Source organism: Rhinopithecus roxellana, chromosome 15, assembly GCF_007565055.1.
Source record: "Rhinopithecus roxellana isolate Shanxi Qingling chromosome 15, ASM756505v1, whole genome shotgun sequence".
NCBI classification, from domain to species: domain Eukaryota; kingdom Metazoa; phylum Chordata; class Mammalia; order Primates; family Cercopithecidae; genus Rhinopithecus; species Rhinopithecus roxellana.
In genome coordinates this window covers 60,985,131-61,057,219 of record NC_044563.1, presented here as the reverse complement: position 1 = coordinate 61,057,219, position 72,089 = coordinate 60,985,131, and the positions used below count along the sequence as shown (strand labels likewise).

The window sequence follows — 72,089 nt, the reverse complement described above, 5'->3', positions numbered from 1 at the left end:
TATAGTAGAATGATTTATAATCCTTTGAGTATATACCCAGTAATGGCATTGCTGGGTCAAATGGTATTTCTGGTTCTAGATCCTTGAGTAGTCACCACACTGTCTTCCACAATGGTTGAACTAATTTACACTCCCACCAACAGTGTAAAAGCATTCCTATTTCTCCACATCCTCTCCAGCCTCTGTTGTTTCCTGACTTTTTAATGATCACCATTCTAACTGGCATGAGATGGTATCTCATTGTGGTTTTGATTTGCATTTCTCTAATGACCAGTGATGATGATCTTTTTTTCACGTTTGTTGGCCACATAAATGTCTTCTTTTGAGACATTTATATCCTTCTGTCTGTTCATATCCTTTGCCCACTTTTTAATGGGGTTATTTGTTTTTTTTTTTTTTCTTGCAAATTTAAGTTCCTTGCATATTCTGGATATTAGCCCTTTGTCAGATGGATAGATTACAAAAGTTTTCTCCCATTCTGTAGGTTGCTTGTTCACTCTGATGGTAGTTTCTTTTGCTGTGCAGAAGCTCTTTAGTTTAATTAGATCCCATTTGTCAATTTTGGCTTTTGTTGCAATTGATTTTGGTGTTTCAGTCATGAAGTCTTTGCTCAGATCTATGTCCTGAGTGGTATTGCCTAGGTTTTCTTTCAGGGTTTTTATGATTTTAGGTCTTACATTTAAGTCTTTACTTTATATTGAGTTAATTTTTATAAAAGGTATAAGGAAGGGATCTAGTTTCAGTTTTCTGCATATGGCTAGCCAGTTTTCCCAACACCATTTATTAAATAGGGAATCCTTTCCCCATTGCTTGTTTTTGCCAGGTTTGTCAAAGATCAGATGGTTGTAGATGTGTGGCATTGTTTCTGAGGCCTCTGTTCTGTTCCATTGGTTTATGTATCTGTTGTGGTACCAGTACCATGCTGTTTTGGTACCAGTACCATGCTGTTTGGGTTACTGTAGCCTTGTAGTATAGTTTGAAGTCAGGTAGCATGATGCCTCCAGCTTTTGCTCTTTTTGCTTAGGATTGTCTTGGTTATATGGGCTCATTTTGGTTCCATATGAACTTTAAAGTAGTTATTTCTAACTCTATGAAGAAAGTCAATGGTTGCTTGATGGGAATAGCATTGAATCTACAAATTGCTTCGGGCAGTAAGACCATTTTCACGATACTGATTCTTCCTATCCACAAGCATGGAATATTTTTCCATTTGTTTGTTTCCTCTCATATTTCCTCGAGCAGTGGTTTGTAGTTCTCCTTAAAGAGGTCCTTCACATCCCTTGTAAGTTGTATTTCTAGATATTTTATCCTCTTTGTAGCAATTGTAAATAGGAGTTTGCTCATGATTTGGCTCTCTTTTTGTCTATTTTGGTGTATAGGAATGCTTGTGATTTTTGCACATTGATTTTGTATCCTGAGACTTTGCTGAAGTTGCTGATCAGCTTAAGGAGATTTTAAGATTTGCTGAGACGATGGGGTTTTCTAAATATACAATCATGTCATCTGCAAACAGACAATTTGACTTCCTGTCTTCCTATTTGAATATCCTTTATTTCTTTCTCTTGCCTGATTGCCCTGGCCAGAACTTCCAATACTATGTTGAATAAGAGTGCTGAGAGAGGGCATCCTAGTCTTATACCGGTTTTCAAAGGGTATGTTTCCAGCTTTTGCCCATTCAGTATTATATTTGCTGTGGTTTTGTCATAAATAGCTCTTATTATTTTGAGATATGTTCCATCAATACCTAATTTATTAAAAGCTTTTAGCATAAAGGAGTGTTGACTTTTATCATAGGCCTTTTCTGCATCTATTGAGATAATCATGTGGTTTTGTGATTGGTTCTGAAAGAGATACAGACACAAAAAAAACCTTCAAAAAATCAATGAATCCAGGATCTGTTTTTTTAAAAAAGATTAACAAAATAGACTGCTAGCCCAACTAATAAAAAAATGAGAGAAGAATCAAATAGACACAATAAAAAATAATAAAGGAGATATCACAACTGATCCCACAGAAATACAAACTACCATCAGAGAATATTACTGTGTGATGGGTTATGTTTATTGATTTGTGTATGTTGAACCAACCTTGCATCCCGGGGATGAAGCCAACTTGATCATGGTGGATAAGCTTTTTGATGCACTGCTGGATTCGGTTTATGAGTATTTTACTGAGGATTTTCTCATTGATGTTCATCAGGAGTATTGGCCTGAAATTTTCTTTTTTTGTTGTTTCTCTGCCAGGTTTTGGTATCAGGATGATCCTGGCCTCATAAAATGAGTTAGGGAGGTGTTCCTCTTTTTGGAATAGTTTCAGAAGGAATGGTACCAGCTCCTCTTTGTACCTCTGGTATAATTCAGCTGTGACTCCATTTGGTCCTGGGCTTTTATTGGTTTACTAATTACTGCCTCAATTTCAGAGCTTTTTATTGGTCTATTCAGGGATTCGACTTCTTCCTGGTTTAGTCTTGGGATGGTGTATGTGTCCAGGAATTTATCCATTTCTTCTAGATTTTCTAGTTTATTTGCATAGAGGTGTTTATGACATTCTCTGATGGTAGTTTGTATTTCTGTGAGATCAGTGGTGATAGCCCCTTAATCATTTTTTATTGCATCTGTTTGATTCTTTTCTCTTTTCTTCATTAGTCTGGCTAGCAGTCTATCTATTTTGCTAATCTTTTCAAAAAACCAGCTGCTGGACTCATTGATTTTTTTAAGGGTTTTTCATGTCTCTGTCTCCTTCGGTTCTTCTCTGATCTTAGTTATTTCTTGTCTTCTGCTAGCTTTTGAATTTGTTTGTTCTTGCTTCTCTAGTTCTTTCATTGTGACGTTAAGGTGTCGATTTTAGATCTTTTCTGCTTTCTTCTGTGGGCATTTAGTGCTATAAAATTGCCTCGAACACTGCTTTAGCTGTGTCCCAGTAATTCTGGTACATTGTATCTTTGTTCACATTGGTTTCAAAGAACTTACTTATTTCTGACTTAATTTCATCATTTACCCAGTAGTCATTCAGGAGCAGTTTGTTCAGTGTCTATGTAGTTGGGTAATTTTGAGTGAGTTTCTTAATCCTGAGTACTAATTTCACTGCACTGTGGTCTGAGAGACTGTTATGATTTCCATTCTTTTGCATTTCCTGAGGAGTGTTTTACAAACAAGCATCTGGTAAATTTTAGAATAAGTGCAATCAATGTGGTGCTGGGAAGAATGTATAGTCTGTGATCTGAGGTGGAGAGTTCTGTAGATGTCTATTAGATCTGCTTGGTCCAGAGCTGAATTCAAGTCCTAAATATCCCGGTTGATTTCCTGTCTCCTTGATCTGTCTAATATTGACAGTGGGATGTTAAAGTCTCCCACTATTATTGTGTGGAAGTCTAAGTCTTTTCATAGGTCTCTAAGAACTTGCTTTACGAATCTGGGTGCCTCCCGTATTGGGTGCATATATATTTATGATAGCTCTTTTTGTTGCATTGATGCCTTTACCATTGTGTAATGCCTTTCTTTTTCTTTTTTGCTCTTTGTTGGTTTAAAGTCTGTTTTGTTAGAGACTAAGATTGAAACCTCTGCTTTTTTTTTTTTTTTTTTTTTTTTTTTTTTTTTTTTTGCTTTCCATTTGCTTGGTAAATATTCCTCCATCCCTTTATTTGGAGCCTATGTGTGTCTTTGCACATGAGATGGGTCTCCTGAATACAGCACACTGATGAGTCTTGACTCATTACAGAATTTGTCGGTGTCTTTTAATTGGGGCATTTAGCCTGTTTATACTTAAGGTTAATATTGATCTGTGTGAATTTGATCCCGTCATTATGATACTAGCTGGGTATTTTGCCTGTTAGTTGATGCAGTTTCTTCACAGTGTCAGTGGTCTTTACAATTTGGTATGTTTTTGCAGTGGCTGGTACCGGCTTTTCCTTTTCATATTTGGAGCTTCCTTCAGGAGCTCTTGTAAGGCAGGCCTGGTGGTGACAAAAATCTCTCAGCATTTGCTTGTCTGTAAAGCATTGTATTTCTTCTTCACTTCTGAAGCTTAGTTTGGCTGGATATGAAATTCTGGGTTGAAAAATCTTTTCTTTTCTTTTTTTTTTTTTTTTTTTTTTTTTTTTTTTTTTTTTTTTTTTTTTGAGACGGAGTCTTGCTCTGCCACCAAGGCTGGAGTGCAGTGGCCGGCTCTCAGCTCACTGCAAGCTCCGCCTCCCGGGTTCACGCCATTCTCCTGTCTCAGCCTCCCGAGTAGTTGGGACTACAGGCGCCCGCCTCGTCGCCCGGCTAGTTTTTTGTATTTTTTAGTAGAGACGGGGTTTCACCGTGTTAGCCAGGATGGTCTCGATCTCCTGACCTCGTGATCCGCCCGTCTCGGCCTCCCAAAGTGCTGGGATTACAGGCTTGAGCCACCGCGCCTGGCCGAAAAATCTTTTCTTTAAGAATGTTGATATTGGCCCCCACTCTCTTCTGGCTTGTAGGGTTTCTGCAGAGAGATGCACTGTTAGTCTGATGGGCTTCCCTTTGTGGGTAACCCGACCTTTCTCTCTGGCTGCCCTTAACATTTTCTCCTTCATTTCAACCTCAGTGAATCTGACGATTGTGTCTTAAGGTTGCTCTTTTTGAGGAGTATCTTTGTGGTGTTCTCTGTATTTCCCAAATTTGAATGTTGGCCTGTCTTGCTAGGTTGGGGAAGTTCTCCTGGATAGTACCATGAAGAGTGTTTTCCAACTTGGTTCCATTCTCCCCATCACTTTCAGGTACACCAATCAAATTTAGGTTTGGTCTTTTCACATAGTCCCATATTTCTTGAAGGCTTTGCTCGTTCCTTTACATTCTTTTTTCTCTAATCTTGTCTTGATACTTTATTTCATTAAGTTGATCTTCAATCTCTGATATCCTTTCTTCCTCTTGATCATTTCGGCTATTGATACTTGTGTATGCTTCATGAAGTTCTCACGCTGTGTTTTTCACCTCCATCAGGTCATTTATGTTTTTCTCTAAATTGGTTGTTCTAGTTAGCAATTCCTCTAGCCTTTTTTTCAAGTGTCTTAGCTTCCTTGCATTGGGTTACAACATGCTCCTTTAGCACAAACGAGTTTGTTATTACCCACCTTCTGAAACCTACTGCTGTCAATTCATCAAACTGATTCTCCATCCAGTTTGGTCCCTTGCTGGCGAGGAGTTGTGATTCTTTGCAGGGGAAGAGGTGTGCTGTTTTTTGGAAATGTCAGTCTTTTTGCACTGGTTTTTCCTCATCTTCATGGATTTATCTACCTTTGGTCTTTGATGTTGGTGACCTTTGGATGGGGTTTTTGTGTGGATGTCCTTTTTGTTGATGTTGATGCTATTACTTTCTGTTTGTTAGTCTTCCTTCTAACAGGCCCCTCTGTTGCAGGTCTGCTGGAGGTCCACTCCAGACCCTGTTTGCCTGGGTATCACCAGCAGAGGCTACAGAAGAGCAAAGACTGCTGCCTGTTCCTTCCTCTGGAAGCTTTGTCCCAGAAGGGCACCTGCCAGATGCCAACAAGAGCTCTCCTGTATGAGGTGTCTGTTGAACCCTGCTGGGAAGTGTCTCCCAGTCTGGAGGCACAGGGGTCAGGGATCCACTTGAGGAAGCAGTCTATGCCTTATCAGAGCTCAAGCACTGTCCTGGGAGATCCACTGCTCTCTTCAGAGCTGGCAGGCAAGAACGTTTAAGGCTGCTGAAGCTGTGCTCACAGCTGCCGCTTCCCCCAGTGCTCTGTCCCAGGGAGATGGGAGTTTCATCTATAAGCCCCTGACTGGGGCTGCTGCCTTTCTTTCAAGAGGCCATGCCCAGAGAGGAGGAATCTAGAGAGGCAGTCTGGCTACAGCGGGTTTGCTGAGCTGTGGTGGGCTCCTGGGCTCTGCCCAATTTGAACTTCCCAGCAGCTTTGTTTACACTGTGAGAGGAAAACCACCTACTCAAGCCTCAGTAATGGTGGACGCCCTTCCCCCGACGAAGCTCAAGCATCCCAGGTCAATTTCAGATTGCTGTGCTGGCAGCAAGAATTTCAAGCCAGTGGCTCTTAGCTTGCTGGGCTCCATGGGGGTGGGATCCACTGAGCTACACCACTTGGCTCCCTGGCTTCAGCCCCCTTTCCAGGGAAGTGAACGGTTCTGTCTTGCTAGGGTTCCAGACGCCACTGGGGCATTAAAAATCCTGCAGCTAGCTCAGTGTCTGCCCAAGCAGCCACCAGTTTTATGCTTGAAACCCAAGGTCCTGGTGGTGTAGGCAACTGAGGGAATCGCCTGGTCTGCGGGTTGCATAGACCGTAGGAAAAGAATAGTATCTGGGCTGGATAGCACCATTTCTCATGGCACAGTCCCTCACAGCTTTCCTTGGCTAGGGGAGGGAGTTCCCCAATCCCTTGGGCTTCCAGGGTGAGGCAACACCCCACCATGCTTCTGCTTACTCTCCATGGGCTGCATCCACTGTCTAACCAGGTACCTCAGTTGGAAATGCATAAATTACCCACCTTCTGCATTGATCTCACTGGGAGCTGCAGACAGGAGCTGTTCTTATTCAGCCATCTTGCCAGCCATCTGTTTTTCACTGCTTTTAAGAGGGTCTAGACAGTCTCCTAGTGGCATGTTTGTTACATTAAAACAGCAATTTATCCTCAGAAAATAGGCAATATTCCAGAGACAGATTCGTTTTCCCTCCTAAATTGCTTCAGCCAGCACCATCATTTGTAGACTTATATCCTCAGGACATCCCAACAACATGACTTACAGCTAATGAACTGATAGTATGATCAGATTTTGTTTGTTTGTTTTGTTGTTGTTTTATTTTTGCGGTAGGGTCTCACTCTGTCTGTCACCCAGGCTGGAGTGCAGTGGCACCATCTTGACTCACTACAACCTCTGCCTCCCAGGATCAAGCAATTCTCCTGCCTCAGACTCACTAGTAGCTGGGATTACAAGCATGCACCACCACCCCTGGCTAATTTTTGTAGTTTTGGTAGAGACGGGGTTTCACCATGTTGGCCAGACTGGTCTTGAGCTCCTAACCTCAAGTGATCCTCCTGCCTCGGCCTCCCAAAGTGTTGAGATTACAGGCGTAAGCCACCACACCCAGCCTATAATCAGATAATTTGATAATAAGATGGCCCTGTGAAATTCATTGCCCTTATATATGCCCCATCAGCCAGAAGCAGCTGGCCAGAAGAATTCTGGGATGGCACAAGTATGCAAGCTCTACCTGCTATGGTCTGAACGTGGTATTTCCCCCCAAAATTCATCTGTAGAAACCTAAACCACACAGTGATTGTATTGAGTTGGGTTTGGGAAGTGGTTAGATCATGAGGGCTCTTACAAAAGAGGCTTGAGGCAGCACTTTGTCCTTCTGCCATGTGAGGACACGGTGAGAAGACACCATCTTGAAAAAGAAGGCAGACACCAAATCTGCTGGAACCTCAATGCTGGACTTCAAGGCCCCAAGACCCGTGAGCAATAAATGTCTGTTGTTTATAAGTTACTAGGTCTAAGGTATTTTTTTATAGCAACAGGAATGAACTAAGACACCACCCTATGAGACTGGAGGTGCGGAAGTGGTTGTTCCATAAATTTTGGTACATGCTTAGAATCAGCAACCAATATATCATAGCTTTTTTTTCAAATCCAGTACAAACACACTCTTTAGAGAATCAAGATGGGAAGTGATGTGGCCCTGTTGCTGTCAAACTAAGAACTTATTTACAGAACATTTTCTTTCTATTGCTCAACATAGGTCTCAACCAGTTTGAATTCCTAGCAAAGAAGGGAGAAGCCCATCCACCAGGGAAAGTAATCCTGGTTCTAATAAGCTGAGATCTGTAAACATCACTTGGCTATTTGGGGCTTCTTTCTTTTTTTTTTTTTTTTTTAACTTTTATTTTAAGTTCAAGGGTACATGTGCAGTATGTGCAGGTTTGTTACATAGCTAAATGTGTGCTGTGGTGGTTTGCTGCACAGATCACTCTATCACCTAAGTATTAAGCCCAGCATCCATTAGCTATTCTTCCTGATGTTCTCCCTCCCCTTTAACCCCACCCCCACAGGCTCCAGTGTGTGTTGTTCCCCACCATGTGTCCATGTATTCTCATCATTCAGTTCCTACATATAAGTGAGAACATGCAGTGTTTGATTTTATTTGGGGCTTCTTAAGCCACTAAAGAAATAGGCAGAGGACAGTGTTCCTATATTGGCTGAAGTGATATATTCCTATTATCAAGGAGACTTTGATTGCTGGTACATAATGGGGAGCACAAGGACTGTGCCTAAAACCCAAGGAATATACTGGACAGATTCCTCATTCTCACTGCCCGGTAACAATGGTCAATGTATTAGGAACATTAAGAACACTGATCCTTCAGAAATAAAGGGTCATCTCACCAGGAAAAACTAAGGTACCATCAGTGAGTGAAGGGAATCTGCAATGAGTAGCAGCTTTTGTCATAAAGTCAATCACCAAGGTGGCAACTGTAGCAGCTATGAATATGTTATGTTAATCTCTATATTATTGGACATTATCAAAACAACTCTGTGGTATATGTGTTTATACCTCTATTTAATATATAAGTACACTGAAGCTTAGAAAGATGGGCACCTAGTAACTAGCAGAATCATCACTGAATCCATGTCTGCCTTATTATGAGACCCTTGTTCTTCTCTACCCCTCCCAACAATGGCTTACTCAGTGCCTGCAAGAAACACAAAGGGTCTGCAGGGACGTGAAGCAGTCATTTTCTGAGTGTCGGCAAATTCAGATACAGGTCTCTTTCATTTGTTGTGGTTGTTGTAGTTGTTGTTTTATTCTGTTTCCATTCTGCTTTCTGGGATTCTTCATGTTCCTGGAATCAAATCTGAGTACAGCAGTACAATATGAACCTCAGATGTCACCTGATACCCTTTCAATGAGCAAAAATTCTCTTATGAGAACTGGAAATATCAAAGCATGAAGTGTTTTTCAGTCTTCTAAATCCATAATCAATATCAAGGAAAGTTCAACTGATGTTTTTACCTTATATTATAAGAGATAAAAATAAATAAAAAGACAGGATATCTGAGTTGGAATGAGTTGAGAATTCTAGCCTCTCCAAACTTCCTCCTCTTCTCTGAAGTTCACGGCTACATCCCTACCAGCTGCCCTACAGCATCTGCTTAAACTGACAGGGCAGTCTGTTTTCTCTAGGATGTCATTAAAATGAGGGTCTTCCCTGGACCTTTAACTCTCATGCACCTATGTCTATCTGTCACCACAAGCCAGTCACTTCACTCCATTTAGCTTCAGTGTCCTCCCCTGTAATACAAGTATAATAACTTCAAAGTCACCCAATGGTTGTGTGGCTTAAACAAAATACAACCTGACATAGCAGCATTATTGACAATAACCAAAAGGTAGAAGCAACCTAAGTGTCCACAGATAAATACGTAAACAAAATGTGGTATACGTTTCCCCTCCTTTTTAAAAAGGTAGGAAATTCTAACACATGCTATAACATGGATGGACTTTGAGAACTTTATGTAACTGTAATAAGTCAGTCGTAAATGAACAAATACATTATAATTCCACTTATGAGGCACCTAGAATAGTCAAATTAATAAAGAAAATAGAATAGTGGGTGCCAGGGGCTGGGGAGGAGGACAAAATGAGGAGTTGTTGTTTAGGATGATAAAGTTCTGAAGGGCTGGGCACTGTGACTCATGCCTGTAATCCCAGCACTTTGGGAGGCCCAGGCAGGCGGATCACGATGTCAGGAGTTTGAGACCAGCCTGGCTAACATGGTGAAACCCCATCTATACTAAAAATACAAAAATTAGCCACACATGGTGGTGGGCATCTGTAATCCCAGCTACTCAGGAGGCTGAGGCAGAATTGCTTACACCCGGGAGGCAGAGGTTTCAGTGAGCCGAGATCACGCCACTGCACTCCAGCCTGGATGACAGAGCACGACTCCATCTTGGGAGGAGAAAAAAAAAAGTTCTGAAGATAAAGATGCACGGTGGTGGTAGCAACACAATAATATGGGTATACCTAAAGCTGTTGAACTGTACACCTTAAAAATGGTTGAGGTGGCCCAGAGATAAAAGGATGGTTCAGCATACACATCAAACAAGGTGATACAGCATATCAACAGAATGAAGGACAAAAACCATATGTTCATTTTAACTGATGCTGAAAAAGCACTTGGTAAAATTCAACATCACGATTAAAAAAAAAAAAAAAACTTGAAAAACCGAGTGTAGAAGAAATATACCTAAACATAATAAAAGCCATATATGACAGACCCACAGCGAATATCATACTGAATGGGGAAAATCTGAAAGCCTTTCCTCTAAGATCTGGAACAAGACAAGGATGCCCACTTTCACCACTGTTATTCAACATAATACTGGAAGTCCTAGCTACAGCCATCAAACAAGAGAAGGAAATTAAGGGCTTCCACAATGGGAAGGAAGAAGTCAAATTATCCTTGATTTCAGATAATATGATCTCATATTTGGGAAAGCCTAAAGATTGTCATTTCTAGAAGTTTTTTGAGGAAACAAATTCAGAAAAGTTGTAGAATACAAAACCAACGTACAAAAATCAGTAACATTTCTACATGCCAGGAGCAAACAATCTGAAAAGGAAATAAAAGTAATCTCATTTACAATAGCTACAAGTACAATTAAATACCTAGGAATAAACTTAACCAAAAAAGTGAAACATCTCTATAATGAAAGCTAGAAAAACATTAATGCAAGATGTTGAAGAGGACTCAAAGAGTTAAAAAAAAAAAAAAATTCCACGTTCATGGATTGGAAGAACCACTATTGTTAAACTGTCCATAATACCGAAAGTAATCTACAGATTCAGTGCAATCCCTATCAAAATATCAATGACATTCCTCAGAGAAATAGAAAAAAAATTCTAAAACTTATATGGAATCACAAAAGACCCAGAATAGTAAAAGCTATCCTGAGCAAAAAGAACAAAACTGGAGGAATCACATTATCTGACTTCAAATTATACTATAGAGCTATAGTAAACAAAACGTCACCATAATACCATTAAAAAAGACACATAGACCAATAGAAAAGAATAGAGAACCCAGAAACGAATCCACACATCTACAGTGAACTCACTTTCAACAAAGCTGCCAAGAACATACAATGAGGAAAGGACAGTCTCTTCAATAAATGCTGCTGGGAAAACTAGATAGCCACATGCAGAAGAATGAAACTACAACCCTGTCTCTTACCATATACAAAACTCAAATCAAAATGGATTAAAGATTTAAATCTAAGGCCTCAAACTATGAAACTACTACAAGAAAACACTGGGGAAACTCTCCAGGACATTGGACTGGGCAAAGATTTCTTTCAAATATCCCATAAGCACAGGCAACCAAAGCAAAACTGGACAAATGAGATCACATCAAGTTAAAAAGCTTCTGCACAGCAAAGGAAACAATGAAGTGGAGAGACAACCCACAGAATTGGAGTAAATATTTGCAAACTATCCATCTGACAAGAGATTAATAATCATAATATATAACGAACTCAACTCTATAGGAAAAAAATACAATAATCTGATTCAAAAATGGACGAAAGATCTGAAAAGACATTTCTTAGAAGAAGACATACAAGTGGCAAATGGATATATGAAAATGTGCTCAACACCACTGATCATCAGAGAAACGCAAATCAAAACTACAATGAGATATTATCTTACCTCAGTTAAAATGACTTTTATCCAAAAGAAAGGTAATAACAAATGCTGGCAAGGATATGTAGAAAAGGGAACCCTCATACACTGTAAATGGGAATGGAAATTAGTACAATCACTAAGGCAAACAGTTTGAAGGTTCCTCAAAAAACAATTAAAAATAGAGCTACCATATGATCTAGCAATGCTACTGGATACTGCTAGATATATACCCAGAAGAAATACTGTTAGATATATACCCAAGAGAAAGGAAATCAGTATATCAAAGAGATATCTGCACTCCCATGTTTACTGCAGCACTATTCACAGTAGCCAAGATTTGGAAGCAATGTAAGTGTCCATCAACAGATAAATGGATAAGGAAAGTGTGGTACACATACACAATGGAGTACTATTCAGCCATAAAAAGAAGGAGAAATTTTCATTTGCTACAAGATGGATGGAATTGGGGATTATTATGTTAGGTAAAATAGACCAAGCACAGGCAAACAAACAAACTGTTATGTTCTCACTTATTTGTGGAAGCTAAAAATTAAAACAATTGAACTCATTAAGATAGAGAGGATGATGGTTACCAAAGGCTGGGAAGGGTAGTGGGGCAAGGGTGCAGGGGATGATTAATGGGTTCAAAAATACATGACATAGAATGAATAAGATCTAGTGTTTTATAGCATAACAAGGTGAATACAGTCAATAATTTATCATTTTAAAATAACTAAAAGCATGTAATTGGATTGTATATAACACAAATGATAAATGTTTGAGGTGATGGACAGATACCCCACTTACCCTGATGTGATTATTACGGATTGTATGCTCTACCTGCATCAAAATATGTCATGTACCCCATAAATATATACACCTACTATAGACACACAAAATTGAAAATTAAAAAATTACTTTGTTAAATTTTATATTCTGTATGTTTTACGATTAAAAATAAAAATAATATAACCTGAGAATGTCCCTAGCTCCGTGACGAGAACACTGTTGGTTGTCAGATGTCAATTCCCTTCTCACCACTCACTGGTGGGACACTTACCTTGGGGTCATGCGAAATAAATCACTCACCTGCAAGTGTTAAAAAATTAGTCACATCAGTCACATGAAAATAATTAGCTTCTGGAAGTAAGCAGATGGTGGCACGCGAGGAAGAGGACCAGCCACTCCTCTGCATCAAAAACTTCCTTAAAAGCAGCTTCCAGACATAGACATATAGCATCTAGGTGTGGGATGATGACCAGTGTCAAAGAAAGTAGCCCGGACTCCCCCGTCGTGTAGATATTTTACCAAATCGGATAATGAAGACATGGGAGGGAGTGCGCACCCAGAGCCACGGGCTACTGAGTTTCCACTCCTTACCAGTCTCAGAGAAGCCCCCTGGGCGTCCAGAGCCTCTGAAGCCTCCCCGAGCCCAACTCTGACTTCTCTCCTCCCACCTCTCTACCTTCTCTCCTCCCACCTCTCTACCTTCTCTCCTCCCACCTCTCTTGCTTCTCAGCCGCATTTCTCCACACAACGCTTTCAAGGCTCTGCTCCTCCCACTGCTCCTCCCTCATTCCTCCCACGGCTCCTCCTCCTCCCTCCCCTTTCCTCTCAGACTTGACTCTGAGCGGAAACTGAAAGTGAAATAGGGAGCTGGCTACCCGCGTTGAGTCCCCTGTAAAGGTGAGTGAACCCCACTAGATCAAGGAACCCCTGCCCTCCTAGGGGACCTCTCTCCCCTGCCCCAGGGTTGCCCAGCCCCTTCAACCAGTCTCCATCCTTGAGCCGGTCCCATTTGCCCCTTCTCCCACCAGGGATCCCTCAACCCAAGACCAGCTGTGCTTCCGGTGCTGGCCCCCTACCTGGGAGGAGGCTGGGGTGTGGACGTGACTGCCGAATTACCCAGAAGGGAAGGGACCCGGCTGCCCCCTACCTGGGAGGAGGCTGGGTTGTGGACGTGACTGCCGAGTTACCCAGAAGGGGAAGGGGCCCGGCTGCCCGGATGCTGGCACGTGACCTGGGATGAAGGCTAGGTGCGGCTGGGAGAGCCAGGACTACAGCCTAGCCAGGACGGTAGGGAGCTCAGGTCAAGGAGGTCTGCAATTCTGGAGATTCCCAGGTCCAAAAGTCCTCCAGAGGTGAGAGGGGCAGGCTGTTTAGGATGTTCAACCAGAAATGTATAGGCCTTCAAAATTATTCTTTCGAGACCATCCTGGCTAACACGGTGAAACCCCGTCTCTACTAAAAAAAAAAAAAAAAAAAAAAAAATACAAAATTATTCTTTGCCCTAGAATAAGTGTTGTCAGGAACTAAACTAAGTTTGGAGCAGCTGAGAAAAGAGCCCAGGGAGTGCTGGCCACAGTTGCTGTTGCTCTGTGTGTATACATACATATACACATGCTTGTGTATATACGTATACACCTACATACCTATATACACCTGACTTCTGCCGTTATAGGAAGGATTAATGAAGATATATTCAAAGCATGAAGTATGTCTGGCACATGGAAGGTACATGGTAAAAAGTAGCTATAATTTCTCAGCAGCATGGAGGCCTGTTGGTACCAGACAGGAGATGAATGAGCACTGAGGGTTTAAGCAGGAATGGACATGATGAGAGTAGAACTCTCAACAGCTTTATGAGGTTCTTGTCAATTTTCACTCCCTCTTTTAGGGACTCAGTGTCTCCGTCTGTCTCACTGGATCAATGGACCAAACAATGGAGGAGTTCTTGTTATTCAGAACAAGAATAAACTTACTCAACAAACTATTTGATTGGTGTAAAAGTTTTTGACATTAATTGTTTTGCCATTAATTTTATGCCTTTTATTCATTTATTCATTTATTTATTTATTTATTTAGAGGGAGTCTCACTCTGTTGCCCAGGCTGGAGTGCAATGGCACAATCTCGGCTCACTGTAACCTCTGCCTCCCAGGTTCAAGCAATTCTCCTGCCTCAGCCTCCTGAGTAGCTGGGATTACAAGCACCCACCACCACTCCCAGCTAATTTTTGTATTTTTAGTAGAGACGGAGTTTTACCATATTGGTCAGGCTGGTCTTGAACTGAACTCCTAACCTAAGGTGATCCACCCACCTCAGCTTCCCAAAGTGCTGGGGTTACAGGTGTGAGCCGCCATGCCTGACCCATTATTTTTATTTTTATTTTTTATTTTCCTTTGTGTCATTTTGTTTTTCTTCTGTTTTTAGTTTATTTTTAACTTTTGTGGGCACATAGTAGGTATATTTATGGGGTATATGGAATATTTTGATACAGGTATACAATGTGTTATAATCACATCTGGGTAAATGGGGCATCCATCACCTCAAGCATTGATCATCTGTGATACAAACTATGCAATTATACTCTTATTTTTCAGTGTACAATTATTGACTATAGTCACTCTATCATGCTATCAAATACTAGATCTAATTCACTCCACTTTTGTACTCATTAACCATCCCACCTTCCCCAACACACACACACCCTCCCTACTACTCTTCCCAGCCTCTGGTAACCATCTTTCTATTATCTAACTCCATGAGTTCAATTGTTTTAATTTTTAGCTTCTACAAATGAGTGAGAACATACAATGTTTGTCTTTTGGTGCCTAGCTTATTTCACTTAACATGATGACCTCCAGTTCCATTCATGTTGTTGTGAATGACAGGATCTCATTATATTTTATGACTGAATAGTACTCCATTGTGTATATGTACCACATTTTCTTTATCCATTATCTGTTGATGGACAGTTAGATTGCTTCCAAATCTTGGCTATTGTGAAACATGCTGCAGTAAACATGGGAATGTAGATATCTCTTTGATATACTGATTTCCTTTCTTTGGGGTATATACTAGTAGTGGGATTGCTGGATCATATGGTAGCCTTATTTTCAGTTTTTTGAAGAACCTCCAAACTGTTCTCTATAGTGATTGTACTAATATACCTTCCCACCAACAACATATGAGTGTACCCTTTTCTCCACACCCTCCTCAGCATTTGTTATAGCCTGTCTTTTGGATAAAAGACATTTTAACTGAGATGAGATTATATCTCATTGTAGTTTTGATTTGCATTTTTCCGATAATGATGTTGAACAACTGTTCATATGCCTGTTTGTCATTTGTGTGTCTTCTTTTGAGAAATGTCTATTCAGATATTTTGTCCATTTTTGAATCAGATTATTATTTTTTTTCCTATAGAGTGGTTTGAGTTCCTTATATATTCTGGTTATTCACCTCTTGTCAGATGGATAGTTTGCAAATATTTACTCCAATTCTGTGGGTTGTCTCTTCACTTTGTGGATTGTTTCCTTTGCTGTGCAGCACCTTTTCAACATGATGTGATCCCATTTGTCCAAGTTTGCTTTGGCTGCCTGTGCTTGCGGGGTATTTGAAAGAAATCTTTGCCCAGTCCAATGTCCTGGAGAGTTTTCCCAATGTTTTCTTATAATAGTTTCATAGTTTGAGCCCTTAGATGTAAGTCTTTAATCCATTTTGATTTGATTTCTGTATATGGTGAGATATAGGGGTGTAGTTTCATTCTTTCGCACGTGGATATCCAGTTTTCCCAGCAGCATTTTTTGAAGAGACTGTCCTTTCCTCATTGTATGTTCTTGGTACCTTTGTTGAAAATGAACTCACTGTGGATGTACGGATTTGTTCTGGGTTCTTTATTCTACTGGTCTATGTGTCTGTTTTTATGCCAGTACCATGCTGTTTGGGTTACTTTAGCTCTATAGTATAATTTGACATCAGATGATGCGATTCCTCCAGTTTTGTTCTTTTTGCTCAGGATAGCTTTGGCTATTCTGAGTCTTTTGTAATTCCATATAAATTTTAGGATTGTTTTTTCCTATTTTTGTGAAGAATGTCATTGGTATTTTGATAGGGATTATGTTGACTTTTTGTTTTTCTTACACAGACTTTCTCATATTTTCTTTTCCCTTCCTTCTTCCTCCCAACCAGCCCCACTAAAGGGCTTAACAGCACGCTTGACAATGGCTTCAGCAGCACGCTTGACAATGATGTGGGAGGAGGTCACATGCCCTATCTGCCTGGACCCCTTCGTGGAGCCTGTGAGCATCGAGTGTGGCCACAGCTTCTGCCAGGAATGCATCTCTCAGGTTGGGAAAGATGGGGGCAGCGTCTGTCCTGTGTGCCGGCAGCACTTTCTGCTCAGGAATCTCCGCCCCAATCGACAACTAGCCAACATGGTGGACAACCTTAGAGAAATCAGCAGGGAAGCCAGAGAGGGTGCACAGGAGGAACAGTGTGCAGTGCATGGAGAGAGACTTCACTTGTTCTGTGAGAAAGATGGGAAGGCCCTTTGCTGGGTGTGTGCCCAATCTCGGAAACACCGTCACCACGCCATGGTCCCTCTTGAGGAGGCTGCACAGGAGTACCAGGTGAGGTCTTAGAGACACAAACAGGAGGAAAGAAGATGGGCCCTGGTGAGTGCTTTGGTTTCAGAGCAGGGAATGGGAGAAGACCACCTCTGGATTGGAGGGGTTAGAGAAAGGAGGGGTTTACCTCTCTCCATGTCTACTGTAGAAGGAGAATTATAAGCTAAACCCAACCTCATTCCCCAGGCGTAGGAGATATGCATGAGAAAATGCTGCAAGGATTACCCCACCCTATTACTTGGTTTGCATGGGGACTAATTATGCTGTCTTTCTCCGCAGGAGAAGCTCCAGGTGGCATTAGGGGAACTGAGAAGAAAGCAGGAGTTGGCTGAGAAGTTGGAAGTGGAAATTGCAATGAAGAGAGCAGACTGGAAGGCAAGAATGACATCCTGAAGGGGATCTTAGGCTAGAAGGTTGGGCAGGGTCCAGGGTCCTCAACTCACAGCCTTAACTGTAGCTGTGCCTGTCTGAGCTGTGATAGAGTTGGTCCGTCTCACTCTCCAGAAACCAGCTGCTCTCTAGGTTTACAGATAGACAGGGATAAAAATGATGCAGGTTCAAAGGGGAGCTCCCCATCAGGCCTGAAGATCAAGAATCCTGGAAGAAGGTGCTGAGAGGATCTAGCTATACCCTAAAGTTTTGAGCTCCTCTGAGTGTAGTCTCAGAGGTGTGATGGCATCAGCACCTGGATGTCTGAGACAAATATCCTAGGAGAAACCCAACTGCTAGCTAAGCCTTTCAGGAAATGACAAGGGCTGTGAGGAATAGACTTAAGGAAACCATCTGACCAGGTGGTTACTTGACCATGACCAGATCTCTGGTCTAAAATATAATGAAGAATCAATGTTTGTTCTGCACTGATGATTTCCAAGGAGACGTGGAGCATGTTGGGGATGAGAGGGCAGGGGAAGGAGCCCATCTCCAGTAGATCCCAGAAGAGAAACATTTGGGATTGAGGTAGGGTGTGAGTTGGGTTGTGGTGACAAAACAGACCCTCATGTCATCGAGTGACCTTCCAGTTACTAACAGGAGAGGAAAAGCAAAGAATGTCCCCAAGCCCCCTTTCCCAGGACTTGGAGGTGGTGGTATAAGCCTGGCTTTGTGAGGTTGTTGGAGGTGGAAACAGGTGTTTTTTTCTCGGTAACTCACTGAAACAGGAAGACACAGGGGCACATTTGAGTGGTGACTGGGTTTGGAAGAGAGGTTGGCAAAAGTCCCCAATGCCGTATATTCGTGTAGCTGTGGTTGTAGGCCAGCTACAATGTGCCCTAACCAAGTCCATTCCCCTCACTGTCCCAGAAACTTCACCTACCGCCCAAGCAAAATTGTGTGTGTGTGTGCACATGCTTGTGTGTGTGTGTATGTGTGTTTTCCCAGACAACACCAGAGTGGAGTCTTTGGGGGATAGGAATAGGTACCAATACCTCCATTCCCAAAGTTTGGGAGCTTTTCATAAAAACCACCTCTCTCTTTCCCTTGACACTAAAGAAAACGGTGGAGACACAGAAATCTAGGATTCACGCAGAGTTTGTGCAGCAAAAAAACTTCCTGGTTGAAGAAGAACAGAGGCAGCTGCAGGAGCTGGAGAAGGATGAGAGGGAGCAGCTGAGAATCCTAGGGGAGAAAGAGGCCGAACTGGCCCAGCAGAGCCAGGCCCTGCAGGAGCTCATCTCAGAGCTAGAGAGAAGGCGCCATGGCTCAGCACTGGAACTGCTGCAGGTGAGACAGGGAGGGGTTCCCTTCTACTATTCGGGGAATAACTGAAAAAGACCAGAGCTATCTGGAACTGCCATTCGAATAAATGGACACCTGGTCCCTGGAATGTTCTTAAATAAAGTAGAATTTAAACCCATGAATGGTTTGCATTCAAGGCACAAAGTACAGGACCTTTTTAAATGAATGAAAATTCATTTTTAAATGATGAAAATAAGTACAGGACATTTTTAAAAGTCAATGTATGTTGCACTTAGAATCATCTTGCATCCACCAATGATATGTTTGCCTCACTATAGGAAATGATGAACTAAATCGTCTCACAAGTCCCTTCTGTTCTAACATTCTACAGTTCTTTCCTCACCGCTGTTCACTGTGACTCAGCATGGTCATGAGCCATTGCTCTCTGGTGTGTGCAGAAAACCTAATTGTGTTGGATTGACTTGACAGGCTGTCTTCTGCCCAAACCAGGCTTTCTTATTTATTTATTTATTTATTTATTTATTTATTTATTTATTTATTTATTTTGAGACGGAGTTTCACTCTTGTTGCCCGGGCTGGAGTGCAATGACGCGATCTTGCCTCACTGCAACCTCCGCCTCCCAGGTTCAAGCAATTCTACTGCCTCAGCCTTGCATCACCACACCTGGCTAATTTTGCACCCCTAGTAGAGATGGGGTTTCTCCATGTTGGTCAGGCTGGTCTTGAACTCCCAACCTCAGGTAATCTGCCCACCTCAGCCTCCCAAAGTGCTGGGATTACAGGTGTGAGCCACCATGCCTGGCCATGAACCAGGCTTTCTAACATACTTTTAACTGAGTCTAGGAGCCTGCTAGCTCCCATGTAATGGCTCCCAATCCCTACAACAAAAATATTTTCAGTGATTTGGTTTCACATACAGGAAGGGGCAACATTAAGTACTCAAGGGAACTTTAACTAACCAACCTTTCCTTCCCAAGCAATGCTAGTCCACAAATGGAATAGAGCAGTTTCTAGACACCTGAACTTGGCCATTCTCTGCCTGTGATTGGGCTTAAGCCAAGCTGGGCTATGTGCCCTCTCTGCCCTCCTTTCTTTCTCCCCTGGGGAAAAAAAATCTGGTCTTTGAGTCAGAGTCTTCAAACTGATAATCCTTCCCTAGCTGTAGGTCACATCCATGCTGGGCTTCTGGTTACCTCACAAGCATCCACACATCCTTTCTGCTTCAAGCTGGTCAGAATCATCTTTGGGGCTTTGGACCAGAGGAAGGAGAGGAACAGTTCCCCAGGGACCACGATGGATCACATCACCCACAGGGCTAATGTCTCAGTGGCAATCCAGCAATCCAGAACTTACTCTCTGTCTCTTTTCTCCTCAGGAGGTGATAATTGTCCTGGAAAGGTAAGGAGGAGTTTTCTTTTTTAGAAGAGGGGCCAGCAGAAAGCATATATGCCTATGACAAAGGTTATTGAATTGGAAATACATGCACTGAAGTTTTCCCCATCTGGCTTCCTATTCTCAAAGACTTCATTCTCTATAAAATATTTTCTGGTCTCAGAAAGCTAATAAGTGGACATCTTAGTTGGTGATTGCCCACAGTAGTTGGATCATAACATCTTCACACAGTAAAGCCCTGCCAAACAGGGAAATCCTGGAAAGTTCTGGGTCTTTCCAGAATTCAGACTACTCGAGCACGGCCGGCTGGGACTCCTATTCTAAGTGGAATCTAACAAGTTACCTCCCAGAAAGAGCCATGAGTCAGACCCACAGTGTGGGCAAGACTCCTTGAGGTTCCTTGCAGAAGTGATTCAGCCTGTCTCAGATGGATTGCCTATATAATGAAATTGAATGCATTTGCCAGGTGACCTCAGGCTTAGAGAGGAGAGACAGACTGTCCACTTGCTGCAGAGCCCTATAACCAGGAACTCCTGGGTAGAAACTAAATCCTGCATTGTTTGCCTCTCACACCCATCCCTGAAGACTTGAACACCAGAAGTGTTTATAAATTTGAGTTGAATTAAATTATCAGAGTCCTCCACAATGGAGGTTATAGTGCTAGGGTTTGGGATAGGAGTAAGAGACAGGAGTCTCAAACTCTCTTTCCCCCAGGAGTGAGTCCTGGAACCTGAAGGACCTGGATATTGCCTCTCCAAAACTCAGGAGTGTATGCCATGTGCCAGGGCTGAAGAAGATGCTGAGGACATGTGCAGGTGAGGCAAGCTCTAGGAGTTTTGCGGGGGATAATGGGGGTGCAGTGTAGATCCCAGGGTCAGGGAGCCTGGATGGCAACTTGGAGGAGAGATGGAAGGTCAGAGCAGGGGGAGCAGAGATGGAGGTAAGGAAGATGGTTTCTTCAAAGGTCAGGACCAAGGCAAGAACTGGCTGATGGTCGTTTCCTCACACAGGGAGGTTGACCCCTCATGCTCGCCCTGGAGTTTACACAAAATCCCCCCGCCACAGACACAGAGTTAGTGACTCCCCCCATGCAAGACCTGACTATGGTCCTCTCTCTGCAGTCCACATCACTCTGGATCCAGACACAGCCAATCCATGGCTCATACTTTCAGAAGATCGGAGACAAGTGAGGCTTGGAGACACCCAGCAGAGCATACCTGGAAATGAAGAGAGATTTGATAGTTATCCTATGGTCCTGGGTGCCCAGCACTTCCACTCTGGAAAACATTACTGGGAGGTAGATGTGACAGGAAAGGAGGCCTGGGACCTGGGTGTCTGCAGAGACTCTGTGCGCAGGAAGGGGCACTTTTTGCTTAGTTCCAAGAGTGGCTTCTGGACAATTTGGTTGTGGAACAAACAAAAATATGAGGCTGGCACCTACCCCCAGACTCCCCTCCACCTTCAGGTGCCTCCATGCCAAATTGGGATTTTCCTGGACTATGAGGCCGGCATGGTCTCCTTCTACAACATCACTGACCATGGCTCCCTCATCTACTCCTTCTCTGAATGTGCCTTTACAGGACCTCTGCGGCCCTTCTTCAGTCCTGGTTTCAATGACGGAGGAAGAAACACAGCCCCTCTAACCCTCTGTCCACTGAATATTGGATCACAAGGATCCACTGACTATTGATGGCTTTCTCTGGGCACTGCCATTCTCCCCATTGGCACCACTTCTCAGCCACAAACCCTGCCTGTTTTCCCCATGAACTCTGAACCACCTTTATCTCTGCAGAGGCATCTGGATCCCAGCAAGCAAGTTTAGCAGGGAAGTCACTTCATCATCAACATTCCTGCCCCAGATGGCTTTGTGATTCCCTCCTTATATTTGGCCCAAACTCATCTTGATCAACCAAAAACATGTTTCTGCCTTCTTTATGGGACTTAAGTTTTGTTTTCTCCTCTCCATCTCTAGGGTGTCATCTTTGATGAGATCTCTATTATATCTTGTATGGTTTGCAAAAAGACTTCCTAAAAATAAAAAATAAAATTTAAAAACCCGTGCCTCAGTCTATCTCATTCAGTCCTCGTTCCTTAATCCTGAAATACTTGAGAACTCTGAATATGATTAATAGTGACGTGTCTTTAACATTGCATGTTTTTTTCCTGCCTGGGCTGTCCCCTCTTCTCCATTTGAAATATTTGATCTTGGACTGAAGACCCAGGTCAAGAATCTTCTGTACTTCCCCATTATACCCTTCCCCATCATAGCCGCTGTGGTGATAGAAGGCCATCTGGGCTCTGATCGCTGCCCGAGGGGATATTACCTCCTTACCATGATGGAACACCTGCTTTTGAAATACAAAGTTCTCCTGGGGCTGGGGTAGCTCTGTGGACCTCTGCATCTCTGACCCTCACGGACCTGAAGCACCTTCTGTCCATGTTCTCAGTAAGTGACGATGACAACATCAAAGTTCCTGGAGCTCTTTGTCCCTGCAGGGTCAAGGCTGGGCTGCCCTATGCTTTCAGTATTCTTCTAGAAAACTGGCCAACTCCTGTGCCCCTTGGAATATCAAATTTTAATGTTATTTCTCTCTGGAATGTGCCTTTCTTGGGCAAAGTTTTCTGACTAATGCTCACCTGCTACTCACCTGTTGTGTGGCCCGGTTCCTAACAGGCCATGGACCTGTACCAGTCCACGGCCAGGGGGTTGGGGGTCCTGTTCTTAATGATCAGGAATGTGTAGTTTTTTACATTTTTTATTGACATATATGTGCATTCAGAAAAGTGCACATAGCATTCACATCAATGATTCTTTTTGTAAAAAGTTGAATGGAATCCTGTAATAGAACCCATACAGAACCAGAACATTCCCAGCACCCCAGCAGATCCAGATGAGTTCCCTTCAAGTCACAGCCCACGAAGGTAATCATTATCCTCACATATACAACTCAATTTGTTTTGATATTTTGAATCCTATGTAACTACAGTACCCATTATTTTATGCCTAACTTCATTTTTTTTTTTTTCTATTATACTTTAAGTTCTAGGGTACATGTGCAGAACGTGCAGGTTTGTTACACAGGTATACACGTGCCATGGTAGTTTGCTGCAACCATCAACCTGTCATCCACATTATGTATGTCTCCTAATGCTATCCCTCCCCCAGCCCCCACACCCTAAAAGGCCCTGGTGTGTGATGTTCCCTGCCCTGTGTCCAAGTGTTTTCATTGTTCAATTCCCACCTGTGAGTGAGAACATGCAGGTGTTTGATTTTCTGTCCTTGTGATAGTCTGCTGAGAATGATGGTTTCCAGCTTCATCCATGTCCCTGCAAAGGACATGAACACATCCTTTTTTATGGCTGCATAGTATTCCATGGTGTATATGTGCCACATTTTCTTTATCCAGTCTATCATTGATGGACATTTGGGTTGGTTCCAAGTCTTTGCTATTGTGAATAGTGCCACAATAAACGTACGTGTGCATGTGTCTTTATAGTAGGGTTCAATCAGTGGAACCCTCATTGATATGAAAGCCAGGACTGAGGTAACAGCATCACCTGGTGACAGCATACTTTAAGTTTTTACGGTTGGAACAATAAAGCTCTAAACTTGAATCACAGTATACTATGAGAGAGCCCTAGCATTCCAGGAACTCTGATTCCTTAGCTAAAATAGAGTCTCAGTTTGCCCTCAGCACCATATCTACTAAATATTTCATGAAAAATTCAGATACTGTACAAAGAAGTCAGTGACTTTGAAAAGACTTTATTGATCAAAGAGTTGCTTCTAAGGATGAGTCTGTCTTTTAACATAGGACAGAAAAGAATCCTATGAAGAAAAGATAAAAAGAACAGAAAAGACCCAGGTCCTAAATCCTCAGATGATGACATTACAGAGCTAAATCGAAATAAATGACAAAGTCGATCAGTTCCTTGGGTAATAAACTGGAGCAGGAATATGGAAGAGAATTAATGTGTATGCAAATGAGGATGTACTGGGGAATGGGGGCTTGTATTTGCTAGGTTCATGGAGAAATATGAAGAAAAAGAAGGGTAGATTATAAAATCAGCTTTTCTGCTTCTCTGTGTTTCTGCCTTAGAGCTAACCAGTTTAAATGGTGGTTTGCTTCCTTTCACTGATATACCAATGAGAGGAGACTGCCATAATGACATCAACCTAAATCTCAATTCTCAAAATCTGAATACCTTGGGATATCAGATTACCTTTGTACTTGGAGATATACATTATACAGATGATATACTTCCCTTGGTCTCCACCAAAATAAATCAAGTGGTAGAGGTTTCAAAGAATCTCAACTTTTACCCCCACCAATAGTCACTAACAAGTAATCCAGGTACACCCTTGCTTGCCACATAAAAGTTCTCCTGAGAAATGAGGAAAGGCTCTATCAGCACTAATTCTAATTCTCATTAATATTGTCCTTTAAAATTCAAACAAACTAGTTGAATTTTCTAATCTCTTTTGATTCTACAACTTCCTTTTGAATTAGGAAAAATAGATATTATACTGCAATTTTAAAGACAAAGTCAGTAAAGTGGAAAAGGAAGAAAATTTAAAATGTATCCACTGCTTATTTTGTCTCATGTATATTCAAGGTCCTGTTCATACTTTATTTTATTTATTTTTATCATAGGCCTATGATAAAGGTACAATCAAGACAATCAATAAATGCAATGATTATGACACCCTCCCATATCTAATTTAAAATAAAATATAGTTCAAATGATATCAAATATATGTATATGATTACATTAAGATAGAGTCTATCTAAGTGTTTTAACTGTAATGCCCTAGTAAGTAAAGTTTTCTTATGGTTTAATTTGGTTACTTCGGTTTTGATAGTCCTTTTTCTGGCACCCTAAGGATGTGCCAGGAAGAGACTCTGAGAGAATAAGTAACTTACCCAAGGTCAAACACACTGTTATCAAGGAAGCCAGGATTCAAACCTAATCCTGATCCAAAGCTCATGTTCTTCCCTAAACACTATACTTTTCTTTTTTTTTTTTTTTTTTTTTTTTTTGTTTTTTTTTTATTATACTTTAAGTTCTAGGGTACATGTGCATAACGTGCAGGTTTGTTACATATGTATACTTATGCCATGTTGGTGTGCTGCACCCATCAACTCGTCAGCACCCATCAATTCATCATTTATATCATGTATAACTCCCCAATGCAATCCCTCCCTCCTCCCCCCTCCCCCCTCCCCATGATAGGCCCCAGTGCGTGATGTTCCCCTTCCCGAGTCCAAGTGATCTCATTGTTCAGTTCCCACCTATGAGTGAGAACATGCGGTGTTTGGTTTTCTATTCTTGTGATAGTTTGCTAAGAATGATGGTTTCCAGCTGCATCCATGTCCCTACAAAGGACGCAAACTCATCCTTTTTTATGGCTGCATAGTATTCCATGGTGTATATGTGCCACATTTTCTTAATCCAGTCTGTCACAGATGGACATTTGGGTTGATTCCAAGTCTTTGCTATTGTGAATAGTGCCGCAATAAACATACGTGTGCATGTGTCTTTGTAGTAGAATAATTTATAATCCTTTGGGTATATACCCAGTAGTGGGATGGCTGGGTCATATGGTACATCTAGTTCTAGATCCTTGAGGAATTGCCATACTGTTTTCCATAATGGTTGAACTAGTTTACAATCCCACCAACAGTGTAAAAGTGTTCCTATTTCTCCACATCCTCTCCAACACCTGTTGTTTCCTGACTTCTTAATGATTGCCATTCTAACTGGTGTGAGATGGTATCTCATTGTGGTTTTGATTTGCATTTCTCTGATGGCGAGTGACGATGAGCATTTTTTCATGTGTCTGTTGGCTGTATGAATATCTTCTTTTGAGAAATGTCTGTTCATATCCTTTCCCCACTTTTTGATGGGGTTGTTTGTTTTTTTCTCGTATATTTGTTTGAGTTCTTTGTAGATTCTGGATATTAGCCCTTTGTCAGATGAGTAGGTTGCAAAAATTTTCTCCCATTCTGTAGGTTGCCTGTTCACTCTGATGGTAGTTTCTTTTGCTGTGCAAAAGCTCTTTAGTTTAATTAGATCCCATTTGTCAATTTTTGCTTTTGCTGCCGTTGCTTTTGGCGTTTTAGACATGAAGTCCTTGCCCATGCCTATGTCCTGAATGGTACTACCTAGATTTTCTTCTAGGGTTTTTATGGTATTAGGTCTAACATTTAAGTCTCTAATCCATCTTGAATTAATCTTCGTATAAGGGGTAAGGAAAGGATCCAGTTTCAGCTTTCTACTTATGGCTAGCCAATTTTTCCAGCACCATTTATTAAATAGGGAATCCTTTCCCCATTTCTTGTTTCTCTCAGGTTTGTCAAAGATCAGATGGCTGTAGATGTGCGGTATTATTTCTGAGGACTCTGTTCTGTTCCATTGGTCTATAGCTCTGTTTTGGTACCAGTACCATGCTGTTTGGGTTACTGTAGCCTTGTAGTATAGTTTGAAGTCAGGTAGCGTGACGCCTCCAGCTTTGTCCTTTTGACTTAGGATTGTCTTGGCAATGCGGGCTCTTTTTTGGTTCCATATGAACTTTAAAGCAGTTTTTTTCCAATTCTGTGAAGAAACTCATTGGTAGCTTGATGGGGATGGCATTGAATCTATAAATAACCTTGGGCAGTATGGCCATTTTCACGATATTGATTCTTCCTATCCATGAGCATGGTATGTTCTTCCATTTGTTTGTGTCCTCTTTTATTTCACTGAGCAGTGGTTTGTAGTTCTCCTTGAAGAGGTCCTTTACATCCCTTGTAAGCTGGATTCCTAGGTATTTGATTCTCTTTGAAGCAATTGTGAATGGAAGTTCATTCCTGATTTGGCTCTCTGCTTGTCTGTTACTGGTGTATAAGAATGCTTGTGATTTTTGCACATTAATTTTGTATCCTGAGACTTTGCTGAAGTTGCTTATCAGCTTAAGGAGATTTTGGGCTGAGACGATGGGGTTTTCTAAATATACAATCATGTCATCTGCAAACAGGGACAATTTGACTTCTTCTTTTCCTAACTGGATACCCTTGATTTCTTTCTCTTGCCTGATTGCCCTAGCCAGAACTTCCAACACTATGTTGAATAGGAGTGGTGAGAGAGGGCATCCCTGTCTTGTGCCAGTTTTCAAAGGGAATTTTTCCAGTTTTTGCCCATTCAGTATGATATTAGCTGTGGGTTTGTCATAAATGGCTCTTATTATTTTGAGATACGTTCCATCAATACCGAATTTATTGAGCGTTTTTAGCATGAAGGGCTGTTGAATTTTGTCAAAAGCCTTTTCTGCATCTATTGAGACAATCATGTGGTTCTTGTCTTTGGTTCTGTTTATATGCTGGATTACGTTTATTGATTTGCGAATGTTGAACCAGCCTTGCATCCCAGGGATGAAGCCCACTTGATCATGGTGGATAAGCTTTTTGATGTGCTGCTGAATCCGGTTTGCCAGTATTTTATTGAGAATTTTTGCATCAATGTTCATCAGGGATATTGGTCTAAAATTCTCTTTTTTTGTTGTGTCTCTGCCAGGCTTTGGTATCAGGATGATGTTGGCCTCATAAAATGAGTTAGGGAGGATTCCCTCTTTTTCTATTGATTGGAATAGTTTCAGAAGGAATGGTACCAGCTCCTCCTTGTACCTCTGGTAGAATTCAGCTGTGAATCCATCTGGTCCTGGACTTTTTTTGGTGGGTAGGCTATTAATTGTTGCCTCAATTTCAGAGCCTGCTATTGGTCTATTCAGGGATTCAACTTCTTCCTGGTTTAGCCTTGGGAGAGTGTAAGTGTCCAGGAAATTATCCATTTCTTCTAGATTTTCTAGTTGATTTGCGTAGAGGCGTTTATAGTATTCTCTGATGGTAGTTTGTATTTCTGTGGGGTCAGTGGTGATATCCCCTTTATCATTTTTTATTGCATCTATTTGATTCCTCTCTCTTTTCTTCTTTATTAGCCTTGCTAGCGGTCTGTCAATTTTGTTGATCTTTTCAAAAAACCAACTCCTGGATTCATTGATTTTTTGGAGGGTTTTTTGTGTCTCTATCTCCTTCAGTTCGGCTCTGATCTTAGTTATTTCTTGCCTCCTGCTAGCTTTTGAATGTGTTTGCTCTTGCCTCTCTAGTTCTTTTAATTGTGATGTTAGAGTGTCAATTTTAGATCTTTCCTGCTTTCTCTTGTGGGCATTTAGTGCTATAAATTTCCCTCTACACACTGCTTTAAATGTGTCCCAGAGATTCTGGTATGTTGTATCTTTGTTCTCATTGGTTTCAAAGAACATCTTTATTTCCGCTTTCATTTCGTTATGTACCCAGTAGTCATTCAGGAGCAGGTTGTTCAGTTTCCATGTAGTTGAGCGGTTTTGATTGAGTTTCTTAGTCCTGAGTTCTAGTTTGATTGCACTGTGGTCTGAGAGACAGTTTGTTATAATTTCTGTTCTTTTACATTTGCTGAGGAGTGCTTTACTTCCAATTATGTGGTCAATTTTGGAATAAGTGCGATGTGGTGCTGAGAAGAATGTATATTCTATTGATTTGGGGTGGAGAGTTCTATAGATGTCTATTAGATCTGCTTGGTGCAGAGATGAGTTCAATTCCTGGATATCCTTGTTAACTTTCTGTCTCGTTGATCTGTCTAATGTTGACAGCGGAGTGTTGAAGTCTCCCATTATTATTGTATGGGAGTCTAAGTCTCTTTGTAAGTCCCTAAGGACTTGCTTTATGAATCTGGGTGCTCCTGTATTGGGTGCATATATATTTAGGAGAGTTAGCTCTTCCTGTTGAATTGATCCCTTTACCATTATGTAATGGCCTTCTTTGTCTCTTTTGATCTTTGATGGTTTAAAGTCTGTTTTATCAGAGACAAGGATTGCAACCCCTGCTTTTTTTTGTTCTCCATTTGCTTGGTAGATCTTCCTCCATCCCTTTATTTTGAGCCTATGTATGTCTCTGCATGTGAGATGGGTCTCCTGAATACAGCAGACTGATGGGTCTTGACTCTTTATCCAGTTTGCCAGTCTGTGTCTTTTAATTGGAGCATTTAGTCCATTAACATTTAAGGTTAATATTGTTATGTGTGAACTTGATCCTGCCATTAGATATTAACTGGTTATTTTGCTCGTTAGTTGATGCAGTTTCTTCCTAGCCTCGATGGTCTTTACATTTTGGCATGTTTTTGCGATGGCTGGTACCGGTTGTTCCTTTCCATGTTTAGGGCTTCCTTCAGGGTCTCTTGTAAGGCAGGCCTGGTGGTGACAAAATCTCTAAGCATTTGCTTATCTGTAAAGGATTTTATTTCTCCTTCACTTATGAAACTTAGTTTGGCTGGATATGAAATTCTGGGTTTAAAATTCTTTTCTTTAAGAATGTTGAATATTGGCCCCCACTCTCTTCTGGCTTGTAGAGTTTCTGCCGAGAGATCTGCTGTTAGTCTGATGGGCTTCCCTTTGTGGGTAACCCGACCTTTCTCTCTGGCTGCCCTTAAGATTTTTTCCTTCATTTCAACTTTGGTGAATCTGGCAATTATGTGTCTTGGAGTTGCTCTTCTGGAGGAGTATCTTTGTGGCGTTCTCTGTATTTCCTGAATTTGAATGTTGGCCTGCCCTACTAGGTTGGGGAAGTTCTCCTGGATGATTTCCTGAAGAGTGTTTTCCAACTTGGTTCCATTTTCCCCCTCACTTTCAGGCACCCCAATCAGGCGTAGATTTGGTCTTTTTACGTAATCCCATACTTCTTGCAGGCTTTGCTCATTTCTTTTTCTTCTTTTTTCTTTTGGTTTCTCTTCTCGCTTCATTTCATTCATTTGATCTTCAATCGCTGATACTCTTTCTTCCAGTTGATCGAGTCGGTTACTGAAGCTTGTGCATTTGTCACGTATTTCTCGTGTCATGGTTTTCATCTCTGTCATTTCGTTTATGATCTTCTCTGCATTAATTAGTCTAGCTGTCAATTCTTCCACTCTTTTTTCAAGATTTTTAGTTTCTTTGCGCTGGGTACGTAATTCCTCCTTTAGCTCTGATAAGTTTGATGGACTGAAGCCTTCTTCTCTCCTCTCGTCCAAGTCATTCTCTGACCAGCTTTGATCCGTTGCTGGCGATGGGCTGCGCTCCTTTGCAGGGGGAGATGCGCTCTTATTTTTTGAATTTCCAGCTTTTCTGCCCTGCTTCTTCCCCATCTTTGTGGTTTTATCTGTCTCTGGTCTTTGATGCTGGTGACGTACTGATGGGGTTTTGGTATAGGTGTCCTTCCTGTTTGATAGTTTTCCTTCTGACATCAGAAGGACTGTCTGTTGGTCTGTTGGAGATTGCTTGAGGTCCACTCCAGACCCTGTTTGCCTGGGTATCAGCAGCAGAGTTTGCCGAAGATAGAATATTGCTGAACAGCGAGTGTACCTGTCTGATTCTTCCTTTGGAAGTTTCCTCTCAGGGGTGTACTCCACCCTGTGAGGTGTGGGGTGTCAGACTGCCCCTAGTGGGGGATTTCTCCCAGCTAGGCTACTCAGGGGTCAGGGACACACCTGAGCAGGCAGTCTGTCCGTTCTCAGATCTCAACCTCCGCGTTGGGAGATCCACGGCTCTCCCCAAAGCTGTCAGACAGAGTCGTTCGCGTCTGCACCGGCTCCTGCTACTTCCCCTGTTGGTCTTCAGCTGTGCGCTGTCCCCAGAGGTGGAGACTACAGAGACAGGCAGGCTTCCTTGAGCTGCTGTGAGCTCCACCCAACACTATACTTTTCAAGGTCACATGATAATCGGATTTTCAAAGTCATGGTCAGTCACTTTATCCATAGTCGGTGGAATCTTAATTCATAAGTCTCTACAAAGTAGGCAAAAAAATGTGAAGCCCTTTAGTGATAAACATACCATCAGATTAGTCAAATCTAGCACCATTTCCTCTGTGAGGACAAAAGACTGACCACACGCTCTTGAATCTGTCTGGTCTTGATCCCATAAATGATGGGGTTCAGCATGGGAGGAGCCAACATGCAGACATTAGCCAGCAGAATGTGTGTATGGAGAGGAACATGGTGCCCAAACCACTGGGTAATTATAGTAAAAATACCAGGCAAGTAGAACATGGAAATGACTCCGAGGTGGGAGCCACACGTGCCCAGAGTCTTTAGCTGAGCTCCTCGGGAGGGGAGGTGGAAGACTGTATAGAGGATGAACCTATAGGACACTAAGATGAGCAAGGCATCTAGCACTACAGTACAGAGAAGGACAGACAAGCCATACCAAACATTGACACAAATATCAGCGCAAGCAAACTTGGCAACAGCCATGTGCTCACAGTAGGTATGCGGCAGCAGATTGTTACGGCAGAAAGGCAGCCACTTTGCCAGAAACACATCTGCAATTATCACACAGAAGCTTCTCAGGACCACAGCCAAGCCAATCTTTATGATTGTTGCATGACTGAGCACTGTGGTATAGTGCAGTGGGTCACAGATGGCCACGTAGCAGTCAAGTGCCATCACCAACAGAATTCCTGATTCTGTAATGAAGGTAGCATGGATGAAGAAGATTTGGGTAACATAGCCATCAAGGGATATTGCCCCAGCATAGAACCAGGATATGGCTGGGGCCTTGGGCACAGGCCAAGGATGAGGTCAGCCACAGCCAGCACGCAGAGGAAAAGGTACATGGGTTCATGGAGGGTGCGTTCAGTGATGATGATGAAGATGATGAGGCTGTTCCCAAGGAAAGCAACAAGGTAGGAAATAAAGAAGGGGAGAGAGATCTATGTGTGCTGGTCTTCTAAGCCAGGAATGCCCAGCAGAATGAAGAGTGAGTGGCTGCTATCAGTGGAGTTGTGGGTTTCCATGCCCAGGGAAGGTCACCTGTGCATTGGTATGTAGGATTTGGCAGTCACCTCTTCTCTCTTCCCAAGAAGCTGAATGAGGTTGGAATAAGGAAAGAAGGAACAGATTATTTTTCACTGGATGGAGCAGTGAAAATGGTCCTGTTCAAGAAGTCAGGGAATGTGGGCTAAAATTCTTTGCCATTCTATTCATGAACTATGTGATCTCAATAAAATTACTTCCCTGTTCTGGGTGTCTCTTTTATCACCTTAAAACTAAAGTTAGGGAGAGAATGGATTACATTATTTGTAAGAGGACTTTTTGGTTCTAGATTTCCATAGATCTCAGTCTCAGGTTGTTATAAATGGTTAGGAGCTGCAAATAATAAACACTTCAATTTCCACTTTGAACACCAGAATGTGATGTGCATCTTAAAAGGAAAGTGGCAACTGAATTACCTATCAATTTAACAAGACTTACTGAGTATGTGCCAGGCATGGTTTCTTGAAGACCTACTTGGGGCAGTCAGACAATCAGGCAACTTGTCTACCCATCTAATATGCACATTATAGAAGAAAAGCTAAGCACAGAGAGCTGTGGAAAGAGGAAGAACTCCCTACAGGTTCGGAAAAGGCTTTCTAGAGTGCTGCCTTGAGGAATAAGTAAGAGTTCGCCAAGTAAGGAAATGTGATGAGGGAAGAACTTGAATGAAGTCATAGAGATCTGAAAAGACAGAGTTTGGAGGAAAATTATAATTATGAGGGGTTAGTGCAAAGAGGACATGAGAGGGATAATAAAATTGTAGAAAATAATCCAGGGGAGTGAGGTAGGGGCCAAATCATTGGGAGATTTGAGTCCTACTCTAAGGGCTTTAGATTGATGTTGAAGTAGTGAGAATCACTGAAGGATCTGTAGTGAGAGAATGACATGGTAAAGTTTACATTTTAGGTAGCTTTCTCTCCTGCAGTATTGTGTAAAATGGATGGGGAATGGAGGAGACTGGAGAATGAGACAAGAATCATTTAGGAGGGGTGCTGTGCTGCAGGCTTTATGTGCATTATTACAGTCACCACAGCCTGAGATAACTGTTGTCATTTCCTCCATTTTGCTGATAGGGGACCACACAGAGCTCTGAGAATCTAAGTAGCATCCCTACCCAAGGTCGTCGGGCTAGCAAATGATGGAGCTGGAATTTGGCTTTCCAGACCAGGTTTTAATCACTTCATGTCTGTCCTATTCCACTAGAGCCCATTCATCGGGTGATGGTGATTTCCTGACAAGGAGAAAAACAAAGTTGTCCGTTATAAATTCCCTTAAACTCCACCGCCTTCACTCTGCCATCTACAAATTTATTTGTACTCAAGTTGTCCTTTCCCTCTTCCTCCTGCTGTAAGCTAAGCCCTCCATCTGTGCACTGGAACCCAACCCTTCATTTTTCCATTAGTCGGTCACTCTCCAGTAATTTTAACCTCTCCCTCTCTGTTCGTTCCTTGTTCTTACTGAGTAAACACGTTCGGATGTCTTGTCTCCCCTTCACCTCAGTGTCATAAAAGGAAGGACGTGCTCTCTCTTCAGTAATCCTCTCACCTCCCTCTTGATCTTCACCCACTGCCATGGTACCGATAGCCCCAACATGCCACAAAAGTTTCCTTCTCTAAAATGATCTGTCACATTACGATTGCCCAATCTAATGTCACTTTTCATTTCCTGTCACTCATAATCTTCACTTCTGTTACTAATACTTCTTAGCTTTATAATAGCAACCATTAAATACCTACTGCATATCATATACAATTATTATTTCTAATCTTCACATCAAACCTATGAAATTGAAATTATCACTGGTTTATTCAGAAAGAAACCGACAGATAATTTATCCAAAGTTAAACAACTTGTTAGTAACTAGCAAAGCTTCCATTAGTATTTAAAACTTCCATTTTGTTATATTGATTACCTAAACCGGGCTTCCACCCCACTCTGTTCCAATTCTCCTATTCATGCCACAACTTCTAAAACATGTAAGACAGTGAACATAGGAAAAATAAGAGCTTTCAAGTCAGACCTACCTGGGTCAAATTCCATCTCTGCCAGCTGAAAATACACACACACATACACACACACACACACACTCTCACACTCACACACTCACACACTCTTCCATTCAGGTGCATATTTCACACATGTTCATTCTTACAGTCACCATTACACATATTCACTCTCACAAATTTTAATGAAGATTTACATACTGACATTTTTACAGTTTACACAAACAGCCCTTCACTCTGACACTTCACACCCACATACTTTTAACATTTCCTGCATATTTGTACCCTCACAAATTCACACATAATCATTAATTAACCAAACTCACTCCCACACAGATAAATTTATGACTTATCTAAGTCATCCCATTTTGAATCCCTCTTACCCCTGCCTCCAGTCTTAAAATCCCTAGCCTATGCCAGAAGAGGGGACTGTCACAGAAGCACAATTCACAGGGCAACACCCCTGAGCTTCCCCAGTTCCAATCTTGAACCTCCTAACCTTGAATGAGAGACATAAAATATATGGGTTGGGACTTAATTCCAGGGATCTTCAAACTTCAGCCTATGGGCCAATTCCTGCCCATTACCTGCTTTTGTAAATAAAGTTTTATTGGAACACAGCCATTTCCATTTGTTTACATATCATTTGTGAGAGCTCTTGTGGAACAGAGTTATAAGCAGACCATTTCTGAAGCCTAAAGTATTTACTCTAGGCCTATACCAAAAATGTTTCCCAACTCCTGCTTTAGAATAATCTTGTCGTGTAACTAACTATAAGAGCCCAGAAAGGAAGGCAATTTTCCCAGGGTTGCAGAGGAAATGAGTTAAGGACGTCTAGAAGCAAGCCTCTTGCCTCTCATTTCACTAGTATTTCCAGGAAGCCACAAATCTTCTGTAGTAACATGTTGGTCCACTCTCTCTGACTCTGTTCTCAGGGGATAGAGAATTCCAAATATGACTTCTATAGAGTGGCCAAATGATGAAGGCAATTCATCATTGTTTCTCATCAATAAACTCAATATTTCTCTCACCTCCTTTATCCCCACACTCAGTCAAACCCCATGGTTCGTGACCATAGGTAGGGCCCACAGAAGCACCAGGCTATGCTGTCAGTGCCACCTTATACCTCTCCTCACCCCAAAGAGCCTGTCTCAGTTATCAGGAGTTGCCAACTAGAGCCATGCCCCTGTCTTGATCCCAGAGTGTCCCCACACCGTAGACTGTGTGCAGTGACCAGTGGACCAAGCTGGAGGAGAAACTGCAGGACAAACTATTCTTTCTCTCAGCATCTTCAGGGACCACGGTCTTATTCACATGACTTTCTTCTCCCCTAGGAGCTCCTCTACTTCCAGTGACATCACTGTAAAGCTCTTAACTCTTTCACTGCATGGATGCTGGGAGCTCACCATGAAAAGCATGCTTGAGAGGCTCCATGAGTCCAGGAGAGAGGATTTGGTGAAAGAGTGGTTTCAGAAGGAGAAGTTCAGGGCAGAGAGTGGGAATGTGACTAAAGACCTTCAACAAGGCCCCAAAGCTTGTTCCATACCATCCTCTTCAACCTTGACTTCCAGAAAGCACAGAAACACTTCAGGAGCTGAAATCCTACAGATTTTCTCAAGCGTTCATTTACTCATTCTCCATCAATTCCACCAATATGGGTTAAGTGCTGACTATATTGACAGCACCATAGTAGAATGCTAAACAAAATCAAGTCCATTTAAAATGTGTTTCTATAATTTTGTCTAGGAACTAATGCTTTGATTCTATAATGCATAGAACATTTTCATTGATAGCCTCCTAAGCTTCCTCCCTATTTATTTATTTTTATGTTGTCTTATATTTACCATACTCTTTTATTTAATTTCATAATATAGAACTTTTTCATGGAAATAAGTGTTTTATGACCCACATAGCTCCTTTATTCTTTCCCATTTCAAGAAATCGTTCTTACTTTTTAAAATAAATTTTATTGTGTATGTCTAAGGTACACAACATAATGTTATACAATAAGTATACATAGTAAAATGGTTACTAAAGTGAAACAAATTAACATTTATTAGCTTACAAAGTTACTGAACTTTTGCTAGTTTTTGTGGCAAGAGTATCTAAAATCTACTTGTTTAGCAGAAATCTCAAATACAGTACACTTTTATCACGACACAGGCCCACTAACACAGCTGCATTTGTCTCCAGTATAGCACAATGCCATGTACATAGTACTCTATATATATTTCTTGAGATAAAATGGGTGACTAAATATTTCACATTGGTGACATGCCATAATATGTTTACATCCTTCCCTTATTGTTGAACGTTTATATAGCTTCCATTACTCTCTATTAAAAATATTCTGTCATGGAAACCCAACACCTAAAATCTTAAATTAAGGTAACAGTGCTTTAAAAAAAAAAATGCAGGCCAGGCGCGGTGGCTCAAGCCTGTAATCCCAGCACTTTGGGAGGCCGAGACGGGCGGATCACGAGGTCAGGAGATCGAGACCATCCTGGCTAACACGGTGAAACCCCGTCTCTACTAAAAAAATACAAAAATCTAGCCGGGCGAGGTGGCGGGTGCCTGTAGTCCCAGCTACTCAGGAGGCTGAGGCAGGAGAATGGCGTAAACCCGGGAGGCGGAGCTTGCAGTGAGCTGAGATCCGGCCACTGCACTCCAGCCCGGGCGACAGAGCGGGACTCCGTCTCAAAAAAAAAAAAAAAAAAGAAAAAAGAAAAAAAAAAAATGCATGGGGCAGTTAGTCCCCAACTCAATGAGTGATTAAAGTACTTTTATTTAACATCCACAACTTCAACTGTTAGGTTTTATGAATTACTAAATCAGCTTTATTAAAATGTTGACGTTTATTTAGCTGTTTTGAATAATTACAGTGACTTGACCAGTTGTGTATGAGGACACAGCCAATGTAAGCCAGTGTATCCATTTTTTAGAGGTGCATTTTTTTAAAAAGAATTCTGTAGATGGAAGTGGTCTGAAAACAACTAAAATATGTTTCTTCATGTTAGTATCAAAAAATGTTTTGTACAAACCGTCTGCTTCTCCCGGCCGGCCGAGTTCATTCTCCAGCATCATGACCGCTGGTTCTCACGTACAGCACATATGCAGGAGAGTTGGCAGAAAATTTATGAAGAGATGCCACAAAGGAAGGGTCTGTTTACAGGGGTGGGATTGGGGGTTTTGATGAAGTTGCTTAGTCCTGGTTTTGTTTTGAAAATTACTGCGTTGCATTTTTGTGTTAAGTTTTTGAACCCACGTGTGTTTTGGTGGAGTATGAGTTGGAAGTAAACAACAAAGCTCACAGAGTAGGCACAGATGTAGAGAACAGAGACCAAAATGGAGTGAGGTGGCAGTAAATCTAGGATAGGGAACAATTAACGTGAGGGTGGGAAATAAACTGTAATTACCTGAAATCAAATGTAAGAGTGCAATAAGTATGCTTTTTATTCTAAGCTGTGAACGGTTAAGAATCATTCCTTCCTAATACATTTGTGTATGTTCCATAGCTGATTAAAACCAGCTATATCAACGTATAATGCCTTTTTATTCATGTTAATGACCAACATAAGTGGCTAGCCTTTATGTCTTATTTATCTTCATGTTATGTTAGTTTACATACAGGGGTGTGTGTCTCTGTGCTGTCCCCTTCTTCCACCTTCGTTTTAAAGTACATCCATGGGTCCTCCGTGTTTCCTTTGGCCATGCCACATAGTATAGACTCAGTTTGGCCTTCATGGTATCGCCTGATTTTTGAGGACTGTATCACAGTGATATATATTTGTGGTAATCTCATTTGTTGGTTGTACATCTGATCCTTTCCTCAACACGGCAATTGCTGCTTTTCCTAAGATAGGATCATACAGCTGATCAGGGGATTGAATTTGATCATTCATCAACATGTGTCTCTCTGAATTTTATTCAGTAGTTGTGATTGCTCTTTGGTTTAGACCAAGAAAAAGGAAATTCCCCCTTTTCATGTATTCCTTGGTTTGAGGACATGTCTCCTGTAAGGGAGAGGAAAGGGAGATGCTTCCTGTTTGAACTGCAGTGAATTCACGGTTCCTGTTTCACCACTCCAAACCTTATGGCAACTCACACACACATTCCTCTTTTCTGTTGCTGCCAAAGTTTCGGGTTTAGTACACTTCAGTTCCACTCAAGCATTGAAAAGGTTCTCATGGAGTCTGGGGTGTGCCCAGTGAAAAAATGGGGACTTTTTAATTGTCCACAGACCTCTCTATACCTGCTTTGCAAAAATTACAATGGAGTAACTATTTTTAAAGCTTATTTTTCAATTCATAAAAAAAAGACATTTATTTTCAGTCAAATGGATGACGTCTCCCTCTTTTCCCCTATTCTCAATGTTCGCTGGAATCTTTTAGTATTTTTTAATTCTCCCCATACCCACTTCCTGATCCTTTGGTTCTCCTTCCTGCTCAGGTCCCTTCATTTGTACTTCGGAGTTTTTCTCATGTAAATTTGTATAACAGAAAATATTGTTCAGTTTGGATAGAAAGCATGGAGAATAAAAAAAGATAGCTGAAATTCAGATTGAAGAAATTTATTTCTGTGTAAAGTTATTTAAAAACTCTGTATTATATAAAAGGCAAAAAAAGTTCTATGTACTTGATGTGAATATGCGAATCCTGCTATAATAAAGATTGACTGCATGGAGAAAAAAATATATATTCTGTCATGAATATACTTATATATGAAGTTTTGTAGGTGTTCTGGATTATTCTAATTAAATATTTGATATTCAAAAGAAGAAAATTGTTATGGCAATGTCTTCATTTTATGTTGTATAGGGTATTATTGATGGAAATTTTTAATATTTTAATAATTATTTATAAATCTTTTTTGCAGAGAAGTCAAAATTTTTCAACTTGAAACCTACCCTGTGCCAGGCACATTGATATACAGGAGTGAAAACAGGTGCCGTTGTGGAATTTACGGTACAGAGTGAAAAAATAAATAAATAAAAATGAAAAAGCAAAGCCCCCTCAGTAAGTATTTTCCTCCCTTAGCATTTTGGTGCCATTTATTTAGAATCTGTGGGAGCCCTTAATATCTTAAACATTTACACCCATTTGGGGGCATTTTTACTGCAAATGCCAAAACATTTCCCAGGCTTTGTTCTAAACTAATGCTCATTCACTTTCTTTTAGAAGCTACTACTCCTTTGAAACTCATGTTTCTTACCTTCTCCTACTCCTAATGTTGTATATCTGCCTTCCAGATTCCCTCACAATAAATGTCGGCAAAATATAAATTATTACAGTACACCTATTATGGAAAACAGTACAGAGGTTTCTGAAAAATTCAAAATAGAGCTACCATATGATCCAATAATCTCACCACTGGGTATATATTCAAAGGATAGAAAACTGCTATTTCAAAAAGATATCTGTATGCCCATGTTTGTTGCAGCATTATTCATAGGAGCCAAGATATCAAATCAATGTTGGTGACCATCAACATATGAAAGGCTAGTGAGATATATACACAATGGAATACTATTTGGCCTTATAAAGGAAGGAAATTCTGTCATTGGCAACAACATGGATGAATCCAGAGGCCATTATGTTAAGAGAAATAAGGCAGGCACCAAAAGCCAAATACAGCATGATCTCATTTACATACAGAATCTAAAAATGTTGAACTCATAAAAACAAAGAGTGTAATGGTAGTTACAAGAGGCTGTGGGGTGGGAAAGACTGGAGAGATGTTGGTCAAAAGACACACATTTTAGTTAGAAAGAATAAGTACAAGAGATCTAGTGTACACCATGGTGTACAATAATTAATTACGCTATATTATATATTTGAAAAATGGGAATAGAGTAGATTTCAAGTGTTCTCACTGAAAAAAGGTTATGTAAGCTAATGCATATATTAATAGCTTAATTCAGCCATTCCACAATGTATATGTATATCAAAGCATCCTATTGTATAAAACTACTTGTCAATTTTAAAAATTAATTAGAAAAAGTATCAGCTTAAACTACCTAGTATAAGGACGGTTACAACATGCTTTATGAATGAGCTAAGATGTCAGATGATTCTTGAGATCTAAGTACACATTCACCAATCAGTCAAATAAGGAGGATATTCCCGGCAGAAAAATCAAGAATAAGGACTCAGAGGTAGAAGGGCATAGAATGACAAAAGGGGGGTGAATAATGAATTATGTTCTGTATTTGAGGAACAGTTGTGAAACACGAAATGGGAAATACTGTTGGAAAGGTCGCCTACAGCAAAATGCCTAACTGCCTTAGTTACTGCCCAAAGGTTAATTTTTTTTTTTTTTTTTTAGATGGAGTTTTGCTCTTCTTGCCCAGGCTGGAGTGCAATGGCGCGATCTCGGCTCACTGTAACCTCTGCCTCCCGGGTTCAAGTGATTCTCCTGTCTCAGCCTCCCGAGTAGCTGGGATCACAGGCGCATGCCACCATGCCCAGCTAATTTTTGTGTCTTTAGTAGAAATGAGTTGCATCATATTGGTGAGGCTGGTCTCGAACTCCTGACTTCAGGTGATCTGCCCGCTCGGCCTCCCAAAGTGCTGGGATTACAGGTGTAAGCCACCACGCCTGGCTGGAAATTCTTAAGAAAGACTTTTCTGCAACTGAACAATGAGATAGGCCCCAAATAGTATCTCCTGGCATCATCCTACACCATTCAAACATTCCAAAACTCACTCTACCAGATGTCTCTAGCTGGAGAATCTCCAGGCTTTATGGTACCTAAGCACCTTAAAACTTACATCCAGCAACTGATGTCACATAATTCTATCATTCATAGTATCAGCTTATTTATTCAATAATATTTTCAGTCAATACATATTTATTGTGTTCCTATAGTATGCCAAGAAGAATTGAAGTCTACAATGCAAATAAGTAAACAAAGCAAAATCCTTGCCTTTATGGTTGTCAGCTGCTGTGCCTCAGTTGCCCTCAATGGCATCTCTCACCGTATGGTCTCTTATTTATTTGTCTATCATAAGCTATTTACATGGCTGGTGGCCTCCAAGACGACAGAATGGAAGTTGCGAGGCCTCTGAAAGTATATACTCCAGAATTCAAATGCATAACTTTGACCTTATTCTATTAGTCAAAGCAAGTCATGAGGCCATCGTAGATTCCAGGAGATGAGTAATAAACAACATGTCATGATGGAGGAACGGTACATGTGTTCAGAAGAGGGAGGAATTGTTAGTGACCATTTTTGTGGATTCTCAACCACACTTCAACCACACTATCAGACTGACAAATATTCAAACGCTTGACAACATACCCTGCTGGCAAGGTCAGGAGGGAAAAGACATGCTCATGAATTGCTGGTGGTAATGAAAAACTGGCACAACCCTTATGGTGTTGTATCATTAATACCTAACAAATCTACAAATGCATTTACCTTAGACCAAGTAGCCCTCTCCTAATAATTAAATATGAGATGCATCAGTAGAATTATCCAACTAAAGAAGTAGGAAAAAGAACAGAAAAATAAATGAATAGGCCACAGGTACTGGTGAAACAATCTCAAAAGCTCTAAGAATAGTTTGCTTTGGGTCCCAAAGTGAAATGGGAGACAGAATGGGATAAAAAAAATTAAGAAATAATTACTAAAATTTTCCAAATTAGTTAAAACTCATATATGTACATATTCAAAAAGCTAAGCAAACATCAAGGAGGATAAAAACAAAGAAAGTTATGCCTTGGCACATCATAATCAAACTGAAAATTAAGAAAAAATTAAAAAAAACAGTCAAGACAAACAATGAAATACAAATGTGTCCAAAATAATCATGACTCACATGTTTTCTACTAACCATTAAGCAGGTACACTATACATCTTAGGTAACAGAGTTAAGCATCATTATTCACGGCTGTGAAAGTTAAAACTTATGAAAGTCAGGGAGATCAATATAACTTCAACATTATACTTTTCATGAGGAGCATACCTTTATAAATCATCAACACATATTAATCATCAGACTTCATATGCCTATTAAAAATTGGTCTAACATTTGTTTAAACAGACTGTTGCAAGGCTAGATTAGGTGGGAAAGGATTTTGTATCAGAGCATCTTGAGAAAAGCAAAAGAGAAAAGGAGCAGGAGGAACGGAGAGAGGTGGGAAGTGGTTTTAGAGACTCAGCCTACTTGGGAAGAGGGCAAGGCTGGTGGCAATAGCTCTTTCCCTAGAGAGTGTGGCTGAAGTGCTTCCCTCAAGGTTTCTTCTGAAAGAAGATAAACAGCCCAACTCCTGGCCCCCAACAGGCTGAATTTTATCACAGATCTCGTTTCTGGTACTGAAGTCTCAGTCTGAGGCCAGTGAGTGAATTAGACATCTATGGATGGGACTGGTTCCAGAAATAAGGTAAGAACCAGGCTGGTGTTATATCATACAGGCCAGAGGTAAAAGGACTCTTAGAGACTGTTGAAATATGTGGTAAATATATAAATATATATATGCCAGAGGCACAAGTCTCTGCTTATGGCAGAAGTGAAAGATAAGGATCCGAGAAGCGAGGGTGAGAGAACGTGGGCTAGATGGAATTTACTAAAGGGCAGAAAAAAGGAGCAATCCAGTAGTTAGTATGCACCATGAGAAAACATAAAATATATTGATGTAGGCTGCAAACAACTCTTGGCATAATATGAAAGGAGCCCTGCAAGTGGCAGGGAACTGTAGTCACCCGCCCCAAGCCACACATTGGAAAGAGCTTTGTGGAGGCAGCCAGGGCATCCTAGCAGGTGTAAAAAATAACTAAGAGCCAATTATCCTCCAGAAAGAAAGAAGGGGATGCACCAAGAGTGTGAACTAGAATGGAAGAAAAAATATTACTGATCATAAGATGTATCTTAGCCAACAACTAAATATTTTAAGATACTCCTTTATTTAATATCCTTAGAAACCCCATGAAGAGTGTATTTTATTATTTGTCTCCATTTCTTCATTCCATTGAAAATGGGATTCAATATGGCTCTCTTCTCAGAAGGCACTCTCTGAAGCCATTCCACCTCCCTTGTTCTCCTCAGTACTCCTTATGCACACCAGTAAACCTATTTACTCACAAGCCCACCATTCTCTGAAACCATAAACCTATTTAGGACTCAGGCACATGGCATGATGCAGGAAAAAATAGTCAATGCTCAAAATATCCCTGGTGAATGAATCCACTAATGAGTCAAGAAGAGTATGCTAGGAAGTAAATGATGAAGTTACATGTTCATTTCTAACAACAGGAGAATTTCTCAAATATCAAGAACTGCAACCCCTCCTCATCACCCAGAAATAACTCTTTACCTAATTTCAGTCACTTCTAAGCCTAGTTCCCTGGGGTGTGAGCACAAGGAGTGCCTCGTCTCAGATAAAGAGGTGCCTTGACCCTCTTCACAAGTGAGCAAACTGTATGTGGTGAAGTCAGAGGTTTCAAATCTCATTTCTATCAATTGCTGCTTTGTGACAAGTAGCAAGTTATTCATATTGTCTAAGACTCACTTTCCTTAAGTGTGAAATAGGGATACTAGCCAGTTCTAAGAGTGGATGTCTACTCCCTGCATTAAGAACGTACGAAGTGCACTGTGCATACTATAGCCCCTGGCATAAAGTGATGCTTAATAAACATTAGCTAAATTCTCCTGTGACTGTAATACAATAAGGTATTTTCCATTCCTGGGAACAGCACTGGCCTTTTAGGCTTCAGTGTCTTCAATCAATCAATGTTCCAACAAACATCAACAGGTCATCTTTCTAAACTAATGACTGCCCCTGTGTAAAGGATGGGGCCTAAGAGTGAAGTTGTGATCAAGTCCCTTCACATTCAGGAAAATCCTGCCTATACCATCACTTCCCTTGTTCTCCTCAGTACTCCTTATGCAACAGCCACCCCGGCCTGAAAATATTTCAGAAACATCCTGTGCATTGATCTGTACACTCACCTTTTCTTATGCTACTTCCTTTCTCTCTTCATTATTAACTTTATGATAAACTACTCAATTTTAAGTGTCACCTTATTCAGCTTTCCCACACAGAAATAATAATTTCCTCTGTATATTCATAATCCTCCATTCATAATTAAAGTGCATACAATAATGTCTCTTATTCTGATTACTTGGAGATATTGTCTGACTGTCATTCATTAGAGTATAGACCACCACCTTTCATATTTGCGTGTTTGTTATTTACATGTTCAAAGAAGATGGAGATTATGGAACATGCCAAAAGCTCCTGGTGACATCGCAAAGAATGTTGGAGATTTTATCTTCTTCTACCTCTGTGAGTAGGAGGTGAGGTTCTGAAAGTTCCCAGCTATGCCTACTGCAAACCACAGTGGCACTAGCCACACGGTCTTTCACTTGCTGGGCATCCCCTGCCTAGAGGACCAGCACATGTGGATTTCTATCCCATTCTTCATTTCTTATGTCACCGCCCTTCCTGGGAACAGCCTGCTCATCTTCATTATCCTCACAAAGCGCAGCCTCCGTGAACCCATGTACCTCTTCCTCTGCATGCTGGCTGGAGCAGACATTGTCCTCTCCACGTGCACCATTCCTCAGGCCTTAGCTATCTTCTGGCTCCATGCTGGGGACATCTCCCTGGATCGTTGCATTACTCAGCTTTTCGTCATCCATTCCACCTTCATCTCTGAGTCAGGGATCTTGCTAGTGATGGCCTTTGACCGCTACATTGCCATATGCTACCCACTGAGGTACACCACCGTTCTTACAAATGCTCTGATTAAGAAAATTTGTATGACTGTCTCCCTGAGAAGTTATGGTATAATTTTCTCTATCATATTTCTTTTAAAAAGATTGACTTTCTGCCAGAATAATATTATTCCACACACCTTTTGTGAACACATTGGCCTAGCCAAATATGCATGTAATGACATTTGAATAAACATTTAGTATGGGTTTTCCATTCTAATGTCAACGGTGGTCTTAGATGTTGTACTAATTTCCTATATGCTGATTCTCCATGCTGTCTTCCACATGCCTTCTCCAGATGCTCGCCACAAAGCTCTCAACACATGTGGCTCCCAAGTTTGCATCATCATCCTCTTTTATGGGTCTGGCATCTTCACAGTCCTTAACCTAGAGGTTTGGACACCACATTCCATATTGTATCTACATCCCATTGGCTAATGTCTGCTTTCTGGTTCCACCTATGCTGAATCCCATTATTTATGGGATCAAAACCAAGCAAATGCAGGAACAAGTGGCTCATTTTTTGTTTATAAAACAGAAATAACTTTGGTTTAAGAACTGAGTTTTCAGAATCTCTAGCTATCTGCTAAGTGGGTATGGAAGTGGTAGATGGGAGAGGTCAGCTGACACAGTAGGAAATAACTCAGTGAGTACCATGTCTGGAGCAAGGTCAACTGGGAAGTTGCAGGGCTTACTCTTCCATTTTTTAAAGAACCTAGGAGAGCAATGTAATGTTTGACTGAACAAACTACCTCCTGCACAGAGCCTAGGAGAGAATAGACTGATTTTTCAGAAGTCATGTATCCTTAATAGGACAACACTATCATAATCTTTGGAAATAGATAAAGTGAGAGCAGTGCTCTGGCATTGGAATTTGTTCATCTATCCTGTACTGAGTTTCTGAAGCTCTGAGACATGTTGTATTCCTGTAAAATCATGTACAAACCTCCATTCTTTTATGTCCTTCTTTCTAGCTAAGTGACATTCTTAGAATCAGTGATTCCTAGGTTTTCCATTTATTTCTATTATGTTATAATTTATATCCTATGAACATGAATGTCTATAATAGAGGGTTGCAAATAAATTGTGTGATTCATATTTTGCAGAACAACTCTTGAGGAACCTGAATTGATCATTTTTGTGTTGAGGAATGACCTGTGGTTTCTGAAGGTGTGGTGTGTGCTGGGGAAATGCTGAAGAAAGGGAACTCCTTCATTCTCAGTGTCAGGCTGTGTTCTTCAATGATCTCCTCCTCAGGAGAACATTCAAGATGTTTATTCACATGAATTCTGAGTGTTTTTACAACGACACTTCCCAATACCTTCTATGCAACCTGAACTTCAGATGCATCAGGCCATTAATTTGTCAGTTTTCTCAGGTTATACCATACTCTTCAGGTACTCTGCCTTCTCTTGAAATAACCTCCATCAACTTGTGGAAAACTCTTATTCCTCCTTTCATATCTAATTCTCATGTCATCTCCTCTGAGATTGTCTCCAATCACAATTCCTTCTCAGTGTATTATAGTTGATAATTTTTTATGAGAAAAATAGCATATTGCTCATATTTTTAATACTTATTTTATTAAAAGTCTATGTTCCTTCTAGGAAGCATTAGAAATTATGAAAAAACAAACTTGAAATGGAGCTCATAAAACTACCATCTTAGAGCTCTCAAGCAATTTTACTGTTAAAATTTGTTATATATAGCTATACATCTTTGTTTATAAATGTACATATCTATACATCTGTATCTGTATCTGAATCTGTATTTGTATTTATTTTCATCTGTATCAATTCCTGTATCTATTTGCAAAATATTATAATATGATAAATATGTAGAATAGTGACTATACTATAGTTGTAGTCTATAACCTAATTTTTTCCCTTTTATAAATTTTTTTAATTTTCCTTTTTATTGAAAAACAAAATTATATTTATCGTGTACAACATGTTTTAAAATATGCACACATTGTGGAATGGGTAAATTGAGCTAATTAACATATACATTACCTCATTTGTTGTGGTAAGAAAATTTAAAACCTGCTATCTTAGCAATTTTCAAGAATGAAATACATCTCTTTTAACTATAGTCACCATGTTGTACAATAGATCTCTTGAACTTAGTTCTCAGATAAAACTGAACTTTTGTGTTCTGTGACCAACATCTCTACATCCTCAACCCTTTACCCCACCCCAGGGTCCTAGCCACAATTCTACTCTACTTCTGTGTGTTCAACATGTGAGTGAGATAATGGGGTATTTGTCTTTCTATGCCTGGCTTACTTCATTTAACATTATGTCCTCTAAATTCATCCCTGTTATTGCAAATGGCAGAATTTCTTTCTTTTATAAGGCTGAATAGTATTCCATTATGTGTATATACTACATTTTCTGTATCCATTCATCCATCGATAGACACTTATTTTGAGTCCATATCTGGGATATTGTGGATAGTGCTGCAACGAACATGAGAATGAATATGTCGGCCGGGAGCGGTGGCTCAAGCCTGTAATCCCAGCACTTTGGGAGGCCGAGACGGGTGGATCACGAGGTCTGGAGATCGAGAGCATCCTGGCTAACACGGTGAAACCCCGTCTCTACTAAAAAAAAAATACAAAAATCTAGCCGGGCGAGGTGGCGGGCGCCTGTAGTCCCAGCTACTCCGGAGGCTGAGGCAGGAGAATGGCGTAAACCCGGGAGGCGGAGCTTGCAGTGAGCTGAGATCCGGCCACTGCACCACTCCAGCCCGGGCGACAGAGCGAGACTCCATCTCAAAAAAAAAAAAAAAAAAAAAAAAAGAGAGAGAATGAATATGTCTTTAACATACTGATTTCATATATTTGGGTATATACACAGTAGTGAGATAGACGGATCATAGATAGTTCTATTTTTAATTTTTTGATGAATGTCCACAGTTTTCCATCATACTTACACTAACATTCCCACCAACAATTTGCAAGGGTTCCCCTTCTCCCCATTCTCTCCAACATTTTTTATCTTTTGTCTTTTTGTTAATAGTCATTCTAATTTGTATGAGGTGATATCTCATTGTGGTTTTAATTTGCATTTCCCTGATGATTAGTTTTGTTGACCTTTATTTTTTTCTTCATTTACCTACTGGCCATTTGTATGTCTTCTTTGAGAATTGCCTATTTAGGTGCTTTGCCCATTTTTTAAGAATTTTATTTCTTATTATTGATTTATTTGAATTATTTATATATTTTGGCTATTAACCCCTTCTCAGATGAAGGTTTGCAAATATTTTCTCCCACTCGAAAGATTGTCTTTTTCCTCTGTTATTTCTTGCCTATGCAGAAGTTTTTTTAGTTTTAAATAATTCTGCCAATTTTCATTTTTGTTGCCTATGCTTTTGGATTCTTTTTTTTTTTTTTTTTTTTTTTTTGAGACGGAGTCGCTCTGTCGCCCAGGCTGGAGTGCAGTGGCCGGATCTCAGCTCACTGCAAGCTCCGCCTCCCGGGTTTACGCCATTCTCCTGCCTCAGCCTCCCGAGTGGCTGGGACTACAGGCGCCCGCCACGTCGCCCGGCTAGTTTTTTATATTTTTTTAGTAGAGACGGGGTTTCACCAGGTTAGCCAGGATGGTCTCGATCTCCAGACCTCGTGATCCACCTGTCTCGGCCTCCCAAAGTGCTGGGATTACAGGCTTGAGCCACCGCGCCCAGCCTATGCTTTTGGATTCTTGTTCAAAAAGTTATTGCCCAGACCAATGTCATGAAGCTTTTCCCCTCTGTTTTCTACTAGTTGTTTTAGAGTTTCCAGTCTCACAGTTAAGCCTTTAATCCATTTTGACCTAATTTTTGTATGTAGAGTGAGATAAGGATCTAATTTTATTCTTTTGTTTGCGGATATTGAATTATCCCAATACCATTTATTAAAGAGACTAATTTTCCCTCTTGTTTTTTCTGGCCACCTTTGGCAAAAGTCAATTTTACTAGGCTCTTTAGTCTGCTCCATTGGTCTTTGTGTCCTTTTGTTAATGTTAGTGCCTTGCTGTTTTAATTACTATAGCTTTGTAATATATTTTGTAGTATATTGAAGTCAGGTATTATTATACCTCCAGTTTTGGTTTTTGGTTTTTATTTTTCATTTTTTTACTTGAGAATGCTTTGGCTATTCAAGGTCTTATGTGGTTCCATAATAATTTTAAGGTTGTGTTTTCTACTTCTGTGAAGAATGTCATTGGTATTTTGATAGGGACTACATTGAATCTACAGATTGTTTTGGGTAGTGTGGATGTTTTAACAATATTAGTTCTTCCAATCCATGAACAGAGGATATCTTCCCATTTATTTGTGTCTTCTTCAATTTCCTTCATCAATGTTTTATAGTTTTCAGTGTACAGGATTTCACTTTCTTGGCTAAACATATTCCTACGTAACTTATTCTTATTAATGTTATCATAAAATTGTGTTCTTGATTTCTGTTTTAGATACTTCATTGTTAGTGTATAGAAAAGCTACTAATTTTATGTGTTAATTTTTATCTTGCTACTTTACTGAATTTTTATCAGTGCTAACAGATTTTTGGTGGAGTCTATAAGGTTTTCTTCACATATATTCATGTCATCTGCAAACCAGGGACAATTTAACTTCCTCCTTTTCCATCTAGAAATCTTTTGTTTCTTTCTCCTGCCAAATTGCTCTGGCTAGGACTTCCAGTACTATGCTAACTAGAAGTGGTCAGAGTGAGCATTTTTATTATGTTCCTGACCTTTGAGGAAAAGCTTTAAACTTTTCCTCACTGAGTATGATGTTAGCTGAGGGTATGTCATGTATGGCCTTTATTGTGTTGAGGTGCATTCCTTCTATACATAATTCGTTGAGAACTTTTTTCATGAAAAAAAGTTGAATTTTGTTAAATACTTTCTGCATCTATTGAGATGACCATATGATTTCTGTTCTTCATTCTGTTAATATGATATATCACATGTGTATGTGGAAACATCTTTACCCCATGGATCAATCTCACTTGATCTTGATGAATGATAATTTTTATATGCTGTTGAATTCAGTTTACTAGTATTTGTTGAGGATTTTTGCATCTATGTTTATATTTGTTGAGATATTTGCATGTAATTTTTTTTTTGAGACAATACCTCGCTCTGTTGCCCAGGCTGGAATGCAGTGGTGTGATCATGGCTCACTTTAGCCTCAACTCCTGGGCTCAAGCAACCCTCCTACCTCAGCCTCCCAAGTAGCTGGGATTACAGGCACACACCACCCTGTCTAGCTACTTTTTTCTGTTTTTTGTAGAAACACAGTCTCACTATGTTACCTAGGTTGGTCTCAAACTTCGGGGCTCAAGTGATCCTCCTGCCTCAACCTCTCAATGTATTGGGATTACAGATGTGAGCCACTGCTCTCAGAGTAATTTTCTTTTATTGTATGATCCTTGTCTGTCTTTTGTATCAGAGTAGTCCTAGTCTCATAAAATTAGTTTGGAATTTTGTCCTCTTCTTCAGTTTTTTGAAAGTTTGAGAAGGATTGGTTTTCTTTCTTCTTTAAATGTTTTGTAGAATTCATGAGTGGAACCATCAAGTCCTGGGCTTTTCTTTTCTTTTAAACAGTTTTATCGAGATATAATTTACATATCATACAATTCATCCATTTAAAGTGTATAATCCAGCCTAAATGCCCATCAACCAACAAGTGGATAAAGAAAGTGTAATATATATACCATGAAATACTACTCAGCCATAAAAAGAAATGAAATAATGGCATTTGCAGCAACCCGGATGGAGTTGGAGATCATTGGTCTAAGTGAAGTAACTCAAGAGTGGAAAATCACATATTGTATGTTCTCACTTATATGTGGGAGCTAAGTTAGGAGGATGCAAAGGTATGAGAGTTACATAATGGACTTTGGGGATGTGGGAGGAAGGGTGGGAGGAGGTGAGGGATAAAAGACTACACATTGGGTATAGTATATGCAGCTCTGGTGACCAGTGCACCAAAATCTCAGAAATCACCACTAAAGAGCTTATCTGTGTAACCAAAAACCACCTGTTCCCCAAAAACTATTGAAATGTAATAAAAAAATAGAAATAACAGAAATAAATAAAGTCTATAATCCAATGGTCTTAGTATGTTCACAGAGTTATGCAACCATCACCACAATCAATTTTAGAACATTTTCATCACATAAAAAACTTCATAACCATTAGTAGTCATTCTTCCTTTTCCTGCCCACTCCCACCTATTCTCTTCCTCTCCCTAGCCCCAGGCAATTACTTATCTACTTTCTAATTCTATGTAATTGCCTATTCTGGACACATGTTTAATATATTATATACATTTCTCTCATCTAACTGTAATTACATATCCTTTGACCACCATCTCCCTATCCCTGCCTCTCCCTTAACCATCCACACCTCTGGTAACCAACATTCTACTCTCTACTTCTATGAGATCAACTTTTTTCTCACTCACATGTGAGTGAGATCATCCAACATTTGTCATTTTGTGCCTCTATTTAACTTAATGCTCTCCAGGTTCAAACATGTTGCAACTCACAGGATTGTGTTCTTTTGGATGGCTGAATAGTATTCCATTTTGTATATATTCTACATTTTCTTTATCCATTTTTATCTGTAGATAGACACTTAGAGTGATTCCATATCTTGGCCTTTGTGAATAGTGCTGCAATAAACATGGAAGCACAAATATCTCTTTGATACACTGATTTTATTTCCTTTGGATATATACTCAATAGTGGTGTTACTGAATCATATGATAGTTCTATTTTTAATATTTTGAGGACCTTAAAGAGTGTTTTCCATAATGTCTGTACTAATTAACATTCCCACCAACAGTGTGTAAGAGTTCATTTTTCTTCACATCCTTACTATTTGTTATTTTGTCTTTTTGATAGTAGCCATTAAGCAGGTGCAAAGTGATATCTCATTGTGGATTTGGTTTATATTTCCCTGATCATCAGTGATGTTTAACATTTTTTCATACACCTATTGACCTATTGGCCATTTGTATGTCTTCTTTTGATAAATGTTTACTCAAGTGTTTTGCCCTTTTTAAATAGGGTTGTTTGTTTTCTTGCCATTAAGTTGAGTTCCTTATAAATTTTAGATATTAATGCCATATCAGGTATATAGACTGCACAGATTTTCTCCCACTTTATAGGTTGTCTTTGCACTTTGTTGATTGTTTTCTCTGCTGTGCAGAATCTTTTTCTTTGAATATAATCTCATTTGTCTATTTTGCTTTTTGTTATCTTTGATTTTGAGGTCATATCCAAAAAAAATCCTTACCCACACCAATCTCTGAAGCCTTTCCCCTGTATTTTCTTCTAGTAGTTTCATGGTTTCTGGTCTTATGTTTAGGGCTTTAATCTTCTTTGACTTTTTTTATATATAAGGTGAGATAAGGGTCTAATTTCATTCTGCATGTGAATATCCACTTCTTCGTATCCTACTTACTGAAGAGACTATCCTTTTCCCAATATGTGTTCTTGGTGACTTACTTGGTCGAAAATGTATTGTCTCTAAGTGCATAGAAATATTTCTAGGCTCCCTATTTCTGTTCCATTGGTCAATGTATCTGTTTTTATGCTAGTGCCATGATGTTTTGGTTACTATAGTTTTATTGCATATTTTGCAGCCAGTTAATGTGATGTCTTCAACTTTGTTCTTTTTGGTGAAAATTACTTTGGTTACTTGGGGGTTTGTGTGGTTTTATAGGTCTTTCAGGATTGTTTTGTCTATTTCTGTAAAAAAGTGTCATTGGTATTTTGATAGGGATTGCATTGAATCTGTATATAGTTTTGAGTAGTATAAATGTTTTAACGATATTATTTTTCTAATTTATGAATATATAATATTCATTTATTTGTGTCTTCTTCAATTGCTTTAATCAGTGTTTTGCTCTTTTTTTGTTGTTCATTGTAGAGATATTTCACCTTGTTGGTTAAATTTATGTCTAGATATTTTATTTTATTTTTGCAGCTATTGTAAATGGGATAGTTTTCTCGATTTCTTTTTCAGATAGTTTGCTACTAACATGTAAGAAGACTACTAATATTTTTGTTGAGTTTTTATCCTTCAATTTTACTGAATTTGCATATTCTAATAGTTTTTGGTAGTGTCTTTATATGAATAACACTTCATATAAGATAGTGCTATTCGCAAACAGGGAAAAATTAACTTCTTCCTTTCCAATGAAAGGGTCTTCTACTTCTTTCTCTTGCCTAATTGCTCTGGCTAGGACTTCCAGTACTATGTTGAATACAAGTACTGACAGTAGGCATCCTTGTCTTGTTCCCGATTTCAGTGAAAAAGCTTTCAACTTTTCCCCACTGGGTATAATGTTAGTTGAGGATTTGTCATATATGACCTTTATTGTGTTGAGGTACATTCCTTCTACACCTAATTTGTTCAGAGTTTTTGTCATGAAGAGTGTTGAATTTTGTCAAACACTTTTTCAGTATCTATTAAAATGATTATATTTGTCCTTCATTCTGTTAATTTAATGTCTCACATTTATTGATTTTCATATTTTGAACCATTCTTGCATTCCTAGGATGTTTCTCCCTTGATCATGGTGAGCAATCTTTTCCATATACTGTTGAAATCAGTTTGATAGCATTTTATTGAGGAACACTGTATCTATGATCCTCAGGGATATTGGTCTGTAGTTTTTCTTCTCTTGTTTTTGGAACCTTGTCTGGTTTTGGTGTCTGAGTATAGCTGATTTTGTAGAATTAGTTGGGAATAATTCCCTCCTCTTTAGTTTTTTGGAATATTTTGTGAAGAATTGGTAGTAAATCTTCTGTAAATATTTGACAAAATTGTACTGTGCCATACTGAGGTTTTAGGATGGCATACTTTTTATTACTGATTCAATCTCCTTGCACATTATTGGTCTGTTCAGGTTTCCATTTATTCATAATGCAATTTTGGTAGGTACTATGTTTCCAGGAATTTATCTATTTATTCTCTATTTCCCAATTATTTGGTGTATAATTGTTCACAATAGTCTTATGATCCTCTATGACTTCTGCGATATCAGTTGTAATGTCTCCTTTTTAATCTCTCATTTTATTTATTTGAGTTTTCTCTTTTTTTCTTAGTTACTGGTTTGTCAATTTTTTCTTAATTACCAGTTTGTCGATTTTGTTTATCTTTTCAACAAATCAACTCTTCTTTTTGTGCACCCCTTCCATTGTTTATCTTTAAACAATATAAAGTAGTCTAGTTTTATAGTTTTAAAAAAAGCAGCACTAATTTTGCATTTGCTCTAGTTTTTCTGTTTTCTTGAGGTACAATGGTAGGTTGTATATTGGTGCTGTTTCTTCTTTTATTTGTTTTTATTTTTAATTTTTGTGGATAAATAATAGGTGCGTATATTTATGGGGTGCATTATATGTTTTGATACAGGCATGCAATGCATAGTAATCGCATCATGGAGAATGAAGTATACGTCTCAAGCATTTATCTTTTGTGTTACAAACAATTCACTTTTACTCTTTTAGTTGTTTCAAATGTACAATCAAATTATTATCAACTATAATCGCCCTTTTGTGCTATCAAAGAGTAGATCTTATTCATTCTATTTTTTGTACTCATTAACCATCCCCACCTCCTCCCCCACCCCCACTACACTTCCCAGCCTCTGGTAACCATCCTTCTACTCTCTATGTCCATGAACTCAATTGTTTTGATTTTTAGATCCAGCATAAATGAGAATATGCAACGTTTGTCTTTCTTCGCAAGCTTTATTTCAGTTAATGTAGTGATCTCCAGTTATATTCATGTTGTCACAAATGACAGGATCTCATTCTTTTTATGGCTGAATATTAGTACTGAATATTAGAATAATAGTACTCCATTGTGTACATGTACCAGATTTTCTTTATCCATTCATCTGTTGATGGACACTTAGGTTACTTCCAAATCTTGGCTATTGTGAATAATGCTGCAATAAACATGGGAGTGCAGATATCTCTTCCATATGCTGGTTTCCTTTCTTTTGGGTGTATACCCAGCAGGGGGATTGCTGGATCCCATGCTAGCTCTATTTTTAGTATTTTGAGGAACCTCCAAACTGTTTTCCATAGTGGTTATACTAGTTTACATTCCCACCAACAGTGTACAAGAGATTGCTTCTCTTCACAGCCTCACCAGCATTTGTTATTGCCTATCTCTTGGATAAAAGCCATTTTAGCTGGGGTGAGGTGGTATCTCACTGTAGTTTTAATTTGTATTTCTCTGATGAGCAATGCTATTGCTTTCATAGGAGGCACCTTTTCATAAGCCCGTTTGCCATTTGTATGTCTTCTTTTGAGAAATGTCTATTCAAATTTTTGCCTATTTTTTAATCAGATTTTTAGACTTTTTTCCTATAGTGTTGTCTGAGCTCCTTGTATACTCTGGCTATGAACCCCTTTTTATATAGGTAGTTTGTAAATATTTTCTACCATTCTGTGGGTTGTCTCTTCTCTTAGTTGAATGTTTCTTTTGCTGTGCAGAAGTTTTTTAACTTGATGTGATCCTATTTGTCCATTTTGGTTGTGGTTGCCTGTGCTTGTGGGGTATTGCTCAACAAATTTTTGCCCAGAACAATTAGCTGGGGGTGGTGGTGGGTGCCTGTAGTCCCAGCTACTTGGGAGGCTGAGGCGGGAGAATGGCATGAACCCGGGAGGCGGAGCTTGCAGTGAGCAGAAATCACTCCACTGCACTCCAGCCTGGGCAACAGAGCGAGACTCTGTCTCAAAAAAAAAAAAAAACAAAAAAGAAAGAAAGAAATTTTTGCCCAGACCATTGCCTGGGAGAGTTTCTCCAATGTTTTCTTGTAGCACTTTCTTAGCTTGAAGTATTAGATTTAAGTCTTCATTCCATTTTGATTTGATTTTTGTATATGGTGAAAGATGCAGTGATACAGTCTTTTTTTTTTTTTTTTTTTTTTTTTTTTTTGCATGTGGATCTCTAGTTTCCCTAGCATCATTTGTTAAAGAAACTGTCTTTTCCCCAGTGTATGTTCCTGGCACCTTTCTCAAAAATGAGTTTACTGTAGGTGTGTGGTTTTGTTTCTGTGATCTTCATTCTGTTCCATTGGTCTATGTGTCTGTTTTCATGCCAGTACCATGCTGTTTGGGTTACTATAGCTCTGTAGTATAATTTGAAGTCAGGTAATGTGACTCTGCCAGTTTTGTTCATTTTGTTTAGGATAGCTTTGGCTATTCTGGTTCTTTTGTGGTTCTGTATACATTGTAGGATTTTTTTTTTTATTTGTGTGAAGAATGTCATTGATATTTTGACAGTGATTGCATTGAATCTGTAGGTTGCTTTGGGTAGTATGGACATTTTAACAATATTGGCTCTTCCAATCCATGAACATGTAATATCTTGTCATTTCTTTTCGGTGTCCCCTTCAATTTCTTTCATCAGTTATTTGTTTCTTTCCCCTGCCACTTTCAGAATCTTTATTTTTGAACTTTGACAGTGTGATTACAATTCATATTGGGGTAGTCTTACTTGGATTTAATATGACTTATAGATTATGTATATTAAATACATTTTTACGTTAAATATCTTCAACTTATGATTACTTTATTGGGACATAACCTCATCATACATCAAGGAACATCTATATGATAAAGCAAGTAGAGGTAAAATTTAATGGAAGAATCTTGGTGGTTGACATAAAATTGGTCATCATAAATTTTTTAAAAATTTTCTGTATATTGAACCTTTTTATAATAAAATAATATAAAATTTATTTATTTACTTGGATAAATCATCATCACTCTTTAAGAATAGCCAATACAGAATAATGGAAATAAAATGATTATACAGGTTACCAGTTATTGATGTTCTTATCCATTGTTAATAAATTGTAATGTATATTGGTATATGTTTTTCATGTGTATGAGCATTTATGTGTGTGAATGTTTGTTGTTTTTCTGGTATCTACTGCATCTACTGTCGTTACTAACATAATAGTTACTAAATCAAGAAAATAATTTTTCATTTTAAAAAGTGAAAGTATGAAATTCTCATTGTAGACTATTTGGAAAATATTTAAATGCACAAAGAATTTCCTCTTTGACTCTTGTGTTTATGGTACAATTCTGTTTATCTCTTACTTGAACTTTTAAATGTATTTGGAAATCAAACTTATTTTTATTTCAATAATTTATACCCTATTATTTTTACACATATTTCTAACAAGTATTTATCATACTTGAAACATATTTTAACTAACTGCAAATTATAAAAATTTAAGAGTTTATCGTAATTAGTTACCAGTGTAACTGTTTCATATTTAACATCTACTATATTTCACATTTTACAGTTTTCCCAAACAGTAATCTTTTTATACAAGGATTTCCTTATTTTATTTGTTCTTTAAGTCTAGTTATAGAGGAGGACCTACATTTTATGTAGTCAAGTCACATATCTGGATGTTTCCCTTCTCTTTATAACTTCAGGAATTGTTCTGATTCTAATGTAAGTTCATTACTTACTCCTTCCCTATTCCATTTATTTTAGATTTTAAATTGATATATGTAATATTCCAACAGTATATGTTCTCTAAAAATATAATATAATAATGTTATAATTACCAACAATTACACTTATAAAAATAAGTATTAATATTAGAAAACATTTTGTTATTTAATCATATTTTCATGTATTTCTATGTTGTATAATGATTAGTATATTTTTACTTAATGTTACATGACAAGAAATTTCCTTTGGTACAAAATGAACTTCACATATTTATTTAACTTTATTTAATACTGCCTAACAGATTTTCACATAAACAATATATTACAAAATATATCATTTTAGCCAACCTGTAGATTCTTATTGAATATTTATTTCAGATGATTTGCCAGTATCAATAAATTTGTCATAAACATGATTATTCATAAATTTTTGTATGTGCTCTATGTTACTTTTTTATATGGGATAGATTCTTGAAGTTTTCTTATTTACATTTGACATGCTCTTGGCCAGGTAGAATACATACAAATTGTTAATACATGTTATGAAAACTAGGATCATCTGTGCTAAAAATAATTAAATAAAAAATTTTTCAAATTAAGATGCCAGTGTAAGTTATATTATAATTTAAATCATAAATTTTTATATAATGAAAATTATAATTTCTTAATGGAGAAATTTCTTTTTTCTTTTTTTTTTTTTTTTTTTTTGAGACGGAGTCTCGCTCTGTTGCCCGGGCTGGAGTGCAGTGGCCGGATCTCAGCTCACTGCAAGCTACGCCTCCCGGGTTTACGCCATTCTCCTGCCTCAGCCTCCCGAGTAGCTGGGACTTCAGGTGCCCGCCACCTCGCCCGGCTAGTTTTTTGTATTTTTTAGTAGAGATGGGGTTTCACCGTGTTAGCCAGGATGGTCTCAATCTCCTGACCTCGTGACTCGCCCGTCTCGGCCTCCCAAAGTGCTGGGATTACAGGCTTGAGCCACCGCGCCCGGCCAATGGAGAAATTTCTTAATGAAGTTTTATTTCTGCAGAAATGATGGTCTTCTTCCAAGAGCTAGAAGTACACAATCAAAGTACCCATGGCAATGTTTAGCTATCAAAACAAAATGCAGCATGGGTAGAATATTGAACGGAGTAGAAGGTTAGATATCAATGACACTATCCCAGCCCAATCAATCTATGACTTTAGAGAGAAGCTTGTCATCCAACAAATTCAGGGTTGTCTTGGTTTTTGTTTTTGTTTTTGTTTTTATCTAATTGCAAAGAGGGAGACCAGAGGAGCAATGGGGTGTCTCACCAAACAAATGAAAAGATTTAGGTATTATAGGATTTAGGGTACAGATTAGTTTTAGGCAAAATAATCAACATTTTAATAAGGTTAAAATAAAGCCGGGGTATCTCTAAAGAGATTAACGTAAATACTCAAATCTTATTTTAGGACCCAGCTGCCCGATCTGAGAATGGGTGACTAAACTCTCCCATTCATCAAAGGTTGACCTGTGATATAGTTCTTTTATGAATTCTGGTTTGAAAATCTTTCATTCCCTATTTGGGTGTATGTAATCAAAATTGGCTGGTCAGAGGACTTTTCACTGAGAAGAGGATGTGTGGACTGAAACTTATCTAATAAGCAGTAAGCCATAGAAAAATAGGCAATGACAGTATTTGGGGCACAGGAAAAAGAAATTTCAAGAAGCCAACTTCTAAAATTAGATCAAAGAGTTCAAAGAATAGAAAGAGATGTAGCAGAGTATTTGTGGAGGTGAAGTAGAAGGTAAAGTAGATGAGGTGAATAGAAATCTAATCATGTAGGGTCAAGTATGCAAATGTTAAGATTTGAAGATATGATTTATAGATTTTTTTCTGATTCAATCTTGGAAACTTGTTGGGGAGGTATAGGAGCAAGTTGATACTATAAAAACTGAGAAGATAATTCAAGGACAGAACAGTAAACTATCTTCAAATGCTCCTGAGAGAGTAAAACAAGAGGAGGAGAGAAAAACAATCATTGACAACATAAAACCACAAATTGCACTATTACTTCCCATGTGAAAAAAGCTCTATGACATAAAGTACAGCACAATGTACCATTACACTCTCTTCAGGAGAAACAACAAAATTGTTGATTGAAATTGTAGGCTGTTAAAAGTCATAGAAATGACTAAATTCACTAACAGGATTGATAGAAATAAAAAAGTCTGGAAATTTCTGATATTCTTTAAAATCATTAGCATTTTGGGAGAAAAATATGTAACTGTAAGAAGCACACTATACAAGATAGTTAGTATACTAATTAATGCTTCTGTCTTATAGATATAATAAAAATAATGTATGACAAGAGAAAAATAAAATGTTCAGTCAAAATTTATGTCCAAGCGTATAATCTTTTATTTTATGTCCAGAAATATAATGAGTCAAAATTTACTCCAGAAACATAATGTTTACTTTTAAAATGCTAGTGTAAGTTGGTACATTTGCTGTGTGTTTATTTTCAATTCAGGTAAGACTAAAGAAAGCATTTCATTTTCCATATTCATTTTCCATTATATAAATGCTAATATAAATTCTAATACTAAATGCTAAAGTTAGGGAATACTTAAAATCCAGAATTAAGCGAATCTCAAAATATAAGTGAAAAAAATCTGTAATAATTTTTTGTGTTTTGATGGGAAAGTAGAAATAATATATCTTATTTGTCCAAAAGCATAAACATTTGTTCTCTTCAAGCTAAATATTATTCATTTGTTATTTTTATATCATCAAGGCAAACATTAACCAGTTTGAAATCCTCTGCTTTGGGTATAACATAATAGGACATGGCATGATAATGTTTCCATTATGACAACCAGAAAAAGACAAATAAATTGCAAATATTTAATTACATATTAAGCCATCAGAGAGCTGAGAACTATTCAAAAGCAACTTGACAATTGCCAACCCCTTTTCCTCCCCAGGACTATTTGCTGATTCTGGACACGTGCTAAGGATCACTCTTTGCCCAAGAAGAAAGTTTCTACTAGTGGAAAGAAAAACCAGCAGAGATTTTAGTGGCTATACAGGACTGTAGTAAAAATTTTGAAACATGAAGGTCTCAAATGCAGAGCTATTTTTCCCTGTGAGACATTTGCTGAGTACTGTGGGCACACTAGATGCTGAGGAACTAAGTCAAGAGATTCTGGAATACATTATGAAATTTCTTGTGATTCCTATGAAAGACAGACCTACCTGGGTCAGGGGGCATGCCTAAACTGTATTCTATCCTCTCCTTTCCATAATTTTTCAAATGTTAAAGCTACATGAAATAGAGTCTAAATACCAAATTAAAAGACTTCTGAAAGGAAGTATTGAATCTTCCATAGGGATTTTTAAAATGGAAGAGAAAAGGGCTTTTCAGAGTCTTAATCAAAATTTCTGAAGGGTTTTTTCCCAGGAATAAGAGTGTCTAAAACAAAGACTCATTTGACTAAAACTGAATTTGGCCTTGACTCAGCCCAAGTCCTAACTGGAGAGAAGTGATTGGTTGTTCCCGTTATCTGGATAACATAAAACAAGGAAAATATTTCCAAAAAAATAACATTATCTGTAGTCTCTATAGTTTTCTTATCATAATATAAAGCATAAAATAAAAAACTAGTAAACATAAAAAGAAAAATCTCTATGACCAGTAATCAGGACAAAACAGAAAAGAAAAGCAGAATGGCAGTGTTCAGGAGGATGTTATTTTTGCAGAAAGTCAGTCTTTTCAGAAGATATGGGGAAAATTATGCCATAACTTCTCAGAAATATAATCACACCAATTTTCCCAATAAGGGCATGTGTAAGAATAGTGGTATATCTCAGTGGGTAACAAATGGCAATATATAGCGATCAAATGCCATCACCAGCAAGTTCCCTGACTCATAGATGAAGGTAGAAGAGAGGAAGAAAACCTGAGCCATGCAACTATCAAGGGAGATTTCCCCAGCATGGAACCAGAAGATGGCCAACACTTCTGGTACTGTGGCAGTGGAAAGGACAATGTCTGCTCTGGCCAACAAGCAGAAGAGGTACATGGGTTCATGGAGGCTGCGTTTTGTGAGGCTAATGAAGATGAGCAGGCTGTTTCCAAACAGAGCAATGACACAGGAAATAAAGAAGGGGATGGAAATCCACACATGCTGATCCTCTAGGCCTGGGATGCCCAGCAAGTGGAAGACTGTGTAGCTAACACCAGTATGATTTAAGGTAGCCATGTCTGGCAAGACCACCTATGACTCCACCATCAATGTACAGAGATGGAAAATGCAGATTACACTCAAATGTTTTCTTTGACATCACCAGCACTTTTGGCATCTACCTGATCCCATTCAATTCAGAGGATGCCAGGAGCTATGTTATATATATAAAGATGAATAAGTTATGGTTCATTCTCTTAATGAGATCTTGATTACAAAAACAAGGTAAACATTTAAATAATGAATGAAAATATAATTATTAAGTTAATATCTTTTGTACGATTATTTATATAGTAACACAAGGGAAGGAGTAATGCTTTCTGAGTTTGTGAAGTGTTTATGAATGAGTGTATATCTGCAGTTACCCCTGAAGATAGTGTAATATGTCAATAGGTGGAAGGAGTGGCAAAGAAAATTTTTCTAATAGAAGGCAGAGAATAGAGCTAAGGAGCTAAAGGATTAAGGTCTGGTCCGCAAGTGAACTTCTATGTACTAAAATGGTTGATTGTCTAACCAAGATCACGTTAAGAAACTTATTAAATCCTTCATGAAGGCTTTCACAGCCTTGATCTAGACACCTTCAGCATGCTAGAAAATTCATATCAATCTTCCTACTTTGTGCTGTTGAAAGAATTACCCCTATTCAGAGCACTTCTCACTGTCTGCATGACATGTCCCCATAAGTTACCCCTGATCTTGCTTTCGTAAAGAATCTAATGTCAGGCCGGGCGCGGTGGCTCAAGCCTGTAATCCCAGCACTTTGGGAGGCCGAGACGGGCTGATCACGAGGTCAGGAGATCGAGACCATCCTGGCTAACATGGTGAAACCCTGTCTCTACTAAAAAATACAAAAAAAACTAGCCGGGCGCGGTGGCGGGCGCCTGTAGTCCCAGCTACTCCGGAGGCTGAGGCAGGAGAATGGCATAAACTCGGGAGGCGGAGCTTGCAGTGAGCTGAGATCCGGCCACTGCACTCCAGTCTGGGCGACAGAGCGAGACTCCACCTCAAAGAAAAAAAAAAAAAAAAAAAAAGAATCTAATGTCAGAGTACCTATCTCATGGATAACATCATAATTGATTACCTGTTCATTATCCCCCTAATTGATTGTAAACTTTCTGTGGTCTGAGTATTGTCTTTTTATGTGTCAATTGCCAGAACCTAGAACACCGTGAAAACCAAGGCACAGTGTAAATTCCAAAATATTTAACAAAACAACCCAATGACGGATGGATGGGTGTGATGAGGACCAGGGGAAGGAAGTCATGAATAAACCCCTTTAAATACTTTGAATGTTTAGGATTCAACATTCAGTTTGATCCTAAATTTTGAATGTGGGGCCAACATAGAACCTTACCTGTGAAAACTCACGGTGTGTTGGCACTAAGAGCTAGGGTGTTATGAAACCCAGTTCCCCCACTCTCCCCTGCACAATAGCCCTTTCCATTCTCCTGGGACATTTTATAACTGTGACTCTGGTCCAGTAGTGCGCAGGTAAATAGGCTCACCAAGTAAATAAAATAAAATAAAATAAAATAAAATAAAATAAAATAAAACAAAGCCTGATTTCTAGTGTTTTCCAGTTTCTAAGATGTATGTACTCCCATCATGGCCCACTTCCAGCTACCTCCATGATGTCACTGAATATGGGTCTGAAAGAAATGGACACGATGGACTCTTATGAGCCTGTATTAATGGCTTCAACCCACAACAGTTCTATTATCTCCGACTGTGTTTATTTCACTCCAAAAAATAAAGGTTTTAATATTTTCAACCACCTATTTTAGGCCCCAGAATATCTAGTAGAGAACAGGTCTTCCCTCCCTAAAATTTGATCATATGACAATAAAAAATCACTCCGCTTCAGCGGGAGTTTTCATGGCTAAAATGGGGTTAGTCATAATAAGACTCTTGGAGTGATGGGGGCCAGGGAACTGAGATATTTACGCATTTTCCTGAAGCCTCGGTGGGGGAACAACTAGCACTCTCCCAGGGAGTACAGACTTAGAGCTGTCTTTCTAACAACTCTCTCTCTCTCTGACTGTCTGACCTATACATTTGGGTCACTTCATTATGGCTGTCCAACCCTGCCCATACCACCTTGTCCTCCACAACACCATCTCAGGATTAGGTGGGCACGTGTACTTTTTTCAATTAATAAACTGTTAGCATCACTGCACAAATATTCCTATTTCCATTTCATGAGAATTGACAAGTATTAATTTCATCTCAGTCAGCACAAGTAATGAGAAATTAATTTATTATTTTAAAACACTGATTATTACAAAAGATTAGACAAACCGAAATTAAATATATACCATATTTTTAGTCATTTAAACTTTGGAATTTGTAATAATAATGTATGAAATATTGAAATGAGAATACTTGAATGTCTTTTTAAAAATCTATTTGCACAACTTATGTGAGTCAAGGTCAACTATGAAAAACATTCTATACTTTTGACTACCAAGTAAACCTACACTTAACTTTCAGTTATTTTATTAAGTAAAGCTCCTCTTGCTGATAAAATTATCCCCTTTTATATTATGTTTATATCTTTTTATTTTTATTTAGTTAGTTCAAGTAAATTGTACATATATATTTATAAAAGAGAAACAACTTCATGTTTAAGAATTTTATTTGTGTCTGTGCGTGATAGTAAAGCCACAGAATTCCAGTCAAAACAATATAAGGAGCTTATACAGAACTCTACTCCCACTTGAATGAGAGAGGAGCACAATAAAAATTCTTGTTTATGCTTTGTTGTTGATGATGATGAGCTGTCTTTCATTGCATGAATGTATCCATTCTCGCTAATGGAGGCTGTAATGATTAATTTTATCAACAAGTCAATTTGGCTAGGCTATAGTACCCATATATTTGGTCAAACACTGGTCTAGATGTTGCTTTGAAGCTATTATTTCAGATGAGATTAACATTTAAATCAGTAGACTCTGAAAGTAGATTACACCCTATAATGTGAGTAGGTCTCATCCAATCAGTTAAAGGTCTTAAGACACAATAGACCAAGATCCCCACAGAAGAGGGAATCCTGCCTCCATACTGTCTTCAGACTGGAGCTGCCACGTAACTCTTTCCTCAGTCTCCAGCCTGCAGGCCTATCCTGCAGATTTTGGACTTTCCAGCCTCCATACATATGTGAGCCAATTCCTTAAAATACATATATATTTATATATAAATACATATTTATATTATAGTAATAAAATTTATGTGTATGCATATTTTATGGAGACATATATACTTTATATGTATATGTATTTTATTCCTTAAATTACACACACACAAATATATATACATATATAGGTATATATATTGCACACTCTCTTGGTTCTGCTTCTTTGGAGAATCCTAACTTTTAATATAGAGGTCAAGGGTATTTATTTGGGACATATGTTTAAATTACTTTTAGAAAAATACCTGAGATTGAAGTTGCTTGCTAATATGGAGGGTATACATCTCATTTCCAAGAAACTGCCAAAACTTCTTTCAAAGTAACTGTACCATTTTACACTGACACTAACATTGTATGAGAATTCTAATTGTTCCACATTGTCACCAATATTTATCTGTCTTTATGATTTTAACTATTGTGGTAGGAGTCTAATGGTATCTCACTCATGTTTTAGTTTGCATTTCTCTAATGATCAAAAATATTGAGCACATGTTTCTATGTGTATGTCCACTTGCATGTCTTCTTTGTGGTGTTTTTCTAATGTGGTCCCCATTTTTTAGTGCATGTCTTTTTTTTTTATTATTGAATATAGGATATTTTATGTATTCTGGATGCCAGTTCTTTGTCAGGTACATGTTCAATGAATATATATTTTCTTGGGCTGTCGCTTGCCTTTTTTATTTTTTATGGTATCTTTTAATGAGAGAAGCTTCTTAAGATCTGATATTGAAAATTCAATAAGATCTAATTTACAAATGTGTTTTCTTTATGGTTATTGGTTTTTGTGACCTGGTTTGGAAAAAAAAAAAAAAAAGCCTTTCCTTACCTTCATGTCACAGCAATATTCTCCAGTGTTTCCCTTTAACCATGTCATGGTTTAAGGCTTTACTTTTAGGTTTATGATCATTCTTGAATTAATTTTTATGAATATTGTGGTAACAGTAGGGATTGTTTGCATTTAGATATATAGTTTTTCTAGAATTATTTTTTTAATCTGACTATCCTTATTCATTGAACTGTTTTGGTAACTTTGTTGAAAAATCAAATGTTTCTGTGAGTTTTATTTCTGGGCTTTCTATTCCATTGCATTAATCTATTTGGCTCTTTTTAATGCCAGTACCACACTACTGAAGATTTACAGTAAATATTTCTTTATCACAGAGTATATGCTTCAACTTTGTCCTTCTTTTCCAGATTCCTTTAGGTATTCAAGGGCTTTTGCATTTCCATACAAAATTTAGAATCAACTTGTAAGTTTTTTTTTAATCCTGCAAGGAATATGATTGAGATTGCATAAAATCTATACACAATTTGGGTAGAATTGGAATCTTAACAACATTGAATCTTCCAAAACATGAACATGATATTTCTCATCTTTTGTTTAAGTCTGCTTTAATTTTTCAAAGCAATATTTTGTAGTTTTCCATCTGGGGACCTTGCATTACTTTGTTCTTAGATATTTTGAGGAAACATTGATTCTGTAGTAAATAAAATATTCTTATTTGTATTTTCTGGTTACTTGATGCTTCATATAAAAATATAATTTATTTGCATATTTTAAATTAGTGTCCAATGACCTTGCCAAATTCACTCATTAGTCCTAGTAGTTGTTATGTACATTCCTTTGGATTTTTTAGATACATTATAATATCCTCTGCAAATAAAAACAATTATATATATTCATAACAACCAGAATATCTTTTATTTGTCTTTCTTGCACTATTGTGGTTATAACCTCTAAAATAATGTTGGATAAAAGTGGTGACAGTCATTTGTTGTTTGTTTGTTTGTTTGCTTTTTGTTTGTTTTTCTCAAGATAGCAGATAGGAGGCAGAGTGAGCATGCCTCTCCTACTTGGAAAGACAGAATAGTGGATAGAGATTCACACTGGGAATTCGTTTTTCCATGAAGCACCGCAAGAACTTACCAGGAAAACCAAAAGAATCCACAGACCCTTTGAAAGAAGTGGCAGGCTGCAGCCTACTCCATGAGACAGGTGAAAACAAGCTTCCAGAGTGTGAGAAGGAGAAAGCCTGCCTCTGAGCACACATCCCCACCAAGGAATCTAAAAATCCAGACCATGGGAGAAGGCCTTACCTCTACCCAGAGCTGGAACAAATTTAGGGAGCAGAGTGAAATAAAAATGTAGAAGCAGCCATGGGAAGTGACTTATAGGCATTCCCAGTCTCCAGCATGGGCCTAGGGAAGCAATTCCTAACTATATCTCACAGTGGCCCTCAGGGAAGTTAGCCAGTGAACTCAGGGAGGAGTCACGGGATGAAAGAAACTTCCAACTGAATTTTGTGATATCATTTTGAGTGGGGATGTATTACAGGATCTGGCCAGCAGCCCACAATGCAACGGGGCTCTCTCTTTGTTCCCAGGCAGATCAGCAGGTCAAGAAATAATAGACACACACAAGATAGTGAAAGCTGGGTCCAGGGGGTCACCGTCTTCTGGTCCCACAGTGCCAACAATGCACTGGATATACCAGCATTTACTATTAAGTTTAGTGAGGGTGGGGGTAGGTTAGTGAGGGATTTAGGGTCATTTGATTATGAAGTGAGATGTTCACATGGGGATGAAGTTATTCTTTAACATAACGTCTTTATGCAGAGGTATAGTTTACAGAGGTAAGAATTTACAATATAGTGTGTGCATCAGTCATTTCTAGCAGAGCATTAAAACAGAAACACAGTCTTACCATAACCTATGATTAGCAAGATATTAATCAGCAGTAACAGTTGCAGCAAAAGCTGGTTACAAACAATCCGTAGAAACAGGATGTGAAGCTAGACAACCAGTTAGACCAGAAATTCTCAGAAGGGAGTTTACCTTAACCCTAAAGAGGCCTGGAAGAGCCGTGGCAAGATGAGGGCGTTTATAGCCCTATCATCCATATGGACAGGTGTCCCCCATGTGTCCGTTTATAGGCTCTCCACAAGGGTCACATTCCATTCCCAGAGCTATGAACATCTGCTTTTCTGGGATAGGAATCTTGGTGATGTGAAACCTCCCTGACTGCACGTCCATTCATAGGCTCTTTGCAGGGGGAAGCACATCATGCGCTGTTGGCTCATTCTGGCAGCCCAACCTGGCATTGTCTTTACACAATCCTGCATGCAATTTTGTATTTACAATAATCAGGAGTATTTCATCTTTTATTCCATAGCAATAGTTTCAGGGGGTCTCCCTACAGGGATGAACTTCCCTGAACAGAACCCCAGGGCTAGCAGAAAGTGAGTTGCAGACACCAGCTCAGGTCCTGGGTACCCAGCCTTGTAGGCAGATAGGGAGGGACTTGGCCTGAAAGCCATGGTTGCTATCTCTGCAAGGAAGCTTATGTCCTGTGGCAGGTCTGAGTTCTGCACGCAGACTATCTGGATCTAAGCCCAGTGCTGTTAGTGTGGCACTGTGGGAGCAAGACCAGCCTCACCAACACTGTGGGGGCTGGGTGAGGCTTACTGCTGCTTGCTACTACCCACTCCCTTTGCAAACTCTTCTGTGCAGCAGATGCAGTTATACTCCCCTCTGGAACGTTACCTTACTGGCCTGAGAACCACCCCCTCTCACATGTGCTGTGACCTGCCCCACGCAAGGAGTGTCTGAGCTCAGACCCACCTAACCCTACCCCAACCTGATGATATTTCTCCACCCACCCTGGTAGCTTAACACAAAGGACATAAACTTTTGGGAGTTTTATGTCTCCACTCACCCCCTGAGAAACCAAAATACTTCCCCTGGGCAACTTAGGGCAAGCTCAAATCACACCACTAATGCCACAGCTGGTGCTTTTTGCAAGTGCTACCTTCCAGCTGGAGGCCAAAAAACTCAGGACATCACACCACCTCTCAGTAGAATAATACTGTGCCCAGGAAGGAAAAAGTCACTGTATGATCTCAGCTATTACCACTGTCTGTAACAACCTGGCTAATAAGAGGTTAGAAACTTACAAGCCAGAAGGGATTGGGATCCTATATTTAGCCTCATTAAACAAAGTAATTGTCAGCAAAAAATGTTGTATCCAGCAAAACTAAGCTTCATAAATGAAGGAGAAAGTCTTTTTCAGACAAATAAATCATGGGAGAATTTGACACTACCAAACCAGCACTACAAAAAATGCTAGTGTTGTAAGTGTCTAGAAATTTATTCATTTCCTTTAGGTTTTCTAACTTGTGTACATAGATAGTTGTTTCTATATCTGTGGGGTCAATGGTAATTTCCTCTTTGTAGGCAATCCTAAGCAAAAACAACAGAACTGGAGGCATCACATTACCCAACTTCAAACTATACTACAAGGCTATAGTAACAAAAGTAGTGTGATACTGATACAAAAACAGACACAAAGACCAATGAAACAGAACAGAGAACCCAGAAATAATGCCATACAGCTACAACCATCTAATCTTTGGTAATGTTGACAAAAACAAATAATGGGGAAAGGATTTCCAATTCAATAAATGGTGCTGGCTAACCATATGCAGAATTTTGAAACTGGACCCTTTCCTTATACCACATACAAAAATCAACTCAAGGTGGATTAAAGACTTAAATGTAAAACCAAAAGCTATAAAAGTCCTGGATGATAACCTAAGAAATACCATTCTGGACATAGGACCTGGAAAAGATTTCATGATGAAGACACCAAAGGAATTGCAACAAAAACAAAAATTGATCAATGGGACCTATTTAAACTAAAGAGCTTCTGCACAGTGAAAGAAACTACCAATCGAGTAACAAGACAACCTACAGAATGGGAGAAAATTTTTCAGCTATGCATCTGACAAAGGTCTAATATCTAGAACAAATAAGGGAACTTAAATAACAAGCAAAAATCAAACAGCCCCATTAAAAAGTGAGAAAAGGACAAGGATGCTTTTCGAAAGAAGACATATACGTGGCCAAGAAGCATATGAAAAACACTAAACATCACCAATCATTAGAGAAATGCAAATCAAAACCACAAAGAGATACCATCTTACACCAATCAGAATGACTGTTATTAAAAAGTCAAAAAATAATGGTTGCTGGCAAGGTTTCAGTGAAAAGGGAACACTTATACACTGCTGGTGGGAATGTAAATTAGTTCAGTCATTGTAGAAAACAGCTCGGCGATTTCTCAAAGAACCTAAAACAGAATTACCATTTGATCCAGCAATCTTATTATTAGGTACATACCCAAAGGAATATAAATCATTCTATCACAAAGACACATGTGTTCATTGCAGCACTATTCACATAGCAAAGACATGGAATCAAACTAAATGCCTGCCAATAATACATTGGATAAAGGAAATGTGGTATATATATATACCATAGAATATTACACAGTCATAAGAAAGAACAAGATGTCCTTTCCAACAATATGGATGGAGCTGGAAGCCATTATCCTAAGTGAACTAACACAGGAACAGAAAACCAAATGCTGCATGTTCTCACTTATAAGTGGGAGCTATATATTGAGTATGTACGGACACAAAGAAGGGAACAACAGACGTCAGGCCTTCTTGAAAGTGAAGGGTGGAAGGAGAGTGAGAAACTACCTATCAGGTACTATGATTATTACCTAGGTGACAAAATAATCTGTGCACTACACTCCTGCATCACACAATTTACCCTATATAACACACCTGCATATGTACCACTGAACCTAAAATAAAAGTTTAGCCAGACACAGTGGCTCATACCTGTAATCCTAGCACTTTGGGAGGCCAAGGACCTCAAGGTCAGGCGTTCAAGACTTATCGGGGGAAACCCCACTCCCAATATTCAACGTGGGTTCTTTTCTATTTTCCTAAGTGTCAGCTGGTCTGAGATATAAAGGGAAAGAGTACAAAAGAGAGAAATTTTAAAGCTGGGTGTCTGGGGGAGACATCACATGTTGGCAGGTTCCGTGATGTTCCCTGAGCCATAAAACCAGTAAATTTTTATTAGCGATTTTCAAAAGGGGAGGGAGTGCACGAATAGAGTGTGGGTCACAGAGATCACATGCTTCACAAGGTAATAAAATATCACAAAGCAAATGGAGGCAGGGCGAGATCACAGGACCACAGGACAGGGCAAAATTAAAATTGCTAATGAAGTTTCCGCATGCATTGTCATTGATAACATCTTATCAGGAGACAGGGTTTGAGAACAGACAACCTATCTGACCAAAATTTATTAGGTGGGAATTTCCTCATCCTAATAAGCCTGGGAGTGCTACAGGAGACCAGGGCTTATTTCATCCCTTCGCCTTCAACAATAAAAGACAGTGGCCCCCAGAGGGGCCATTTCAGAGGCCTACCCTCAGGGGCCTTTCTCTTTCTCAGGGATATTCCTTACTGAGAAAAAGAATTAAGCGATAGTTCTCCTATTTGCTTTTGAAAGAAGAGAGATATGGCTCTGTTCCGCCTGGCTCACCGGCAATCAGAGTTTAAGGTTATCTCTCTTGTTCCGTGAGCATTCCTGTTATCCTGTTCTTTTTTCAAGATGCCCAGATTTCATATTGTTCAACCACACGTGCTCTACAAACAATTTGTGCAGTTAATGCAATCATCACAGGGTCCTGAGGTGATATACATCCTCCTCAGCTTATGAAGATGATGAGATTAAGAGATTAAAGTAAAGACAGGCATAGGAAATCACAAGGGTATTGATTGGGGAAGTGATAAGTGTCCATGAAATCTTCACAATTTATGTTCAGAGATTGCAGTAAAGACAGTCATAAGAAATTATAAAAGTATTAATTTAGGGAACTAATAAATGTTCATGAAATCTTTATAATTTATGTTCTTCTACCATGGCTTCAGCCAGTCCCTCTGTTTGGGGTCCCCAACTTCCTGCAACAAAGACCAGCCTGGCCAACATGGCAAAACCCCATCTCTAGTAAAAACACAAAAATTAGCCAGGCATGGTGGTGCTCACCTGTAATCCCAGCTACTCGGGAGGCTGAGGCAGGGGAATCGCTTGAACTTGGGAGGCGGAGGTTGCAGTGAGTTGAGATTGTACCACTGCACTCCAGCCTGGGTGACAGAGTGAGACTCTGTCTCAAAAAATAATAATAAATAGATCTTTAAAAAAAGAAAAGAAAGAAAAAGAAAAGACAATGAGAACACCTACTACTCAAACTTGTTTTCTAAATGCTATTGACCACAAGGGAATCTTGGAGACAATTTATTCAAAGGCTGAGGCTGAAATTGTGAGACGATTTTGGAATGTCTTGTGCAAGCACGGAAGGAAGTGCCCAAAATAATGGGAAGATGGCAAAAGTTAAAAGACCAAGTTTTCCACATGTTCTCACTCATAGGTGGGAATTGAACAATGAGAACACTTGGACACAGGGTGGGGAACATCACACACTGAGGCCTGTCATTGGGTGGGGGGATGAGGGAGGGATAGCATTTGGAGAAGTATCTAATGTAAATAATGAGTTAACGGGTGCAGCACACCAACATGGCACAGGTATACATATGTAACAA

At 39.2% G+C, this 72,089-nt stretch overlaps 2 protein-coding genes and 1 pseudogene across 3 annotated transcripts; 2 read left to right on the top strand and 1 right to left on the bottom strand.

Annotated features, from left to right (window-relative positions):
* Nucleotides 1-13,286: 13,286 nt before the first annotated feature.
* On the top strand, nucleotides 13,287-22,230 carry TRIM21 (tripartite motif containing 21). Of its 2 annotated transcripts, none has more exons than XM_010366946.2 (7): nucleotides 13,287-13,359; nucleotides 16,646-17,085; nucleotides 17,362-17,457; nucleotides 18,571-18,801; nucleotides 20,153-20,175; nucleotides 20,884-20,984; nucleotides 21,291-22,230. In XM_010366946.2, the coding sequence occupies exons 2-7, from the start codon at nucleotides 16,678-16,680 to the stop codon at nucleotides 21,857-21,859; spliced, it is 1,428 nt and encodes a 475-aa protein (XP_010365248.2). In that variant the 5' UTR covers nucleotides 13,287-13,359; nucleotides 16,646-16,677; the 3' UTR covers nucleotides 21,860-22,230. The 2 variants fall into 2 exon arrangements, with proteins under 2 accessions (XP_010365248.2, XP_030774628.1); XM_030918768.1 differs by lacking the exon at nucleotides 13,287-13,359 and adding an exon at nucleotides 13,453-13,814.
* An 8,832-nt stretch (nucleotides 22,231-31,062) lies between these two features.
* LOC104665214 (olfactory receptor 52B4-like) lies at nucleotides 31,063-61,457 on the bottom strand. The gene is made up of 2 exons (XM_010366976.1): nucleotides 61,215-61,457; nucleotides 31,063-31,767 (listed from the first exon to the last, which is right to left on the bottom strand). Exons 1-2 carry the CDS (start codon nucleotides 61,455-61,457, stop codon nucleotides 31,063-31,065), a joined length of 948 nt encoding a protein of 315 aa, XP_010365278.1.
* LOC115893455 lies at nucleotides 44,350-45,289 on the top strand (annotated as a pseudogene).
* Nucleotides 61,458-72,089: the final 10,632 nt, after the last annotated feature.

Bases quoted from the DNA above. Each gene is read 5' to 3' on its own strand.
- LOC104665214 (XM_010366976.1), bottom strand. From the start codon at position 61,457: ATGGCTACCTTAAATCATACTGGTGTTAGCTACACAGTCTTCCACTTG. The intron at 31,768-61,214 runs GTGTTGGCCATC...CCTGTGCCCAAG, and splicing joins CCACTGCCACAGTACCAGAA to GCCCCAGCCATATCCTGGTT.
- TRIM21 (XM_010366946.2), top strand. From the start codon at position 16,678: ATGGCTTCAGCAGCACGCTTGACAATGATGTGGGAGGAGGTCACATGC. The intron at 17,086-17,361 runs GTGAGGTCTTAG...CTTTCTCCGCAG, and splicing joins AGGCTGCACAGGAGTACCAG to GAGAAGCTCCAGGTGGCATT. The intron at 20,985-21,290 runs GTGAGGCAAGCT...CTCTCTCTGCAG, and splicing joins GATGCTGAGGACATGTGCAG to TCCACATCACTCTGGATCCA.